This window comes from Dermacentor albipictus, chromosome 1, assembly GCF_038994185.2.
Source record: "Dermacentor albipictus isolate Rhodes 1998 colony chromosome 1, USDA_Dalb.pri_finalv2, whole genome shotgun sequence".
In the NCBI taxonomy this organism is placed as follows: Eukaryota; Metazoa; Arthropoda; class Arachnida; order Ixodida; family Ixodidae; genus Dermacentor; species Dermacentor albipictus.
The window spans coordinates 375,313,714-375,385,802 of NC_091821.1; the positions used below are offsets into that span (position 1 = coordinate 375,313,714).

The 72,089-nt window shown below is 46.2% G+C and overlaps 2 protein-coding genes and 1 long non-coding RNA gene across 7 annotated transcripts in view; 1 reads left to right on the top strand and 2 right to left on the bottom strand.

The window, feature by feature from the left end:
- Positions 1-15,398: 15,398 nt before the first annotated feature.
- Positions 15,399-41,304, top strand: LOC135901751 (uncharacterized). 2 transcript variants are annotated; one of them, XR_010564263.1, is made up of 5 exons: positions 15,399-15,553; positions 18,691-18,805; positions 18,880-18,948; positions 20,990-21,162; positions 41,168-41,304. It is a non-coding gene; the product is annotated as an uncharacterized lncRNA (long non-coding RNA). The 2 variants fall into 2 exon arrangements; XR_010564264.1 differs by lacking the exon at positions 18,880-18,948.
- On the bottom strand, positions 40,409-57,686 carry LOC135901750 (pituitary tumor-transforming gene 1 protein-interacting protein-like). Its single transcript, XM_065431577.2, has 4 exons — positions 57,337-57,686; positions 54,614-54,669; positions 43,784-43,895; positions 40,409-42,616 (listed from the first exon to the last, which is right to left on the bottom strand). The coding sequence occupies exons 1-4, from the start codon at positions 57,491-57,493 to the stop codon at positions 42,351-42,353; spliced, it is 591 nt and encodes a 196-aa protein (XP_065287649.1). The 5' UTR covers positions 57,494-57,686; the 3' UTR covers positions 40,409-42,350.
- A 5,211-nt stretch (positions 57,687-62,897) lies between these two features.
- LOC135901744 (PHD finger protein 20-like protein 1) overlaps positions 62,898-72,089 on the bottom strand; it is a 61,391-nt gene continuing 52,199 nt past the window's right edge. For all 4 annotated transcript variants that reach the window (XM_065431569.2, XM_065431567.2, XM_065431566.2 and 1 more), the window contains 2 exons: positions 67,520-67,835; positions 62,898-66,923 (listed from right to left, as the gene is read on the bottom strand). In XM_065431569.2, the coding sequence (XP_065287641.1) occupies positions 66,787-66,923; positions 67,520-67,835 (453 nt within the window). In that variant the 3' untranslated portion in view covers positions 62,898-66,786. The remainder of the gene's footprint in view (positions 66,924-67,519; positions 67,836-72,089) is intronic.

The window sequence follows — 72,089 nt, forward strand, 5'->3', positions numbered from 1 at the left end:
CTGGTGCAGTACTTGGCCACAACCTCCCATATTACCGGAATCTTGGAAGAACGCTAACATAATCCTAATCCATAAGAAAGGAGACGCCAAAGACTTGAAAAATTATAGACCGATCAGCTTACTGTCCGTCGCCTACAAAGTATTTACTAAGGTGGTCGCAGATAGAGTCAGGAACACCTTAGACTTCTGTCAACCAAAGGACCAGGCAGGATTCCGTAAAGGCTACTCAACAATAGACCATATTCACACTATCAATCAGGTGATAGAAAAATGTGCAGAATATAACCAACCCTTATATATGGCTTTCATTGATTACGAGAAAGCATTTGATTCAGTCGAAACCTCAGCAGTCATGGAGGCATTACGGAATCAGGGTGTAGATGAGCCATATGTAAAAATACTGGAAGCTATCTATAGCGGCTCGACAGCCACCGTAGTCCTCCACAAAGAAAGCAACAAAATCCCAATAAAGAAAGGCGTCAGACAGGGAGATACGATCTCTCCAATGCTATTCACCGTATGTTTACAGGAGGTATTCAGAGACCTGGAGTGGGAAGAATGGGGGATAAAAGTTGATGGAGAATACCTTAGCAACTTGCGATTCGCTGATGATATTGCCTTGCTTAGTAACTCAGGAGACCAATTGCAATGCATGCTCACTGACCTGGAGAGGCAAAGCAGAAGGGTGGGTCTGAAAATTAATCTGCAGAAAACTAAAGTAATGTTTAACAGTCTCGGAAAAGAACAGCAGTTTACGATAGGTAGCGAAGCACTGGAAGTGGTAAGGGAATACATCTACTTAGGGCAGGTAGTGACCACGGATCCGGATCATGAGACTGAAATAACCAGAAGAATAAGAATCGGCTGGGGTGCGTTTGGCAGGCATTCTCAAATCATGAACAGCAGGTTGCCACTATCCCTCAAAAGGAAAGTGTTTAACAGCTGTGTGTTACCAGTACTTACATATGGGGCAGAAACCTGGAGGCTTACGAAAAGGGTTTTGCTGAAATTGAGGACGACGCAACGAGCTATGGAAAGAAGAATGATCGGTGTAACGTTAAGGGATAAGAAAAGAGCAGATTGGGTGAGGCAACAAACGCGGGTAAATGATATCTTAGTTGAAATAAAGAAAAAGAAATGGACATGGGCCGGACATGTAATGAGGAGGGGAGATAACCGATGGTCATTAAGGGTTACGGACTGGATTCCAAGGGAAGGGAAGCGTAGCAGGGGGCGGCAGAAAGTTAGGTGGGCGGATGACATTAAGACGTTTGCAGGGACAACATGGCCACAATTAGTACATGACCGGGGTAGTTGGAGAAGTATGGGAGAGGCCTTTGCCCTGCAGTGGGCGTAACTAGGCTGATGATGATGATGATGCCCGTAAAGTAGGTTCCCAATGATTTTTCACAATGAAAAACATGTTTATTGGCATTGATTAATACATTTTTGGAAAGCTTAGCCTTTCTCTTATTTTTCGACATAATCGCTGTTGAGCTCAATGCATTCTTGCATGCGCTGTACCATCTTCTTTACGCCTGAATCGTAGAACTCTCCCGCTGGGCCAAAGGTAGCTTAAAACCTCTTCTTTCAGCTCCTCTCCGGTTCTGAAATGCGTCCCACCTTGGTGTTTCTTCAATTCAGGGAATAGATGGTAGTCACTTGGGGCTATGTCTGTGCTGTAGGACGGGTGTGTGACAGTATATCCGATCCAAATTTGTTGATGAGATCTTTTGTTATACGGGCGATGTGGGGACGAGCGTTGTCTGATGGAAACGCACTCTCTTCGTGAGCATACCTTTTAATTATCTGCACCATTTGCGCACGTGTTGTACGATCATACATTTTCCTCCGTAGACTTCACCCAGTTGGGAATGAATTTCCACTGGCGCAATGTTTTTTTTTTTTCGCACAAAAACACGAATCACAGAGCGTAATTCGAACCTCGCGGGAGAAGCGAGTCGGAGCTCCAACTCTAACGGCTGCCAAGCCAAGACTGAGCGTCGCAGACAGCTCGCCGAGGGGGAGACTGGGAAGGGGAGGTCCAAGCTACAGGCCAGTGTCGCCAGACCCCGCGTAACAGCATTCCTCGCGACTACAGCTCCTTGGGAACCTTACTATACGGACAACTCCATATAGATAACCACTCTATTGAGCAGGAGCCGGGATTCTGTAGCAGAAGACGGGATGACAGCTAGTGGGCGTCAGGGGAATTTGTTTTGATTCCGCCTCCTTTTTCTGGAACAAGGAAAGATTATCGGCAACTCGGCGCCAGATTGGGCACTTCGATAGCTGGGCGCGTCGAACCAACTGGAAGCCTAGTATGCAAGCTGCAGATCACCATCTCTGCGAACGACCCTGGGCCTGAACCACGCCACTAGCTTAACAGTGTTACTTTAAGCTCTCTTCTCCCGAATAGGCCTGCGGGCCTCTCATCTTGGAGATAAACACAAAGCGAAATCTTTTTCAGGCAACACAGGTTCGAACTCATATGAGCAGCATATGTTTAGAGGAAAAGCAAACCAAACTCATGTCCTACGGCAATGTGCAGCTGGGAGCTGGATCCACACGCAAACCACCCTGATATGGCGTTTCTTGACCGGCTGCCGTCCGCGGCTTTGTTAAAGTAGTAACAGCAGAGTTCTTTCAACACTGGCTATAGGTGAACAACGCTCGAAAACGGAGACGAAGAGATTTAGATGTGTGGCACATACTCACTCTGGGGGACTGGCCTAGATCTCTGCAGGCTCTATATAAAACATTTCGACAGGAAAGAAAGAATAAATGTAAAAGAATTCCAACACGATTTGAGAATATGTGATCATATATAGTTAAAAGGTAGAGCGTGGATTGTGATTTTCTGAAAATGAAGGATTAAACTAAAGCAAAAGTACAACTAATCGAACTCAATTTGGCGAAAGAAAATGAAACATTAAGATCTGAATTTATAGTCTAAATCTCATTGACCCTACAAGCAAATCCTGAATGGTAGCATGAAGCTTCTCGTTCCTGTGCATGCCCAAGAGTCGAGAGATGCATGGATGGTAGATTTGGAACGCTTAAACCTGATCTAAGTAGGCGGAACGGCGTTTCTAAGGTTCTTTTTGGCAGGTTAGAAAATATCTGACAAGCAACGAAAAAAAAAATCCATCGTCTCCTCTTGCCCACAAAACGAACGATTCGGTGAGGGTGCGAGACCATCTTTGTTTCGAGGACTCGTGTACAGTGCTCTCCCTCTTTCATCCCCGTTTCTTTTTTCTTTTTTCAAGCGCATTGTAGCTATTGCTGTGCGTTTCTTTCTATCTTCTTCATCTGGGGTACCTGTAAGCCGACATTCTATGTTCAAGTTTTGTGCAGCAGAAGTCATTTATCGGTCCCGCAGAACAAAGGCGGGAATACTTGGGCAGCCTACACAATGGTTATGTAAGCCGCTTCGCGGCTACTTTCATATAACATATGTACTTATATCCACAAATATATCCGGTGAGATAGCGAGATATCCAAGAGCCAGGCAGCCATGGCAAGCTCGAGAGGTAGGGAAAGAAAGCCTCCGTTTAAAACGTGAGAGCGCTGAAGCATCATTTCGTTTGCGGTATGTTTTCAAGAGAAGCTTTCGTTGTCGCGCCCACCACGGTTTCGCGCCCGTCTGCTGGTATACATGTCGCGGTCAGTACCTCGTCGAACAAACTTGTGGGTTCGAAAAGCTTACGAAAAGGGTTCTACTTAAACTGAGGACGACGCAGCGAGCTATGGAGAGAAGAATGATGGGTGTAACGTTAAGGGATAAGAAAAGAGCAGATTGGGTGAGGGAACATACGCGAGTTAATGACATCTTAGTTGAAATCAAGAAAAAGAAATGGGAATGGGCAGGACATGTAATGACGAGGGAAGATAACCGATGGTCATTGCGGGTTATGGACTGGATTCCAAGAAAATGGAAGCTTAGCAGGGGGTGGCAGAAAGTTAGGTGGGCGGATGAGATTAGGAAGTTTGCAGGGACAACACGGCCACAATTAGTACATGACCGGGGTAGTCGAAGTATGGGAGAGGCCTTTGCTCTGCAGTGGGCGTAGCCATGCTGGTGATGATGATGATTAGACTGTACTGCTTTGGGGCAGTTCAGTTTATTACCCGTAACGCAAATTATCAGTCAAAGGAGCTTGAATTTGCTGTAGCTTGCATTCATGCACGCTTCCAGACCGTGTTTTACATATCTCGTTTTTTTTTCTAGCAGTATAAGCCGACTTCATTCACCCACGTATTTAGGGCAGACGATGATACCTCCACAGTGAGTGAAGTTCGCCTGTACTGTTAGCTATCGCATTAAAAAAGAAGAGAACTGTTTGCAATCCTCGAAAACCCTCATTGCAAAACGAAACAGATGTCCCAACAAATTTCTGCTAGAACAAAAAAAGAGATAAAATATAAACCATGGTCTGGAAGCGTGCATGAATGCAAGTTACAGCAGACCTATAAAATTGGAGCAACTTTGACTAATAAGTTGCGCTACGGGGAATAAGCTCCACTCGATAATGCGTCGGATGCGCAGCTGGAGCTGCAGCTGCTTAACTGCACGCGGCCAAAGTAACCGCGCACAGACGAGGTAGTTTACGAACTTCCGTGTACTTTATTTGGGTCACGTCAACGAACCCCAGGTGACCGAAATTGATCCGCGATTTTCGACTATGACGTCCCTCATAGCCCTGGTATTGCTTGTGGATGTTAGGATCAATCAATCAATCAATCAATCAATCAATCAATCAATCAATCAATCAATCAATCAATCAATCAATCAATCAATCAATCAATCAATCAATCAATCAATCGTGCTTTATATCAGATGACGCAAACGGATTGCGTTCTGCTTGCGTACGCATATATACGCATATTTTTCAGCAAAATCAGAGCAGTTTGGATTCTTGCGTATGCTTTACACTCGCATCCCCTACGTTAGGGTTATTCATTCTATCAAGCAATCAATCAATAGTGTCCTTCACAGTTTGTGTCCTTTACAGGCTGCTTGCGTTTTTGCCGCGTATCTTTTACAGATAGCTAGCGCTACATCGTTTACAATGGGCTACATCGTTTACAGCTATTCGAAACGTCTACAAGACATATTTTTATCCACGTCTAGAAGACATTTTATGTGAGGTACGCAGGAGAGGCTCTTTAACGCGTTTTGTCTAAATCTTACTAAGACGTCGGTGAAGCGTCGTCTACGTACAGACGGTTAGAAAACTTTTTAAAGAAAACGTATAGAAAGTTTCTGTACAGATCCTTATTTGGATTATTCGGATACGTGTATATATATCCCCTTCAGTGACGAATTATGATTGACTGTCGATACATGTGTGAAACAGACAATATTATGCCAGGGCGCTTGAGACTCCACTGAAAGCAAATCAAGGTGGTGGAATGACACTTTGGGCATTTTATGATATATGAGTCATCATCATTAGAGAGTAACTTAATTTTTAAATATTGTAGAGTCAGTCATGCTACGTTTCTTGTTAAAAAGGATTAAATCAACCGCTGGAATTACATGCACAGGTTATTCACTGACCGCAAGCATTTCAAAAAAGAAAAAAAAAGTATGTCGAGGCTGCTGCTGACATGTCTAACGTCAAACGTCACGTAAAACGCGGTAATGCCTTCACCAAACGGTACTCTGTAACGATACATATCACTAAGAAGTAAAATGGAAGTAATGTAGGTTATCAGAATGTTCAATTTACCCTAAGTTTAATGTTTGTGATCTATTCTTTGCTACCACTGCACAGAAATAGCAAAAATAGGTCGCGTCCGCAAATGTGGACGCTGTGACTGAAGGGGTTGTATAAAAGACACTTCAGTGCTTTTCTAGGCTTTTTACTGTTGTTACATATCTAGAGCACGAAATGGCCACACGACCTGCAGTTAACTAACACGGGCATGCACTTATTTTTCTTTGGTCTCATTTTCCTCTCCTGAAAAGTACACATCGCCGTTAGCTGCACATATACAGGTTGCCCCACATAACTTGAGCCAAAGTTTTAAAATTGAAAGGCACTCCGGACGCGAGTTGAACCGAAGAAGAAGTATTTAAATGATTGACAAATGTAGAGAGGTCGGCCGGATAATGGAGCATCTGGCCTGCTACTCTACGTAAGGGAAGGGGAAGAGGGGAAGAAAAAGGGTCACAAAGGGGGATGATAATGGGAGGAACGAAGTGAAGGACACATTACACAACTGGTATCACAGGCGTGAGTCCAGGCCCGTGTCACCTAAGAAACGTGAAAGTGCACGCATTGTCTCTGTCGTCTGCCAACTCTGTGGCCATATGCGCCTAGAGTTGAACCGAATGCATAATGTTGGCACTGGCCTAGAGTTACTCAGGCTGTTTTTTTTTTATTTCCCCTGAACTAACGGATTAGTTATATTTAATTAATCAACTTTTTAATGATTGGCTGAAGGCCCCAAGTGTGATACGCAAAGTTGTAGAGCAGCTTTAGACACCTCTCAATAAATTGTTTCCAACACGATATATCTGACGTGGCCCTTCCGCGTTCCAAAAAAAGCCTGCGAAATATGAAAAAAATACCACGTGACGGGATGCTTGCGCACTGTTATAGTGCTACTCTCAAGCGTACGATGGATGAACAAGGTCGGCTGCATCGAGACTGGCCCGCGACACGGCGTTATGCCTCGTGTAAGTATCCGGGCAGGCGGCTCCTATCACATGACGGTGCAAATGCATGCTGCTGGCCGATCGTTGCCGAAGCGATAAAGCGTCGAAGGCCACGAAAAAGAAAAGACGAAAGCAGAATTTCGATTCTGCTTGAAAGAAGCTTGAAAGGCCGAAGCGCGTGGGAACGATGGAAGGCGATGACTGCTGCTACAATTTTGCCTTTGTACACAAATGACCTTGTAGTAGTTTTCGAATTGAACAATGATGCTGCAACTTTAAACCTTAGGGCTCGAATAATAGCGGATAAATCGCACGTGGACAAAACTATCTAATGCTATAAAAAACCTTGGCTAAAATCAAGGAAGATTGCGCATGTATTTTTCCGACGATGACTCCTGTCGCACTGGCCCCGTCTGTTCTCCTTCTCACACTTACTGTCTACCAGACGTTCTTTTTTGACCTCGCACCCCGCACGTGCGCATCGCTTCGTAGTCGCAGTATCGGTTGGAAGCGCCTGGATTCACGCTTGTGCACCGTGACCGGCGCGTCAGTCCTTGAGAGAGTGCGCCCGCAGCCTGTTCCAGTTTACCGGATGTAGATCATGCCTTATGTACTACCTCGTTTGGACCAATTCCAGCGAACTACAATATATCCAGTGCTCCTCAGGCACCCGTATTTCTGCGTGTTCTCCACAACAACGGTATTTAAAAATTAGATTATCGGGTTTTACGTGCCAAACCACTTTCTGATTATGAGGCACGCCGTAGTGGAGGACTCCGGAAATTTGGACCACCTGGGGTTCTTTAACGTGCACGTAAATCTAAGTACACGGGTGTTTTCGCATTTTGCCCCCATCGAAATGCGGCCGCCGTGGCCGGGATTCGATCCCGCGACCTCGTGCTCAGCAGCCTAACAACGGTATTTGGCTGTAATCAACGTTGAGCAGCAGATATGGCTTACTGCAATGAGGAAAGAGCGGATATGGTTTTGGCTCCAGGTGCGTCAAGTGGACATATGGAAGGCGCGCAGGTGAGCCATTTCAACGCTGGCATCCAGGTACGCGTCCGAGCTCAATGACGATTGTGCGTGCATATGAAACGCTGAAACAGACTGGGACTTCTACGAAGAAACGACAGAAATCTTCAATCCAGGGCGAGGACGTGGATACAGATATTCTGTCAAAGTTTTCTTCACACCCACATGCCAGTGTTCGTAGTGTGCGTGGTGAAGCAGGAATGTCAGTCTTCAGTGTGGAGAGTACTTAAGAAGAGGCAACTTTATCTGTACCACGTGCAGCTGCACCAGATGTTGGAGCCCCGCAATTACCGAAATCGAAAGGACTTTGCAAACTGGTTTATAATCAAGACGGAAGAGGACCCAGGCTTTGTAAAAAAAATACTGTGGACCGTTGAAGCTACCTTCTCACGTAATGTAAAATAAACATCCACAATGCTCATTATTGGAGCGAAGAAAACCCTCACTAGGTTTTGAAGACACATCCCCAATATCAGTGGTCGGTTAGCGTGTGGTGTGGAATTTACGGTGGCACTATCATTGGCCCCGTCTTTTTATATAGCACGCTTACAGGCGAAAGATACATCAACGACATCCTTGATGGGGCGCTTGAGGATTTTCATTGCGAAGTTACATTGTCTAGGATCAAGGATGTTTGGTATCAGCATGATGGTGCTCCCGCGCACGGCAGCAGCAAAGCTTGCAAATGGCTGCATGAAGTATTCCCGCAGCAGTGGATTCGACGGCATGGGCCCATTGCTTGGCCGGCATGGTCACCAGATATAACTCCCTTCGGTTTCTTTCTCTGGGGCTAAGTCAAGGATCAAGTATACCGGAGGCCAACCACAGCATCAGAGAACCTTAAAGAAAAATTAAGGCAAGTCTGCAACTCAGTCCCTGATACCTTGATCAAGAACGCCTAGGAAAATGTGCCTATGAGATGCCAAATCTGCATTGCAGCAGATGGTGACGTCTTCGAACATGCATTATGAGCAAAGGACGCTTTTTGGATTGAAGGTCACCGGAAAATCATTCCGGCCCTAACGCCGCCTCCCCACCCAACCCCATTACACTCCGTTGGCAGGCTGCCAGGTTTTGCCCACTTCAGGCATCAAAAATAAAGCTACGCTCTTGTTCTCTTTCGTCTCCTTAATGGGGGTAATGTTAATTTTGAGAGCACACCACCGCTGGTCGTATTGCCGTTTCTTTTATGTCGAAGCTGTTAGCCTCTAGTCGGTCGGCATTTTTCATGTCCGCGTCCCTCAGCAAAAAAAATGACGTACTGATTCCGGCGGCAGTGCAGGGCCAGGAGTATAGTGGCTCGTACCACCGTAATACAGAGGCTTCAAGCTGTCAGCAAAGTGAAGCGACCAGTGCAAACATTCTTTGGAATCGCGCATACGATACGGCATGCCGAACAGCATACTTTTCAATAAAGAACAAGCACAAAACAATCATTCGAACCACATTATTGATGATAAGGCGCTCCTGACGATAATGCGAAGCACGTAGCTCTCCCCGCGTACGTTTCCCGGTAAAGATAACTGTCGCACAAGCTGCCGCGCCGTTCGACGGCGGCTTCCGACGTGGGGAGTGACGTCTGTAGCCTTTCGCATTTAAAGGAACCACGCCTGGCAACTGATTTCGATGTTGTTGCAGCACTGCCATGGGCGGCGGCTTGCTCTAAAATTTACCAATGCTCTCATTACTCTAATGCAATAAAGCTTTGCATAAGCCCCTCGGCAGTTGTAGTGGTGGTTTTCAACAGCTCGTTGGACATCCACAATCGCAGGGCCGGGATGGCAAGTGAGTGAGTGAAGCAACTTTGTTATGAATGCCTGCAGAACGGTTAGCCCTCCCTTTAGAGAGGCGTCACCGTGACGCGGACATGACGTCTTCGCGGCGTGTGGCGCCTCCACTTCGGCCGCGGCCGCACTACTCCCTTTGGTCGACCGCGCCTGCCCTCTTTTGAGGTGGCAGCCTCCTTCCGGTTTCACTCGGTCGTTGCCTTTCGAGGGCCGCCGAGATCTGCTCGACGGCCTGGGCTTGGACATTTAGATCATAGCACCTCGTTGCGGCCTCTAGCCGCGGCGGGATCGTTGTTATCGTTGGCGATAACAAAGATCCGAGTTAACAACGATGGCGAGTAAATTTTCTTTCCCTTTGCCGCTCCTTGTGTTCACGCTGCTCCCCGGGAGTCCTAACTATGCGTTGCCTACCCATAGCGGTGCTGCAACAAGAATGAAATCCGTTGCTCGGCTGGTTCTCTTATATACTTTCTGTTTAACCGATTTGTCCGTTAATTCCCAGCTCTTAAAGTTATATAATTACGGAAATTCAGGAAACGTCGCTTTTACAGTGTTCTCTGTTCGTCCACCTCTCGTCAACATTCTTCCCTCGACAATAGAAGAGGGAGAGAGAGAGAGAAATTAAGGAAAGGCAGGGAGGTCAACGAGAAGAAAAAAAAAACGGTTTGCTATACCCTACACTGGCGAATGGGGTAGCTGGACGTAGAAATATAAGAAGGAAATAGAGCTAAGCATAATGCGTTGCCTTTGTCCTCGTGTCACAGACAACTGACAGGTATAATATATACAGAAGACGAGGACGTCCGCGTGTCATATCCGCCATACAGCTGCTATTTCGCTAACTCAAGAGAGAGAGAGAAAGAGAGAGAACTTTATTTGGTCCATTAAGGGTTTAGCGTTCTGTCTTCGTCATTATTGCTGCAGACGCTTGACCTTCTTAGCAGGGTTGGGCCTCTAGTCCAGGGCTCCACTGAGCCGCGCTGCTTCGCTTGCGTGCTGCACTCAAACAATCTTCGCGTCATGTAGGTTCCAACACTGCGTTAGATCTCTACGTGGTATTTTTAATCATTTATTTCTAATAGGAAGTAGCCGCAGGGTCTACGGAAACAGAACATAGAGGGAATACAGCAGAGTATACGTAAGCCGGCAGCATACAGGAAGTCCAGGAGGCAACCGAGCGCATGCGTTAGAGTTTCGTCCAAGAGGAGGAAGCAATAGGCCGTGTCAATCGTCTACATCTTCACCACTGGGAGCGCCACTTCCACAAATGAAAGGCGATTCGGAAGCTTTCTTTTTTTCTCCTGGAAAGGAGGTTGCTCGCGTGCATCTGCGAATGTTTACCTCCAAGCGACATAGCGTGGAACAGTGAATGATCTAGTGCGCATTACATTTCTCCAGCTATAGCCTCACTGCTTAGCATTGCGGAAGAAGCTGAACTGTTGCAGCGAAACCTGTCACCGGCTCACTGCCCTTGGTCAGCAGCTCGTGTATTGCGACAGCATTTCCTCATTGCCTGCTTAAGCAATATTAACAAGATTACCCCTCCCCCCCCCCCCCCCCCCATCACGCTTGCATTAAAAGCGCTTCAAACTGACAAGGTCTTCCAACCTCGCCCAACGCTTGCAGCTACCCAATCAGGTGCCTATAGCTATACCGTGGCTTTGGCGTTGCGAGTTTGCGCGGGGTTTTTGTATACCTCACACAGGCTCTGAGAGGGGTGGCTCCTATGCATGCATATTTTGGAGGTCACGAACCGTAGCGGACGAGTACAGTGTTGTGTGCGTCTCAACACGATACACGCGTGCCGGGTTGTTGGAATAAAAATACATTTCAATCACCGTGGACGCGCCTTGATATCGAATGAGACGCTACTCGCTCGAGGCAATGAAGTCTGGCGTTCGCTCATTTCATAGCAAATGGCACGCAGACCAATAATAATAAAGAAAAAAAATCGACGGCTAGCATGCGACGAAAGTGAATTTAGGTTACACTCCCAGCTGATACAAACAGCTGGTTCGTGAATTGCACAGAGGGCTCGTGTGCATTGTGCGCGATAAATGGAGCCATAGTCAAATGGTCCTCGTTAAATGCACGTTCGCAGTAGGCGGGAAGTGCCGTATTTTCGGGGCTACAGTACGCAGACTATACACAGTCACCTCCCGTTAATTCAATATGCGTTAATTCGACGTTCCGCTTAATTCGAACGCACTGAAAAGTGCCAGCAAAAGGAATATACATCGTAATGGAATAAATACTTATTAATTCGAACACGAGAACATGCCTCTTCAGTTAATTCGACCCCACGGCGTGGCGCCCCTTCACCGCCGCGCAGCCATAAAGATTGAAAGCGAGAAGTTTGATCAGCAGACGGCGCACCGCTACCGTGAAGTTCTTTTATGCTAACTTGTAGTGACCGACGCTCCGTCCACCCATGAAGTCGTCCTTTCTCGCTTGTTTCGTGTTGTGTCACGACCCCATATATTGGGCAGTCTCCGTTGTACATTTTCAGAGGTGCACTTAAAATGTGTCGGTGCTCTTCGCGGCATGATGGTGCAGTCACGCTTCAACAGCAAGACGCAGCTTTTGAAGACGCGGAAAAGGGAGTTTTGCATGTCGCTGTACAACTTTCTCATCGACACTTTTAATCTAGTTATAATATTTGTGAAGTTGACTAATTATTTAAAACTAATTTTCTAACTAGGCTGAATGAAAAAAATAATAATTTGAGTATCTGCAAGCGACGGCAAACAACACTACCTTGGTTCTGTTCACCTACGTGGCATTCGCATATTTTTGAACTCTGGTTAAAGTTAGCTGGGACACTTTGCATACGAGGATTTTTTTAGCCACGTGCCTGCTCTCCTAAGTTCACGTGTTACGTGACGCCATCGGGCAAAAAGGATGTTCCACATCAGTCCACCATGGCTCTGGGTGGCGCTGGCTAACACTCCCAGGACTAGAGCGAGTAAATATAAATACCCATGTTAGTGGACAGCACAATTGATAATGCAACGCACGCATAATGTGGAGGTTGTGTGTTCAGCTCCCACCGGCGGCAAGCTATATTTTCGTCCACTCTCATTTCCCTTATCTTTATTATTTTCTACATATCAATTCTAACCGCGGCTAATTTCCCCGATGCTTAATTGCCTGTTGGCTTTATATGGTCACGACCATATATATATATATATATATATATATATATATATATATATATATATATATATATATATATGGGGTTTTACGTGCCAAAACCACGATATGATTATGAGGCACGCCGTAGTGGGGGACTCCGGGAATTTTGACCACGTGGGGTTCTTTAAGATGTACCTAAATCTAAGTACACGGGTGTTTTCGCATTTTGCCTCCATCGAAATGTGGCCGCCGTGGCCGGGATTCGATCCCGCGACCTCGATCGTGCTTAGCAGCCAAACACCATAGCCACTAAGTACCCACGGTGGGCTATATATATATATACACACACTTCAATGAATAAAATAGCTGTTTCTTTTGCAACGCCAATGCATTTCGTCGGACGCTTTGAAAATTAATATTTCGGAACCGGTGCTGTCCAGAGAATTCGTTCCAAGTGGCTACGCCGAACGAACTCAGCGGCTGTAATTCGTAGATTGAAATATGTGGCGTAAAGCAATTAATCAGAACGTCAAAATAACATTAAAATCTGGTGCAGCTAAAAAAAAAACGCCACCATATGCATTTAAGATTCCGCGAAAACTTCTTGGTCAATTACGGCGATTCATGACATGTGTGGTGACGTTTTGAAATACAACGGAACAGCGCAGTTGAGTACACGCCGCTTAATCTGTACGTCTTGTCTCTTGTTCATCGAAAGAGACAAGAGCATCTACGAAACAGTGGCGTCCCAACTGTGAGAAAGAAGTAAGGCTGAGTGAGTGAGTGAAAAAAACTTTATTGCAGGTCCGGCGAGGACGCGAACTCTTCGCGCACCCGGCTAGTCCCGCGTCGGGACCGGCAGGTCTGTAGCCCACTGGCCCGGTCGCGGGCACGCCGGACAGCCAGGGTTTGCTTGTCCAGAGCGGGGCTACGCAGAAGCGAGTTCCACTCCTCCTTGGTTTCTGGGGACATACCCCAGAAGTAAGTGTTTATCTGAGCACAAGATCACATCCGCTGCCGAAGACGATCGCTTGGGGCGCTGAAGAAGAAATAATGCTGGAAGTGCGCGCAACGATATGCTCCCTAAATGAAATAAAGAGGCCGGAGATCGAGTGTCTTTTTCCCCACCACTAATGTGTTTTTTTTTTTCTTGCCCATCATAGTATATACATACAGATACATCGCTTGAAAAGCGCGCACTCCAGGTCATCGCCTTCTGGAGCACTTTTTCGTCCACAGTGTCACTTCTGTTCCGATATCACGAGGCGAATAAGTGTCGCCGAGGTAAAACTTGACCACATCGGTCCACTGCGGAGTGCAGATATTTCAGGGGCAACGCGTATACAGCTTGGTTGACGGTTTTTGCGGCGCGCGGTAGGACATTGATTTCGATCGATTTCAATTAACACAATTTCGATACTTCCCACGACGCGCTAGTTACCACGCGCTGTTCCGAAATTTCTCACACATCAACCTTGACAATTTGACATGCAACATCATTTCCAAATGAAATTTCATTGACTTAGCCACAGTAGTTATTTGAGGCCAAATGCCTGATTTACGAATTTGTAAACATTGTTTTATTTTTTTTAACTTCCCAATTTTCAGCAATTTTTGTAAAAAGTACGAGGCCCTAAATAAGGATTGTGCTTCCTGCACTCGATAAAATTATAACTCTCTTCTAAACGGAAAAGAAAAGAAAGTAAAGAAAAAGCAGGGAAGTTGTTTTAAAGAAAAAGAAAAAGGAAAATATACAAATTGGCACAGCGGTTGTCTCATGAGTCTATTTCTGCATTTCCCATGTAGTACTTACATAAGAAAATCTGAGTTGGTCCTGAGTTAAAGCTTCCTCCAAGATGGCGGAACGAAAAGTAGAGTCCGAGGAAATGTTCAAGCTCGGTTCAAATTATCCGAGGCCCTCATTCACGTTGCTCACATCCACCGCTTCCAATGGATAAGTTGTTTAAACGAGTACACTGAAGGGTCTTCTATTAAAAACGTTTAGAAAAGATAGAGAAAAAGGTAATAGAAACACAGAGAGGTTAACCAGACGATAGATACCTTCCAGTGGCTATCATTAAATGAAATAGCACAGGGCATTACAAGGGTTCTGGCTATAGCGACATCGGCGAATTCCGCCACATTGTCAAATTCTACAATGGCGGCATCTCGAGCCAATCACAGAGGCCGCAGCAGCCCTCTGCGCCAATCAGAGCTGGCAAGATGGCGAAATTTGTCAATCTCCTGAATAACCCTCATCAACGTCTCCCTTGACGGCCGTTTGTCTAAAAGACATGTTTTTTGCCGCAAGTTAAAACACACACAAAAGGAAGACACATAAAAGACAACACGGGCGGCACTTCCAACTGATTTAGTTTGGGCGGTAACTCAGGAATATATATTACATACACGCATGCGCAGGCTGTTCACGAACCTATGTTATCCAGCGGTCGAATCAAGGCCGATCCAAATAGGTCGCGAAGCTTCGGGCCAAAAGCGGTTCAGAACAAATTGCCACCGACATCAGCAAGGGTGGTTATGGGAGCAGCTATAGAAGCGCGTCTTTGTTCGGAGGAAACAAACATTGCGAAAGAAAAAAAGCGTTTTTTTTTTAATTGAAGTGAGACACAGTTAGATTCATTCAATGAAAATAAAATTCCTTATCAAATTTATATATACGTGACGAGTAAAGAAAATATTTTATTTTATCGTTACCAATAAATACCTTTTTTTAGCGCCCATCGTAAGTTGGCGCCGCTATCGCCTGCAAAGAAATGTAGCTCTTGAAGCGTTCAGAAAGGCGCGCTCGCAAAGTTCACCTGTTACGATACGCCCGCCTAACAAGTTGTGCTCTTTTGCTTGTCAACGTTTGTCCGAATTTGGTGACGCGGGTAGCTTCGTCCTTTCTCAACCTGTTCCGTCAAAAGTAGTAAGTTATACGACCGCCAGATAATTGCTTACTTTAGTTGTTTTCGCGCGACTGCGCAGGCCAACGGGCTTTGCGTCCAGCGATAGAATAAGCACTCTGCACCTCAAGCTTTCGTCGGCCTCCAGAGAAAGTATGTTCTGTTCTGGGGTGCGATTCCGGCACCCGCACGGCTGACCCTTTAGTGCATCTCTGAAAGCTCGAAACGCCCATCAAGTCAAATCGCGGGGCATTTAAATACACAGCTCTAATGACAGACGACCAAAACAAATTTCGCGCCTTTGAGAACAAAATTACGTCACTTCTATTTTTAACGGATATGACGTCACATTGTTTTTTCTTCCGCCGTAAGTGTTCCCTGCTCGTGCAGATGGCGCTAAGCCTCATGAACCATTGATGAACCACCATGTTTTGAACGTATGGGCTTCTATGGAAGCTTCGCTACCAAGTATATTTACTTGATGAAATGAGCGCTACGAAGACGCGGACGAAAGAACAACATGTACGACAGACAAGGCGCCTTGTCTGTCGTACATGTTTATTCTTCCGCGTCTTCGTAGCGCTCATTTCATCAAGTATGCATAACCAACTCACCCACATCAAGCTTCTGCTACTTCAGGTATATTTACCTTGGTCGAACAATATCGTTTCCGATTTGCAGAGCAAGATAGATGTATCGCTAATGCAACTTGAACCTTTCTTTTTTATATGTGTATGTATATTGTGCGTATGTGTATATATATTCCTGTGTCACCGCTCAAACTAAATCAGTTGGAAGTGCCGCCCTTGTTGTCTTCTATGGGTCTTCCTTTCACGTTTATTTTAACTTGCTGCAAAAAAATATGTCCTTTAGCGGGCACCAACTAGGCCAACAACCACGCCGTCTGTCTGTTTCGCAATACGCGGTTTCGCTGCTCGAATAACCAAATACGCGCAGGTACTCCCCTGAGCTAAAAAATATAAGGGCCGTGTCGCGATATAGCCGACTTCCTTCCCCGCCTATGAATGCAAGTTGAAATGGAGGACCGCAGTCCAAACCATGGCATTGCGAGCTTTCCAATGCACTCGTCAGAGTCAGTTTGTGCGTCAGAATTACGAATAACTTCAGTGTTGTAGTTTTTTCGGCGCGCCTGCGGTCCGTGTACTTTTGCTCATGGGTATACGCAGTGCTCAAAGCACCCTTGGTCAGAGCGTCGGCAACAAGCCCTTGGCACACGCGCGGCAAGGCTACATTCCAACCACGTGCTCGCCATGCCGTTGCCGGCAAGCGCAGCGCGATGCATATGCGGGCAGCAATGAGTCATTCACTCGAACGCATTGTTCCCCGGGCAGACGTACAGACATCGCCGGGAAAAGTTGCAACCCCAACACGAACGATCTAGCACACGTACCGGCACGGCAGCTGTACGTGACGCGGAACAGAAGAAAAAAAAAAAGAGAGAGAGAAGAAATCAAGTCGCTCTACAAGGCGCATACGCGATGGGCTGCTGCAAGGGAGGAAGCGAGACCGGTGAATGACAAATCGTTTTTTTTTTCTTTTTTGAAAATGCGCTTAGCCAATGGGCGCTTTTGCGTCTCTTCTGTTTCAGTCGTCGCAACACGCTCCGTTAATGTAACGCAGGTCACTTTTGGCCACGAGGGATCTGGGATTTGCAAGGCTATAATTCCTCCGTGAGCTTACATGGTACTATGTCTCAATTTAGCCAGTGAAAACAAGAAACGGCGATTTAGCGGTAAACGCGAGAGAAATTCGCTAGCATCACGTTGCATCTCCTTGAGGTCCCAGATGCTTGATTTAAACCACGTTCACCACACCGCGAAGTAGCGTTAAAGGGCCCCTCACTAGGCCACATAGCAAATTTTGGTTACGCGTTGGAAGTTGTTGCGTGCCTTCTATAGGGAGCGGTCTACCGCAAGAATTTTTCACATTGTTTCAATTATTGCCGAGATAGAAGTATTTCAGTGCCGCGAACCCATGGTTTCGGGAGGCGAGAGTCACCGCCAATACAGACGCTCTCTCCACTTGTCCCCTACTAGGTTTTTTTTTCTTTATTGCCGACTTTGACATCCAAAACAATACACAAAAGATAAAAAGTCTCTGCAAGAATTTTGGTGGCACGACACAATTTTTTTTTCAATGCTGCCAATTTATTTATAGCATGTCAATCCATGTTGGTTCAGGGAGTGCCCGATGGACATCTCTACTGCTTCAATGAAGTGATCGCGTGTAGGTCGCCAGAATGCAGGTTATAATGCTGATGTCTTACCCCCGACTAGCGTGCGCAAGCGAAATTCCGTCCGTGCGTTCTCCCATGTCGGAGCTGGAGGATCGTGTGACGCATACGTCACGTGCCCCCGACCTTCTTTCATCTTTTTTTTCTCGTTTTTTTTGTTTTGTTTTTGTGCGCGGCGCACTGCCGCTGACGGTCCCACGCGCGAGCTGTCACCTCTGTCCGAATAGAACCTTCATAAGATATTAAGTTGATAAGAAGAGATCACAAATTGAGCCGTGCCGGCCACGTCTACGTTCGCATCACCCTCTCTTTGTTGGCCTTCCAAGCGCTTGCGTATCTACTTTCCTTTCCTTCCGCTATCCCGTGGTGGCGGTCCCGTCTTCCGCGCGAATGTATATAAAAATCACAGTAAATGAGTTCTTAACCCTAGTTCAAAATTCTGTGTCACCTCTGTGTCGTGTACTAAACAGCTTTCCTGGTCACCCACCTTCACAGTGTGGAATGGATCATGATATTGTAGCACAACTTCTTAGTATTTTTTAGGCGTCGCGACAAGCTAAAAACAGAAAAAAAAACATATCGTTCTTTTAATGGTTTAATAATCACGTTCTCCCACTGCTTGGTTTCTCTTACTTTTTTTTTTCTTTTCGCTTCCTATTTTCATAAAACATGGCAGCTCCACAGATCAGTTGCTCCTACTGGTCGATGACATCAAAATAATTGATATGTAAGTGCTGGACAAGTTTCCACAACGACTGAACAGAAGAATGAGTGTGTTGTTCTTGCGTCATTAAAGCTTCAAAGGCAATGTTCCATTACTCTGTCAGCTTCGCAACATCACTCCATCCGGCGCTTTCCTAGCGTCGCTCGCGTTTCCACTGCCTGACATCTCTCATTCTATTGCAGAGAGCTCCTTGAAAACGTCATTGCTCCGAAGAATCAACGACTCCCATCGGCAGAACATAGCTTGCCGAATTGCTAGTTTCAAAGCACGAAGAGCTGAAACAGACACTGGTGATCGGTAAGCTCATCCTACAGGCGCGATCAGTGTAGCACTGGCGCGTTGACGTTTGTTTTTACGGTATCTGGTTTCAGCTGCAGGATAGGCGCAGGTTGAGCATGAGATCAGAGGTTCGAGCAAGGTTGGAAATTAAGCAACGTGGGGTAAGTAGTCTTGCTTTGGGTGCACACGTAAATACACCAAATCAGGGGGTACATGACGACATGGGAAGGAGCTCATTCGAGGGCAGGGAAGCTATAGCAGCAAGACAGAATTTGAGGTGCGATTGCAAGAAATGGGGTGGAAAGCGATGGGCTAGGAAACTTTTCAGTTACTTGTACATGAGGAATGTTGACACAAAATGGAGAAGGCGAGCGAGAAAATTCTCAAGCGAATCTTTGGACAGCAGCGAGGGGAAAGGAGGAAGGGGCGAACCATGAATCATCGGTAAAGAAAAAGGTTAAAGAAACAGAGGGGGGGGGGGGGGGGGGTCTGTGGAATATGTGGATGCAGACGGATCAGCACTAGGAACATACAGAATTTTCAATCACGAAATTGCCAAAGAAAATATCTACGATTCCAGAGGAAGCTTTTTCTTGTTTGATGCTAGGACGGGAGTTTTGCGGACTAAGCCGTACAGATCGAGAGTCAAATACCAAGGTTTAGACACGTTATGCGGTACATGTAGAGAGGAGGAGGAATGGGCGGGACGCCTGCTACTTTTCTGTAAAGGCCTCCGGCCTACAATTCGAAGCAACGGGGCTCATTTTTTTCAAAGCATTGGGGTTTAGGGACAGTGGAGGCAAAGTAGACGTTAAGCGGGTAGAAATAACCAAAAACGGAGGATATCTGATTGGTGGCTATAATGAAGGCGAGAGTGAAATTTCACCCTCCACTAAGTGCAAAATATATCACTAGTCATGAGCCGCCGCCCGGTTTAAAGGGTTCAGCCTTATCCATCCATCCATCCATCCATCCATCCATCCATCCATCCATCCATCCATCCATCCAACCAACTCAACGCGTTCCTCCTTACTTTCCCCGGCGTTCGATTGTCTTCACCTCCAGGAGCCTTCCTCCTCCGGCGCTCGCTTCTGTCGCGGCGACGCACATAATCTCGCCCATTTCACAGAGGCCTCAAGTCTGCGTCACCCTTGTATGGAGAGCGGGAACGGCAGCCGCCGGGGCGCTCCGCAGCCAGCCAGCGACGTCTAACGGTAGTGGCTTCGCCCGAGATTAGATGCGTCGGCCGCGCGTGCCCAGACACTTCTTATCTCGAGCCCAGCAGCTACCGTTAGACGTCGCTGGCTGCCTCTGGAGCGGCCTGGCGGCCGCCGTTTCCGCGCTCTACACAAGTGTGACGCCGACTGTATGCGTGCGCGTGAAACGTTGGGCAGTGCGCACGCGTTTTTGGAAAGGCTGAAGCAGCTGTGGAGCGACGCTAGCCATTTCTACCCGTATTTTATTTTTTCTCCAAATGAGGAAGTTACAAAAATTAAGATAAATTACAGAACGCGGTATTCCGATGTGAAACACTAAAAACGGTACGATCACTCGGTATACATACACAAGCCGCAAGTCGGGTGCGCGCGTGGCATAGGCGAATTTGTGGTTGCGCTAAGTGACGCTAGCCGTCCAATGAACAGACGATCACGATATTAAACTTACGTACATGCTACGAGCGGATTGATTATACACGCGTATTGATTAATACATTCGGATTTACCGCTAACATGTGCCCATAAATTTATGCAAGAAATGTCAAGAATGTTATACAGATGTTCGCAAAGAAATGTAGATTCATATTACTCAGGAATCTGTAAGTGAACTTTATAAACAATCAAGAAGAGTTTTACATAGCAGACACGTAGTGCGCAAACATTAAATGACAATCTCGGAAGACATTAAACGTGATCGACAGTAAATTGTATATGCTACCGATTTAATGTGCTTATTGTATGCCAATGAATAACTTCCATGTATAAATAATTCGTTAAACAATTAATGCGCACATGAAACTCATGAATTATTCAATTTCCTTGGGTCACGCATCAGATGTATCCAGCGGCATACAAAAATCGAGGGTAAAGCTGAAGAGATCGCGCTTTATTTAAACGCGACAGGTTTTGCAGGACGGACCTAATCCTGCAGACGGGGCTGCAACAGGTCGATCAGTGCATGCAAGCAATATATTTTGTCTCACAGACACAGTCTGGCGAATGAAGAAAGAAAAGAAAAACGACGAACGTAACCTTCCAGTTGCCCGACCTGCTGCGCTACTTTCCTGCTCTCTTCCAAAAATGGAACGCCAGAGTCATCACAAACGGCGATAGCGAATGCTTCCGCGTAATCTCCAACCCGGGTTTCCGTGCCAACAGGTGGGTTCAGAAATTCTGTCATCTTCTGCGGATACTGAAACGCGTACGCTGCTTGGCGGACGTTAGCTGACAAACACTTATACTGAAAGGTTATACGCTTATCTGGGCAGAAAAAGAATGCAGGAGGGGAATTCCTTGTCCAGATCAATATTTTTTTGTTTAGAGACAGGAAAGGAAACTGCCGAAAAATAAAGCAATGCTCCATTGACATGGTTATACGCTGTTTTCCTATACATGTTATTCAGACGAAGGCATTTGCACATACTCCCCCTGCCCCCCCCCCCCCCTTTTCCAAATTTTAAATGTTTTTTCTTGGCAAAAGAAACCCGATTGTAACACGCTTTTATTTTGCCTGTCTTCCTGTCCTAAGGTGTTCATTCATTTGGTACTAATTTAAATTCATATTTTGACCCGTGTTATTAGTACGGCTGTCTCCTAGTTCCATACTCACTACAGAGTGACTGAATCACTCCATGTGAATGAATGAGAGTGTGAATGAATGAGAGTGAATCACTACATGTGATTCCACAGTGCTTTTGTATGCTAATTTATTGCCCTGTATATAATGCAACTTTTCCATACACACACGACTTATGTAAATAGCTTATCATGATGTAACCCTTTCCTTTGCGTTTTTTTTTCTTCTCTTTTCGCGAGCTGTAAAGAGTGATGTTTTGACAAGAGAATATTTTATAGCTCTATTCATGATATTCCGACTATCTTCGTATGGTGTTCTGCTATTTGGATGAACTATGATAATGCATACTTGTTTATTTCTTTATTTTTTAAACTCTAGGGTTGTATTTATGTACTCACTCCTATCACGGCTGCCAAAATATAGCCGACAGTATCTGGGAAATAATAAATAATATTTCCAGCAAAAGCACTGCCAAGCACTGCTCAAAAGTGTTTGTAAGTTGTTTGTTTCTAAGCTATACTGATTGGCTGTCAGATGCCGGTACCCTCGTATGGTCCTGCAGCGCATTTCCCCAAAAAGCAGCGACGTTTACTTGACAGCCTTCTGTCTAGTCGGATCCGCTTCGCAATTACTGTTCACGTCGAGAGAAAGGAATCAAAGAGGTCATCGGCACAATATACCGGCCGCAAAGCGAATTCGCAATTGAAGATTCTGTGTGTCCACGCAGTGGCGATCAATAAGCTCCATGTCCAGAAGGCTCGAAATGTACGACAAACCGAGACCATTGCGCTGCGAGCATTCGCTAACTCACGTACGTGGGCTAATCGCAGAGGTTCCAGAGTGAAAGCTTTCCCATTCGCGACAGGAAACAATTTCGAGCATCGGCGGCTCAAATTCCATCTAGCAAGCAGTTCGTTCTCACACCTGCGGATTGCTGCGGCTCGGGGTCTATAGCGTTTAGGCCAGGAATCCTCCAGGCAAAGGGACGAGTACGTCCAGGAGTAGGAGCGAAAGAAAAAAAGGTTTATGTTGCATTATTTACACTGGCTCCAGACATGGAAGCCCACTCCATGTGTAGTATCTTAAATGCATGTCTGAGCACATATCAAGACACGTTAGGACACACTCACTCGAACCAAAGGAGTCGTTTTTAAAGCAGTTCTATATCCCTAGGTTACTAGACTAGGGAATCTGATGACTGTGTCTCGGCCAATCATAATCGTCCAATCGTTCGCAAAGTCCCGCCCATGAGGTCGCACCGTTCCGCCGGACTCCGCCTCCAATGTTGCGCGATCGCTCCCGCCTATGAGGCAGCCACGTGACAATTTGGGAACCTGAAGTAGACGCAGTTGCCACGGAAATCCTCGATGTTGGGCCCTTGCCTCGATTAGTGGGCTCTCCGTGACGGTCAGCTTGCAGCGACGCCGGAAGCCTGGCCTTCACGGTTCTTGCGGCAGCAACCGCGAAGGCCAGGCGTCCCGGATCGCTGCGTCTACAGAATCCGCTGGTCGTTGTCAGTTTGAAGGGTTTCTTTGTTGATCCGTCGAAATGCGGTGCCGGGGCTGCGTCGTCATCTGGGCGGGCACTCATGAAAGAGCTAGCTGTCTCGTGATAAGCACCTAAGGAATGCCCATCACCGTTTTGAGACGTAACAACAATGGAAGCACGGGAAAGCCGGTGAATGCGACAGCCTCGATGGCGCAGTCCATTCTTACAGATATTGAGATTGTTTTGACTCTAACTCGTTCCTTTTAAACACAGAAGGTCAAACTCGGTGAATGCTAATAAGGAAGAACGAAGAAAGACGTGGTTTATTCAGAAGCTGCGGCCTATGGGATCTTCCTTGCCGTCTTGGTGGCGTGACCAAGTGCACGACTCCAATGGCCAGAACACTGGATAAAAATTAATTTAATAAAGGCTGGCCTTATTAGAGCGTGCCTACCACACCGTACCGTTTTCTTTTACATCCCTTCGGGATGCAACGTTGCACCATCTGGAGCACAGTTGCTGTGCAAACGTTGTGATCACTCTCGTGGTCGATTCATTTCTCTAACGTAAGTGACGCCTCAAGAGTGCGACCTGATGAGATGGGGCCCATGCATGTATAAATTGGAATGAATAGAAGCTTATAAAGCATAAGCAGATGTGATGCCGAAGTATATTCCAACCTAGGAGCCAGTGAGTATGAAGTAACAACAGGCGTACACATAATGGATAATCAAGATTTTTTTTATATCCTAGCACGAGCACAGTAGTTATTCAGAGCAGTTATTGAATTGCACGTCATATGCTATTCGATCATCCGATAGTGGCCGTGAGGACTGGCAGGGAACCAGGATTAAGACCAAATTGCAGTATGGCAAAGAGCACTTACAAACGAAAAGTTTTGTGAATTCGGCCCTCGAACTGTTCTCTTTGTGGATGATACACAAATTTGTTGATGCATCCGGCGCATGCGCCGGATGGAAGTGGTTACTACTTCACAGGAATTCATATGCTGCTCTCGCTGCCTGGCCCTGTTAAGAACGGCCAGCTGAGATGCAAGTTTTGCCAGCCAGTTGCGACAGTGGCGTCAACTTTTTCTGTAACGCCACCGCAACGCTCAAGCCACGGCGTCACTAAGTCGACTGTGTGTGGAGAACAATACGCGCGCCCTCGACTCTCCGTCGCTGGAGCCAAGGTAAGTGCGACGAAGCAGGCTTTGTGCCTGAACCCGCCACCGCCAACCTGGTCTGCTGTGAACGAGGGAGTCCCCGAGGGAACGTAGTTCGAGGCCCCTTCCCACGCGCCGTTGGAGACGCAAGACAATGGGCAACCGGCCGCGCTGCGGGGTTCAGCTCGGGGAATAAAAGGCACCTTTCCTGACGTAAGCCCCGAGTTCGGCGAAGACCGCCTGACCTCTGTTGAGGACCGTGAACCTGTGCGGAAGTGTGTGTGTAATCCCTCGTGCAGAGAGGCGACTCGTTTACGATGACTGGTCGAACGTTTCCCTCATCTTGGGATCGAGGGAGGACCGAGTGTTTATAAACCGCTTTTGTGCGGCTGCTCGAGTGCACTTTTCTCTCGCAGTCATGCTAGACTGATGAACTGCAACGTCCTGATGTAGATACTGTAAATAAACCCATATTCCGCGTTCTCGATGAGAAGCAGTTCTTCCCTTCAACAACGTCCTCAGCGTGGATAAGTTGGACGACGGCATGGGCCAGCTACCTTCTAATTCATGCCAGACTCCAATCTTGACAACTGGTTACGAACGGTGGGATTGAGCCCCCAATCCTTACACCCCCTGGTTACGAGCCACAGCTGATCTTCCTGGGCGAGGCTGGACAGCAAGATCTTCCACCGCTCTCTAAGGCGTGGAATGATGTAGGTGGTCATGTCGGGGTTGGTGAGGAGTGGTGGGCGTTGTTGGCTAAACCAGCATTCTCCTATCATGTGTTGGAGTTGTTACGATCGGCCAGCGGGGATAGTGACGTTCTAACCTCTCCTAGCCCACTGCAACGAATCATTTCGTGAAGCTGACAATGCGTCCCCCACGGAGAGAACACCGGTGCCCGCAAGGTGGACCGAGTATTGTTAGCCGGTTCGCTGCCGCCTTCACGGACCAATGGGAGCAAGAAAACTCATGGAAAAGGGTGTTCTGCGGCGTTTCGCCGCAGGCTCCGGTAACTGCCACGGTCGCTTGACAAACGTCCCAGCTAACTGCAGGGTCATACCAGGAAACACGACACTCCAGCTTGAGTCAAGCGTTACAACCCCTGTCTACGAAGCCCCCCTCCTTTCTGTGTTCAGTGAAACAAAGGTGCGGGAGTGAGTGTGTTGAACCCTCGCACTCAACGTGGGTCCTTCGACAACTTTGGACGCTCCGATTGGACGAATGTTGGACGGCAGTTTCCCAGGCCTAGGGATGTAGGGAGGAGTAAGACCAGAACACGATAGACTCAAACCGGATGGGCTGAGCGCATACTCCAGAACCCAGCAACCGGCCGCCATATTCTCCGAGCTGCCAAGACGCGTTCGCGTGCATGTAGTGTGTGTGTGTCACGGGGTGTTCACTGTGTAAATACGTTGATGCCCGCAACATTCAAGTACAGAACATCATCGGGGCGTCACTGCGTCATATATGGATGTGCAAATAACCAGCAAAAATGAAGCGGATTACAGAGCACCGTTTGCGACGAGCCCGGTGTACGTCGAGGGCTGTGCCACTCTGGCATATTCAGCCGTGCATGTCCTTTTGTTTCTGTAAGTGTTTATCTGTGCGTGTCTCTCTATGTGTATGTGTATGTCTACGGGCCTTGATTACACCAACCCCTGAGGTGGGCTTCGTACAGCGGCTCTCGCCATAGAACTCCGCACCTGATCCACAAGTAAATGCCGCGAAAGTGTTCGCACTGCTACGAAGTTCTGACGCTCATGACAATCGACTTCATGCGTAACAGATTGAATTCCGTGCACTGGCGTTGGTGGCCACGAAATTTCGAAATACCATTCAGCAACTATTCGAAACCTTTACGTGTGAAAGCTGGTTTGTGTTGCTTATCGTAAATACTGGCCAAAGGGCAAGAGCGGCGATGTTTGTTAAAAAAGTATGCATACATTGCACAGTAGATCCGACACGGTTGAACTAATGTTAATTCATTTTTCTGCCGTCCCGAGAGAAAAAACGGACACATTTGGGCATCCGCGCACGTGCGTTACGCTAACTCGAACCTACGGCATGTCGCCTGTTTTCAAGGTGCGGCCGCGAGATTTTTCCAGGCACCACAACGCGGCGGGAAAGTATACCGCGTACTGCAAGGCTTTTACTAGTTCATGACGTATTGTCACACGTGCAAATCATAGTGGAGTAGCCGCAGAACCAATGTTTCCGCATGGAAAGGTAACGCGGACTTGCCCGAACGATCCGCTCCGTCTGCGGACGTTGCGCTTGCCACAGTCATTCCGATTTGCAGCACAATCTTGCCGAGAAGCTGAAGTTTACTAACTAAATTCGTTAGCTAAAATTCGCCATCCCGTCTTTCGTGAGAACTTCAAAGAAATGTCAAAGCGCAAGCACTGCGTCTACCTGCGGTCGCCTCGCTTGGCAGCTCGGAGCCGTTGGAGCAGCAAGTGGCGCCACCACGCTTTGAAAATGGCGCTACTCTATTTTTTTCTGTGTTCTGGTGTATACTGATAGATGTAACGTTCTTCACTCTTCATGTAGACGTGGTAAATAAACCGAGCACTCCTCAACAAGCGTAAAATGGCTGACATAAGGAAGTATAATATTGACACGTGTACTTCTTTATCTGGCGACCACTTCTCAACGCCTAAAAAATGTTATCGCACAGCGCTGGACGCGCCTGCATGTAAAAAGACGTTTCTGGAATGTTATCGATGGTTCCGTCCACTGTTTTTCACCGCAATTTGTGTAATCTGATTGCATGTATGCGCGACGCGAATAGTGTAGAACTTTGTAGAGAGAGAGAGAGAAAAACTTTATTGGTTCTATGAAGGGGTTTAGCGGTGAGCCGTCTTGCGCTTGCTGCCTGGCTTCTCAGCACGGGTGTGCCCCTATTCCAGGGCTCCACTGAGCCTGGCCACTTCGCACGCGTGCTGCACGATCGCCCTTTGGGCGGTGAGCTCGCTGCTGGTGAGCAGGCCCTCCCATTGCTCCGCACTCGGGTTTTTATGTTTATGGAATGTGTAGTTATGCTTACATTCCCATGTTATGTGGTAAAGAGTTGGTATTTCTCCGCACCATGGACAGGAGTTTCTGTATTGTGTCGGGTACATTTTACTTAATATGTGTAGATTATAGAAAGTTCCGGTTTGTAGCCTTCTCCAGTCGGCTGCTTCCTGTTGTGTAAGTAGTGTGTGTGGCGGAGGATATTTGATTCTCTGCCCTCTATAGTAGTTTAATATTTCCGCACACGTCGGCTCCACCGTTGTAGGGTTCTCGAGAGGCTCTATCTGTCCAGCTCGGTATGTGATCTCGCGAACTAGACTGTCTGCTCTCACGTTCCCTTCTATCCCGGTATGGGCCGGTATCCAGAAAAGTTTGTGTGTCACTTTATTTCCGAGGGTTCCTGCTCCGAGGAGGATTCGCAGGGCCTCTTTACAGACTCTCCCCTGCATGTAATGCCTGCATGCAGCTTTGGAGTCTGTTAATATGGTCAGTGATCTGTTACTTCGGTAGCCTTCGGTCGCTGCAAGCGCTATGGCGACCTCTTCCCCCTCCGCTACCGTGCAATTCCTTATGGTTACGCAGCTGATTGTCTCTCCCATGTAGTCTACTACAGCCGTAGCTACTCTGTGTGTTCTAGTGTGCTTGTCCCACGGGTATAGCCCTGCATCCGTGTACACCGTGTTTTCCTGTGTTGCCAGGTGGCCTTCCACGTAATCTGCCCTTGCCTGCCTTCTGGCTGCGTGTAGGTTCGCATCCATGTTGCGTGGAATTGGACTTATTCTGAGGGTTTGTCTGATGTTGTCTGGGATGTCTGCCTCTCGATCTATTGCCCCTTTCGTATCGTATCCTAGTCTCTTTAGGAGCATTCTTCCTGTAGCCGACTGCCAAAGTCTCGCTATTTGTGTATTTAGTTGCGCTTCTGCCAGCTCGCTGAACGTGTTGTGTATTCCTAGCTGCAGTAGCTTGTCGTTTGAAGTATTCCTCGGTAGGTGCAGTGCCGTTTTGTACGCCTTCCTTAGTATGGTTTCTGCTTGTTCTCTTTCTAGCTTGTTCATCAAGTGGTAAGGTAGCGAGTATGTGACTCTGCTGACCACTAAACTTTTAACCAACTTGATCGTGTCTGCCTCTTTCATGCCATGTCTTCTATTTGAAACTCTCGTAATCATCCTGCTTACTTGATCTGTCGATTTTTGGAGTAAGCTAATTGTGTGACTGCATTTTACGATCCCGGAGGAATGGAAACTTTGTAGAAGACACGCGGGTCCCAGCGGTTACTCTGGAACATTCGACGACTGAGCTATAAAAGCCGACGCGCTTGACCACCTGATCAGATTTTCGACGATCGCCGACCGTGTTCGCCGCTATCGTTGTGCTATAAGCGTAGCCTGTTTTGTGGGCACAGGTTCGCCCAATAAAAGTTACTTTTGTCGCTCACAGTATTGCTACTGTGTTATTCAACGTCACCACCTCGTGACATCTGGTGGAGGTGCTTTACGTTCATGTACCGGAAGCCCCCGACAAGCCGTAATCCAAGCCCGGACCGCAAAGACAACACCAGCGCCGTCCCGGAAGATCGAGCAAGCCGCCGGCTACAGCAGCTGCCCCCGGAACACGGAATTCTACCAGAGACGACCAAGTCAGAGAAGTTAGTCCAGAGACGACCAAGAAGACAGCCCCAATGGCAGCCGGAGCAGCCCCAATAGTTCTGCAGCAGCCCAGGGAGTGTTAGGTATGGCCGGACGCCATGGGCCATACCTCATCCCCCTCACCTTCTCTTGGTGTGGCACCAGGGGTGCTACCTCGTCCCCCTCACTCTACCCCCTGTGCCGGAGCCCACGAGCGCCGGAGAGGTAATTCACTCTTCCGCTCCTCTCATGGTCGTGGCATCGGGTGTGCTTACCTCGTTCCCCTCACCTTCTCTTGGTGTGGCACCATGGGTGCTACCTCGTCCCCCTCACCTTCTCTTGGCCGGAGCCCACGAGCGCCGGAGAGGTCATTCACTCTACCTACTCGCCGGATTCGTCGAAAAGAGGATCGACTTCTCCTTCCCGTGCCTGGTATTGCAGAAGGAGGGGCCTTCTCTCTGTGCCTGTCACGTGTCATCGACGCAAGCAAGATCCCGCCCACACGATTGTAGAAGAGCCTATTTAAAGGGCTCTTCTACAATCGACAATTCTACTTCTAATTCTAATCTTCTACAATTTAGAGTGCCGGTGGAGGGGGGGGAGTGATTGAAGACATATAGGCCCCGGGTGCCAGGCGACCTAACTACGCCACTGCGCGAGGCTCACTTTTCGTACGACGGTCAGGAAGGGACGCGATGCTCCTACACTGCGCAACGCTCGAATGCGCTACGGCAAGGTTCGTCGCCTGTTCGACACGGCGCAGAGAAGGCTCCGGGGTCACATCGCCGACACGGGTTCATTAACCAAAGATAAAGCACAGTGCGACAGTCACGACGCTTACGGGCAAAGAAATCGCAAGACCGACCGAGCACGCGGGCCCGCTGCTCTACGGCTATCGGGTAGCGATCCACCAAGCGCAAGAACGAGAAGTCGCCGAAGCAGAGGTACGACGTAACCAACTCGTTGTGGGCCTATGAGTATCTGCCGCGGCGTAGAAGCGCTCAGCGGAAGCGAGCTCCGGGAGCCGCCACTTCGGGAGGCCGATCAGAGCGCGTCCCGATGACGTACGCTCGCACGGTGACTCGACCTCGGTAGAAGCACGGTTTGTGCGGGAAATTATTAGCTCAGGCGCGCTAGCCGTGTCCGCCACGTTGCCATTGTGGCGGCGGTTCCCGGAGATGAGCAATGCGCCAGCTGGGGGATGAGGCGCGGGAAGGCACCTCGGTCCCCACAAGTTCTGATAATACTATATAAGGTTATAGAATCTGCACGAGTCGCAGTCCTACAGAAAAGAGCTGTGCTATACACCATTGTGACATTGTCGGAGGTTGTCGAGTGAGCCGGCCTGAATGACTTTACGAGCGACGTATGAAACGCGAATGATACGCGACGGTTGTGAATGAAGCTTAACGTGGTACTTCCTCGTTCCCCTGGTGCGCACGGTGACCGTGACGTTACTATGGCACGGAACCATCACGTTTCCTCTGCACATGTTCCAAGTCGGTGGCACTGTCCGGAGCTCGAATAGTCCGCCTCAGAATACTAAACATGAGCTAGCTCATAGCGGTCACACGTTACGTGAGCACAGAAATCTGCGCAGCTAAATGAAGCGGTCAGTTGGTCGTGCAAATAACACGCCCGTACGCGTCGCGGTACAGCTGACTTACATAACCACGCTGCGCTTCCGAAGCTGCTCAACGCCGCGAAAATCAGTAATGAAGAGAAAAAGGCTAAACTTAAAATAAAATTTTGGGGTTTTACGAGCCAAAACTACGACCTCATTATGGAGCACGCCATGGTAGGGGACTTCGGATTACTCTGACCGCCCGGAGTTTTTTAATATCGACTCAATACACGGACGTTCTTGCATTTCGTCCCCATGGAAATGCAGCCACTGTGGCCGGGTTTTCATAGCGCGGCCACGGCGAGTTACAAGATGCAACAGAGAAACCTGGAAAGGCCGCCATATACATCGATTCAACAGAATGTGTTGGCGGGCTAGTTGGTGCAAATCCCTAATAACCTTGTTTAACCCAAAACAACGGACACAAGAAAGACAACAGGACAAGGCGCTACTCTCAACTGACATCATTTTATTGGGTCACTCCTTTATAGAGAGCAGAATCCAGAAGAACATGCGCAGTGAGCACCATGTGCAGGAACCACCACAAGATCCGAACACCAGAGCGCACTCATGTCACAGAATCCCCCCCCCCAAAAAAAAACATTAAGCGCGGCACAAGGTTAAAGAAGGCACACTAATGCACGGCGCACCCAGTCACTGGGCTCGCGACAGGAAATGGGCGACAGGAATGTGTGCACTGATCCTGAAAATAGTGCAATACAATACTGGGCATGCTTTCCCAGGGGGGTATCCTGGCCGGCTTACGTCCGTATAGGCGACAGGAATGTATGCACCGATACCGGAGATAGTGCAATACAGGGCATGCATTCCCATGGGAGTACTGTTGTGCCCGGCAGTCCTTCAGGGCGGAGGACGCCGCCCCAGCGACATGCAGTTGTCACGCCTCGTCATCATTTCAAGGCAGCTCGCTTGAAGACAGCAACATCGTCTCTCCTGACCGTCACGAAGAGACCATCAAGGCCGTTATGGTCGGCCGTTCACTCAGCGACTAAACTCCGGTCACGGATGGAGCAATTATGGGAAACGAGCCGATGCCTTGTGAAATGGGATGTTGAACGTCCACGCCGGAGATGCAGTCCGTGCAAGGCTACGATTCTCCACACCTGTCAGACGCACAAATTGGCACGACGACGCCCGAGACGGAATCAATATACGATCCCAGTTCCCCTGTTTGCGCCGAGTGATGTGCATGTTTCGACAAAACTCCCGTCGGCGACGCTCGATAACAGTGAGATACTTGGACATGCAAAGACGCTACCATAGTATGCTCCGATAGTTGGAGCCGTATTTTAAAACTCGACCGTGTACTTTTTTTAATATAACCTTTTTTTTGTATTCTCTTAAACGTCGCTCGGAACCCTTTATTCCCGCACCTGGCGCAGCACCATCCAAGGAAACTTCGTTGACCGCACAGACCTCACAGCACGCTAGCCAGCTTACGTCTGTACAGGCGACAGGAGTGTGTGCGCCGATCCCGGAGATGGTGCAAGACTGTGCATGCGTTTCCAGCGGGGTACGCTGGTAAGCTTACGTCCGTATAGGCGACAGGAATGTGTGCGCCGATCCAGGAGATAGTGCAATACCAGGCATTGTTGCGACGCCGTTTCTCGCAGTTCGGCCGGCGTTACTTTTGGGTAGCGTGGCGTTGTCGGCGGGCTGCAGGCGTCCGGTAGACAATGGCGACCAGGCAAGGACGAGACGATTTCTAGTGCGAAACTTGCACTGTTTATTCAATGGCTGGTGAAGGACAAGAATGAAGTGAAAAAGTACAATTCGGGGCGCTTTAAATAGGCCCACAAAATCGTAAGCGGGATCTTGCTCACGTCAACGTCAGGTGACAGGCAGCGAGTCTCGTTGTGGATGGGCGGCGGATCCCTTCTACCCGGTGAGCTTGCATGGGCCCGCCTCCGCAGCTGGCAACCCGGTCTGGGATCGTAGGTCGTTGATCCCTTCTCTTATGCTATCTTTCACGAGGCCGCCTCCGCAGGTGGCAATCTACAGAATCTTTATCGGGGACAGACGGCGGATCCCTTCTCTTTCGCGCGTCGTTGGTTCGCGGGAAGGGCGTCTGATTGTGGATGGGCGACTGATACCCTGTCCCAGGTGACTTTTCACGAGCTTGCCTCCGCTCGTAGCAACCCGCATGTCCTGGGGATCGTAGGCGCTTATACTTTCTTCTAGGCGACATTAGTTCGCGGAAAGCGATCTCCCCTATAGTTTGGACAGTTCGTGGAAAGGGTTGTTCTAAAGTCGCACGCACACAAAGGGGCCTGTAAGCACTTCGGGGCGCCAGCCAGACCAGCAGCCCCTCGAGACAACCATAGCAAATTAAGAACCCATTCTTCGTTTCACTTAGGCATGCACACACACGAAGGGGCCTGTAAGTACTGCGGGGCACCTGCCAGACCGGTAATCACTCGAGACAACCACAGCAAATTAGGAATCCACCCTTCGTTTCGAAGAGGCATGGTGGTTGAGCATCCTTTTTGCCAGGGGTGTTACACGCCAACCGTAGCAGCATGCGGCTCCAGGGGGGGGGGGGGGGGGGGGGGGGCGCAGGTTACCCTGGCCGGCTTACGCCCGTATCACGGCGCGTGGACAGGAATGCGTGGGCCGATTCCGGAGATAGTGCAATACACCAGGCATGCGGTCCCAACTAGCCCCCGAGCAACAACTCGCCACGCGTGCCCAAATTGCTAGTGAGTCGCATGTCTCCTGCATTCAGGACGTCCTCACCCTCTGTCACAAGATCGACATGTCCATCGCAGAGGCAGACAAGGTTGGACACATTATCAAAGGCATCGCGGACGACGCATTAAACCTTCTGGTCTTTAGAAACTTATCGACTGCCATGAAGGAATGCCGCCGTTTCGAGCAGGCGAAGAGTGGCCGTACACACAATCAGTTTACACGGCTTCCAAATACTGCAGGGACCTCTTCTTGTACCGGCCCCACCAAGCGAAAACGTGACCCGCATTGTACACCCCGAACTCGAAGTAGCGTTTCCTGCCTCGCCTCAATAGACGTATTGGAACAACACTGCTGCGCTGATCCAGTCCGTGGTTCGCCAGGAATTCGCTAATATGGATCCTTCCAGCGCCTGCTCCTATGCCTCGGTCCTATCGCAGTCCACCCTACAGTGCCCGTTATCCCTACACTGCCCGGAATCCATTGGACTGGCGTACAGCTTATGAAGGCCGATCTTTTCCTACTGCGGTCGAATCTGTCACGTTTCCCATCACTGCCGGAGCCGTTGGCCGTCCTCGCCTCGTAACACTTTCTGGAATTCAAGTTCGCACCGAAGCTCTTCATCCAGTCGCTTCTATGACGCTTCCGACGCCACTGCCTCGACTCGCCGCTATGCTCGCTCGCCCTCGCCTCAGCGTCTCCAGCCACGTCCGCCCCAGCTTCACCGCTCGTCTTCACCGTCCCAGCAGGGAAACTAGGCAATGCGGCACCTCGACATGGTATTGCAATGTCGGATTCTTCGCAAAATCCTCCTTTGACGCTGTTTACGAGACATAACATTCTTGACGTCCAAGTTGATGGCATACCCGCCACAGCAGTCATAGATACCGGAGTACGCTTGACCAATGTCCCCATGACCTCACATACTAGGCCTCGACTTCCTCTCTGCCCATTCAGCGCTCACCGGCTGTTCCTCAAGTACTTCTTGACCTGCCTCTACTGGACGTTCCTCCGACACCACACGAAATTCGCCTAAGACCAACTGATTTTCTTCACGTTCCACCAGACGTCTTGACATATATAGAAATGTCGCCTTATACGCCAGTTCCCGATGGTGATTACATCTCCGCTCCTATAACTGTCATCGTTCTCACCTACAACGTTACTGTGCCGCATACAATACTGAGGGTCACAGGCAATCGCACGTACCTCCCTGTGGTGAATTTCGGGCTCACTAAGCAAATTCTGCCTAATGATATCACCCTGGCTACGATCATTGCTTTAGAAGGTCGCTGCGTTGAGACTTTTGCTGTCGACGCTTCCTGTGAGCCTTTCCGGTCTGCCAATTGTACTGATAACGGCATTCGGAAAATGATCGCACCGAATCTCACACCTGCGGAAGCTGAACAGTTCTGCAGTCTATTGCTTTCGTACAAGGTCATATTCGACCGACCCTTAGGTCATACGTCAGTTGTCAGACATCGTATACATACATGCGATAATCCACTCATCCATCGGCGACCCTACAGAGTTTCGGCTTCGGAGCGTCACGTCATCAAAACGGAAGTAGACAAGATGCTAGCGAAAGACATCACTGAGCCATCGTCAAGTCCCTGGTTGTCACCTATCGTGCTGGTCAAAAACAAGGACGACGCATGGATATTCTGCGTCGATTACCGCCACCTCAACCGCATCGCGAAGGACGTCTGCCCACTACCTCGAATCGAAGACACCCTCGATTGCCTAATGGGGCACAGCATTTTTCGTCCATCGACGTACGGTCCGAATATTGGCAAATCGTTGTGGGTGATCTCGATCGTGGAAAGACGGCTTTTATAACGCCAGATGGTCATTACCACTTCAAAGTAATGCCTTTTGTGCTACGCAACGCTCCGGCTACCTTTCAGCGTATGCTGGACTCATTATTCCAAGGATTCAAGTGGTCGACTTGTCTCTGCCACACTCAGCACAAACATTGAGCGCGTTTCAGCTGTACCAACTGCCATTTTTCGCAAGGCCGGTCTACAGCCCAACTCCAAAAAAAATGTAACTTCCGCCACCGTGAGATTACTGTTCTTGAACATGTCAATGCCACTGGTATCCGACCGGACTCAGAAAAAATTAGCACTGTGAAAGTTTCCTCTTGCAGTCCGCAAAAGACGTCCGTAGTTTCGTGGGCCTTTACTCTTATGCCGCTTTGTTAAAGATTCTGCCACCATAGCACGCCCTCCAACAGATCTGAAGAAAAGTGTGCCGTTTTCGTGGGGAGCCTCTCAGGCCGCCGCCCTTTCTCGTCTTACCACGATGCTCACCACCCCACCGATTCTAGGGCACAGAGGTGCGTACCGGTGCCAGTGGCCACGGAATCGGTGTCATCTTGGCGCAAGTTCAACACGGCCACGAATGTGTCATCGCGTACGCTAGAGGTTTTTCGTCACCTGCATGCGGAGCGGAATTACTCTATTATCGAGCGTGAATGTTTGGCCCTTGTGTGGGGCAGTAGCGAAATTCTGCCCCTATTAACGCTATAGCGTTAAGGAGCTCGTGTCGCAGAAAAGCCGGTGTCGTCGGCGTCGGTGTTTTGCGGCGTTGACCGTGAGCGATAAATCACGGCAGGCACTCCATAAATAAAAAGCAACTTCCAAGATGGGCTGGGTGGGAATCGAACCAGGGTCTCCGGAGTGTGAGACGGAGACGCTGCCACTCAGCCACGATTTCGATGCTTCCAAAAGGTACAAACGCGCCTCTAGTGAATGCGGTGTTGCCTTCGAAACGAGCCGTGGAAAGTTATACTGTGGTGTATATCGGTAATTATGAACATGTAACTTACAGAAGTCGCAATTACACGAGTAGCGAAGTGCGTTTCGCTGCATTTCTTCTGCGCTTTCCGCACACGGAGAGCCATCTTGCGGCAAACACAGAAGACCCCCTCCTCTCCATGTACGGCGCTGCCCCGACAGATGGCGCGCCACGCGCGCATTGGAGCTGTCGCGGCTCGGACTCTCTCCCCTGACAACGCTTCGCCTTGCTCCCTCTGTAGAATCAAGCGTCCTTCCTTTCTTTAGATCACTATCTCTCTGCCCGTGCCGATCACGGCGTTTGGCTGGCGTGCATCATTTCCCCCTCCGGGATACCGAGTTCTTTGGTTCGCTCCGCTTGCTCAGGCGCACGTTTCGTTGCTGCGCCGAACGCCGCGTTGCTCGACCATATGGCTCGACGCTCACCGCGTCTGATGCGGGGCGCCTCGTAAGTGATGGCTGCCCTGTAGCCCATTGTCTTACACCCATTGGCGGGTCGACGGGAACGCTATCGCGTTCCACTCTTGAAGGCGAAGCTTAAGCGTCCTCCAATTTTTTATACGACAGGCCCTTTTCTATTGTAACGGACTACCACGCTCTCTGTTGGCTTTCGTCCTTAAAGGATTCCACAGGGAGGCTTCGACGATGGGCTTTGCGGCTACAAGAGTATTCCTATTCGGTGGTGTGTAGCTAGGTCTGGTCGCCTACACAAGGACGCCGACTGCTTCTCCCGTTACCTTGTACACACGCTCGCCAACGCAGACACGGACGCTTCCGCAAGCGTTCTTTCAATTTCCCAGCTTCTGGACATGACCAACGAGCAACGCTATGACGCTACTTTGAGGACCCTCATTGACCGAATGGAATCTCCTCCTACTGATCCATCGTTACGGTGGTTCGTCCTCAAGACTACGGAATATTGTACCGACGTAATTTTCATCCTGACGGTCCTCCCCTTCTCTTTGTCGTTCCTCAACACCTCCGGTCAACCATGCTTCAGGAGCTTCACGAGGCCCCAACTGCCGGACACCTTGGGGTTGCTCGGTCTTAGACCGCGTGCGCCGCCGCTTCTACTGGCACGGCCTCGCATACGGCGCTATGTAGCTGCTTGCAAGCCCTGCCAACATCGGAAAAAGCCAGCAATGCTTCCTGCCGGGTACTTACAGCCGATCGACATCCCACCTGAGCTATTCTTTCGCGTGGGTTTGGATCTCATTGGCCCTTTCCCAGAGTCCAGCTCCGGCAACAGGTGGATCGCTGTCGCTACTTATTACGCGACGCACTATGCCATTACTCGGACACTTCCCACGAGCTGCGCAACCGACGTCGCAGATTTCCTACTCCGGAATACAACTTTTGCACATGGCGCCCCGCGACAGCTCCTTACCGACCGTGGCCGCACTTTCCTCCGCCAAGTCGTCGCCGATATCCTACGCTCATGTTCTACCAAGCACAGATTGGCTACCTCCTATTATTTCCGGACCAACGGCCTTACTGAGCGACTTAACCGGACCATTAGTGTCATGCTATGGAAATGTTTCACCCGTCCACAAGGACTGGGATGTGGTGCTCCCTTATGTCACATTCACCTTGTGGGCTCACAGTACGTCTCCGCGCACGGCGTCGCCAAGTGGCCCCCGAGAAGTGCAGCCTCACGACGCGGCACGACGGCGCACGGCGATAGACCCACCGCAGGTTCGAGCACCGAGCCGAAAGACCTGGACGGCTCTGGCCGTACGCATGGGCGCTCTCCCAGGAACACACGGCGTCCAGGACAGTTAAGGCGTTTATTGATCACCAATGGCCAACATGTACCAGACTGCACACAAACACACGGAGTACACTCGGCGCCCGCGGTTCCCGATGGCGAGGAAGGCGGGTTACACGCCGCGTCGAACAATGGTTTACGCGCGCGGGCCGAAATGCGTTCGCAAACGCTACCTAGCACTTCCCGTCACCGACAATGGTCTGCGACGGTTCGGACACGCAAAATGTGACGCACTGAGCGCCTGCGACTACCGCAAGGGCGGAACGCAAAGCCACTCAGCAAGTCACACTTACGCAAGCTAACAAAGCACGTGAACGTCCCCAGGCCGGGGCGTTGGGGACACAAATAGCTGGTCGCTCACGTACCTTGCAGCTTGCCTCTCGTGACCGGCGCTCGTCCCTCTCGCAGCACGACTCTCCCGCGCACGGCGATCGTCCCCAGTCGGGGCTTCTTCCCTACGTCACGCCCCACGACCCAATCGCAGGGCCGCGTAGCATGACGTCGCGGGGCGCGGCCGCGGCGCCCGGGGAAAACGGCGCGCGGGTCGAGGGGCAGGCATTTGGGAGAGGTTTTCCTCGCAATGGCGAATAAGTCCGGAGCCTTAGGCACAGCAACGACTGCGCCCCGGTATACCGAAGGAACTCCCACAACCTATAATTCATCACACCACAATACTGCTGGGTATTCCCCCTTTTACTTGCTCTTCGGTCGCGACCCTGTATTACTATTGGACACGTCACTCCCCTTGCTACGGGATTCGAGGCAGTATGTCCGCGACGCCATCGCCCACGCTGAGCATGTGCGCCAGCTTGCCCGTACTCGTTTGGTGGCATCGCAGGAAACTCAACCGTACGCTTACAATCGCTGCCATCGTGACGTATACTTTTCACCAGGCTCTCTCTTACTACTTTGGTCCCCCTGCTGCCGAGTAGGGCTCTCCGAGACGGAGAGCCCTGCTTTTGTGCTACAAAGGCCTTTACCGCGTTCTACGTAAAGTGACCAATGTCACGAGATAATCCCTGTGACCTCCGTCATGCCACCCGGCTCCACATCACATGACGTCGTACACGTCCCTCGGCTTAAGCCTTACTGTGCCCTTACCGATGGCCGCGTCTGAAGCACCGAGACGGTGCCTTTTCAGCCGGGCGTCGTGTAACGGTGGGAAAAGACGACAATGTCGTCGACGGTGAAGACGAAGTGGCAACAGCCTCTCGGGATTCTCAGCTGCTGTGTTTGTACCTCTTGTAAATACATCGCGTAAATAGTTTTACAAACGCGTGACTATATATATATATATATATATATATATATATATATATATATATATATATATATATATATATATATATATATATATATATATATATATATTAGACAGTGCGCTTAGTTTAGCAAGTTGGCCTTCATGTTCTTTATTTGTTTTAAATACTGTTTGACGAATAATGAGAGGGGGAAGTGTGTGGCGACGGCGCCTGTGCACGTTGCCTGGACTTATGTGGCTATAATGTCACGCGTGTCGGTGGTGCCATCGTGGCTGCAGCAGCGGTTGCGGCATGTGCATGGGGGGCGCAGTGACCGCGGCAGCGCTTGTATCGGCGTAGTGTGGGGCCGTATTAAAAATATATATATGTACGATTTCACAATGCGTGCAGCCCATGTATGCAGCCTAAACAGCTTCGCTAGCAATCCGTCCTCATATGAACGTTGCGGCCCCACGAATTTTTTGGCCACTTGTGGAATAAAATCCCTTCTTTCACGCGCGAATCCTGTATTTCGGATACCCGATTACTCGGACACGTTCCGGCGGACCCCGTCGAGCCCGAATTATTGGTCGGCGATTGTAGGAGGCCATGAAACCTGCTTGGGCTCGTATTATAATCCACTGCGGCTGTTCATCAGCGCCGAACACAACGCTACAGATCGCAATACACAGCATGGAGTCCAAGGCACCTAGTGACGTGCCCAGAAATCTGCGGGGAACGGTTCGTTAACACCCTCGATGAGAACTGCGTCCCTTTTTAAAAAGTCGTAAGTTTTACACCACGAGAGACGAGATATTAGTCGACAAAGAAGATAAAAGCCCGCTGACCGCATCGTAACTGTCTAACGTGGGCCGGCTGTCAGCATTGTGTAGAAGGGACGGAAAGATCGCAGAGATAGGAAGGATGAGAGCGCTCGGAGCTGACACTCGTTGTAGGCGTATCACAGCACAGGAGAGGGAACGACAAGGAGGAGGGTGGTGTTTATGTCTTGGGGAAGGGGTGATCCTTCCCACAGGGTCCTACTTCCGAATCCGGCAATCGCTGTACCCTACTCGAAGACGATTATTTCTGCGTTCGCACAATCGCGACGCAGTTTGCGAGGCAGTAGCGACATCTTGATACAGCGCACAAGCTCGGCTAACGCCCTCACTTCATTTCAGTTGCGGGTTATGGGAAAAGAACCTAAGTCTTAAAGAAAAGATTTGGCTGGGCGAGCTATAAACTTTACTTTTGGCAAACAAAATTCTATGAAATAGATTTACGGAGCTACTTGTTCAATGTCAGCCACAACGTAACTGCATAAGCCTGAAGAAGGAACAAGGGTACAGGAATGTTTAGTGGACATAAAAATGATACATGTCAAGACACCAGTGAGAACAGCGGAATACCTTTATTATTCCTAGGAAATTATCCCCCTCTCCCTTTTTGTTTTTGAAACGGAAGTCATTGTAGTTCAATGTTTCTCTGTAGCAGGGGTCATTTCCTGTTTATCTTGCTACCAAAGTGTCTGGTGCTGATGCAAACATTCGCAAGTGGATATCGCTTGCAGTGCACACAGTCCCCCTAGCATTCAACAAAAAACACACCCTGTATGGAGATCACAGTACACCATATGATAGCTTTTGGAACACACGTGATAAATGATGACAGAGCACCCAGCCATTTTCTTTTTCAGCTATAGAGAGATCAGCAGGCAGCAAAAAAAAAAAAACCTTTCACCACAAGATAATTTGTGCTCGGTTATCTTCTCTAGATAGCCCGCAAAATGCAGGGGCATATGGTAGAAAAGAATTTCGTATGTATCAATAACAACATTGCAACCAAAAGATTGCATATCTGGGTTTATAAGGAATGCTACTACTATGACAGTGAGAAAACTCATAACTGACGCATGATGGTCACTTCACAGATGCCTGCACAACAAACAACTGTCTATTCAAAGAGATGAAATGTGCTGCTCAGGATCTGGTGATCAGAATATGAGCACCTACTTTGTTCATCTGTTCTTGTAAATTTTATAGTTTTGATAAAAGTTTCTTGAGTCCTTTACTACCTTTTAGTCAAATTTTGTAATGCTGTAAAACAAAATTTTGCCCATATTAAATCTTTGTTCTTTCTTTCTTTTGCTAGGGTGCAGCACAGCCAGCTTCAACTACATTCAAGAAACCCAACATTATGCAACCTTAACCCAACATTCAAGGTCCACTGAATGACAATAGCAGCAGAACAAAACAATAAATTTAGTGAAAACAAGAAACTTTAATTAGGCAGCAACTGCCTTGCCAAACATTTTTTACATTTGCAATGCATGGGTCATGTTAAATGTAGGTTGCTAAGCACTTTTAAACAAATATTAACATACCACTGGTGACAAGAGCAAAGGCACTGCATGTAGGCTGTATGTAGTAAAACTCCTTGAAAATTCTATTAAGAAAGGGAAGGCTCCACTTGTAGAAGCACACAGCAACAAGGCCACTGTGCCTAGGAATGTGTAATAACAACACACACTGAACAATGCATATGAAATATACACCTGAGAATTCCTCAAACCTTGTGTAAGTGCAACAACAAAACTAAGTACCCATAATCACTTAAAAAATGAGCTGCAAGAGGCAGAAAAAAAAATTAAGAGTTGTGCTGAACACACGACAGGCTCCTTCTTCTTGGGCTTTAATCTGAAGGTACTCAAGGCCTCTGCAGGTATTCTTAAAAATTTGCACTATCATCAGTGTACATTTAATCATAAAAAAGCACACACCACAGGTTGTTTGTGTCACACTGCCCTTCTGCAACAAAAATTTGAGGTTGAAGTGCACAGGATAGTTCTATATGCCTTTCTTCGCTTCTTCATCTAACCTCATATTACAACCTCTCAATCTCTGCTTGCCTTCATTGATGAATGTGATGACGCGACCACAAAGGTACCCTACAAAAGGAAATTGCAAAATAACAGTAGCTCTAAAGCAGCCAGGTTCACATGTGCAATTCACACATGCTTTTCTAGTATTCAGCCACGACTGCGCCAAATGCGCATAAAACTGCTCACTTTAGGAAAGAAACTTTGTCTTCACTGAGGCAAGGGTGGAGCAAGTTGAGCTACTATGTCAATCCAGTTTGCTGAATGTACATCAGCATTTCAAGCATGCATGGTGAAATCACGTGCCATAAAACAAAGCTGCGCCTTTTGTGGCTGGGCTGTTTGCTGTTACACCTCTGGCGTGCTAGTCGGTTTATATGGCAGATCAGACTGCCCAAGATAGAGCTCATAGTGCAACGGCCACTCCATTGTGCTATGCTGCTTGAAAGAGAAAAATCACTGGTCAAAACGAGTGTAAGGTGGGGTCTCGTCTCGGACAAGGCCGTATTTGCGTCGGATGTCATCGTTGCGTGTCTTGCGCTCAGCTCGTCGCTCGTCTGCACGTTCCTGACGCTGTCTCCGCTCTTCTTCCATGCTAGCCATGTCACGCAGCCATTTGCTGTTCTGGCGCTTGCGGCAACAACAGCAACAGCACACCACTAGTGCCAGCAACAGAGTGCCGACGACCACGCTGATAGCAATCACGGTTCCTTGTAGGGAAACTGTATTGAAGAAAATATAATGACCAACACAAGCAGTGAAGCAGGATGCCAAGCTGTAGTTTTCAAGCAGGAACCCAGATGCCAAAACGTACAAGAACCCAGGTGCAGATTTTTATGCATCCCACAGTGACTTGTATGATACCAATATAGAACCTAAACCGAAGACAAGTTGTAAAATGTGTACATGTGTGTGTGCACGTACTCACATAACGTATGTCTGAGGGAAAGAAAACAATGAACATCTCAGGAAAGTTCTTGAAAGCTTGTTGCACCTATTACCAATCGAAATGGCAATTTACAAAGAATAAGTCAAAACTTACTGCAAGCACCCGCACTTTTCACCTACACTCTCAACACCACCCTATGTTGCACTGTACAATAAGCAGTCTCAAGGCTATAACAAAATTTTGCTAAGTGGAACATCGCAGAAGCTTGCACGTCTCAGTGTTCAACGATTGGCAATGGCTGTGACTACATTTCTTTCAAGGCTAAAGAATGTCAAGCCTGCCAACTGCTGGCATATAAAGCACTTAAATGTTTTGACAGTATTCACATGGTTTGAAAGTATCCCTCTTACTGCTGGTGTTTGGCCTGCCTGAACCAAGACATGGCATGCCACAATAGCTATAGCTTGCACTAAATATTGCTTACAAGTAATAACTGTTAGTGTCTAAAAGCTGCAAAGCACACTACAAGACATGCTGCAGTAGGTGACAGACTGGTTCTAACAACCTGGGTTTACTTATTATGCACTTAACTAAAGGAACACCTTCACATTTATTATGCGTCAATTGCTATCCAACTGGAGAAGCCAGGATTTGACTGCTGCATCATGTCCAAATGTAAAATGTCACAGCATCCTATCTATGAGAAGCATCCCTACGGTGGAACATCCATACAATGAACATGTATCTAATGCATTAACGTGTATAATGAAGTTAATCTAAAATGTGTCTCACAAGTATCAGCAGGTAACAAGTATATGCTTATGGGAGGAATATTGGACATAACAAATATATTTTCGTGCTGAATAGGGATTCATTACAACAAGATCTGTAGTATAGTCCGTGCATTAGTAAAAAGGAAAATAGTACAGAAAAGGGGAGAGAACAGCGCAGTGGAAAACATCACTATCTAAATGTAGAGAGCAAAAGCAGGGAAACTTACTGAAGCAGACACCCCAGTATACTTCTGAGAAGTAGGCACACTCATCATGGCTTGGGATTAGCCTCTTGTATGGATAGAAGCCACATCTTCTTGTTGTAGAACAGTAGTAACACTAGAAGGGCAAACCGGAAAGGAAACTTCAGAAAAAAAAAAAAATGCAGAGCTTCACTTCTGAAGCACTCTTGGAAGAAAACTTAGGACGCTGAAGCAGAGATACAGAGCAGCCTCAGCGCAAATTTCACATTAGAAATTCAAGTGAATGCACCACAAAAAGCTAGAATGAAGAGATGTTTTTTCTGATAACTAAATTCATTAAAACACCTAAAGCTCCGCGATTACCGCTTGCCAGAAATTACACAGAACCTAAAATGCTGAGAACCATGCTACACCTGAGCATGACCTCCAAGATGGAGCAGGGTCCATAGTCTACTGAATATCTTGGAGGCAATATGCTGGGATTTATATCGTACATTTACATCTTCATATAATTAAGTCACAAAAATCGGCACTTTAATTTGTTATGTTTGAATTTGCTCGACTTCGACTTTTACGACATATTCGACTTTTTATGCAAATAAGTACATTGCCAGCAGATTTTTCTTAGATGAAAGGGGGGCGCAAAGTTTTCTGAATCACTGGGCAATGGGGAAGAAAAAAGCTATTTTCAATGAGAAAAATTAAGTTATTACGTTGAATTTTAGAGTCGGCGACCAAAGATACAGTTTCATGTTGTGTCGACGATATCTTCATATCTGCAGCATAAGCGAAGCCTGTAAGTTTCCGTCTGTACACCAATGCCGCCGCGGCTGATAGTGTAGCCTGGAGAGGGTCGACGATATCAGAGGACACCCCCAGCACACGCTTGATCACGTTACCGTGCTGCTGACTACCCCACTTTTGTGCGCGGGAGGACCGGTGCCACTTCGATCCATGATGTCATGCTGTCTGGCTAAACTGGCATAGAATCTAATGGGGATGTTCCCTAGTAAGCCCCAGTGATATTGACGTTACTGCTTTCGTCACATTGGGCTTCGCAAAAGAAATTTTGGGCGTAGTAGCATGATGTGATCAAGCAGAGTTCACAGGCCTTGCACTGTCAAGGTGTGGGTAAGCCACGGTGAGTTTGACGACACCGCTTTCATCACGCCGGGCTTGGCAATGGAAATTTCATCCAACTAGTACGACATCATAAAGCAGAGTGCACGGGCCTGCTGATCAAGCCACCATCCTTCTCGGCTTGCCCTCGCACTCAGAGCACCTGGTGCACGGGGTGCCATATGATCTTATTGCACTTGGACTCTTTAGATGTAGAAATGATTAGTACTATGGGCTCCTTTCAGTGGTCAGGCGGTGCAGCGATAGGCTCAGCCGTCAGCGCCACCGTGTCAGTTGCGTGAAACACTGAGGAGACCACTGCTACAGAGGCATGCTTTTGCAGTGCTCGTGTGAAACCTGTCGGTCATTATAAATTGTGGTTTTAACAATTTAAAACATTGAGGCCCATTTTGGACCACCGACACTTGAGAAAGGACGTCAAATTTACAACTACAACCATGCATATCCTGTCAAAGAAGTAGACAGCATGGATATCACAGCTAGGTGCTTAAGTTAAGTTATGGTATTTTAGGTGCCAAAACCACAATCTGATTAGGAGGCATGCCGTGGTGGGGGACTCCGGAATAATTTGGACTACCTGGGGTTCTTTAACGTGGACCTAAATCTAATTACACGGTTGTTTTGGTATTTCGACCCCACTGAAAGTCAGCCACAGTGGCTGGAATTTGATCCTGCGACCTCGTGCTTAGCAGCCCAACACCACAGCCACTAAGCAACCACCTCAGGTCGTGAAGTATTTGTCACAACAAAGCAAGCATGCTTACGAAGTCGAACTCAAAGTGAGTTAACAGATCATTATTTTATGCCACAAGTGAGCAAATATGGCCGTGGATGTCTTTCAACTGTCATTTGTTGCTTCATTACTTGGAGTATGCCTTGCACCTCACAATTGTAGAGGTTTTGGCAAATTGGCAGGTAAGTGCTTTTTTCCCCATTGACAAAGTGCCTCAAGCATATTCTGGCATTGTCATTCGGGCTTGAATGTGAGAGGGCATTACCTTTGAAGCATCATAGAGAGCAATCGGCTGAGACTAAACAATGTGAATATTGAACAAATTAAGTATGCACTAATGTGCACAAGAGAAATGCTAATTTTTGAATACTCGACATGTGCTGCAGTGTATTCCATCCTTAGTTCTGTTGTTCTAAGCGCAAGAAAACATCGGCATGAATGAGCTCAGTTCCAGCATTCGCGTCTTGCTCTTGGCACAGGAAGAAGCACGGAGCGCTTATGAAGCTAGATTTGACACATAACAACCACTGCGGATTTCTTTCAGAGCAAGACGAGCTAAACAACTATCTAAACTGATTTACAACAGCGGGAATCAGCTCATGTGTTTTTATGCAGTTGATGCTTTATTGTGTGTTTTTATGGATGCCGGTGCTGGTTCTTTTTTTCTTCTTCTTCCTCTTCTTGCATTTAAGTCTTATTTTGTTTACCAGAAATTCGCAAGACCGACATGAACCGCGACGATCCATTTCAGCCGCCAGATTGCCTTACGGTTTTGAAGGGAAGTGGTACAATTTGATGCCGACATCCCCTTCGCGGTTGTGACAATCCTTAATGCAGCAGTATCTGCGCTTGTTCTTTTTTTCACACTTCTCATGGAGGAGCTGCCAAGAGGTTGTGTTGAATCCATTGGAAAACTGGAAAAGCAGGCTTTCAGATGGGCCTGAGCGCACCACAGACAATGGTAAAATAACGGTGAAGATCTACCTGCAGGTGCTCACTGCCACTGCTACGTGGCGCGACATGTACAGGTAAACTTCATTGCAGGTGCCCATACTGCTACTCATGCTTATCGCTGCTATCGTCCAAATCCACAGAGAATTGTCCACAACAACAAATATAAAAAATCAGGCACTGACGCAGCGCACGCTCAGATACACATGGCATAGAATGCGTCTATATGAATGCGTGATACATTAGACAGCTTTCTCTAATGTTAGCGTAATAGCAGGGTTAAGGGACTTAGCGTTACCATTCCGCAAACTAATTTTTCAGAAAGCGAGTTTTAGTACAGCACGATAGCGCAGTTTACGTGTGGGTCACTATTCGATTAAGCTTTAAATTTCGCATACACAGTGCGCCTAAGTGATTCTATTTATTCGCGATGCTTTGCGTATACATCCGAAAAGTGCAAGAGGCAGCGCAATGAAAGCCGGAATGTGCATTGTTTGTACGTGGCAAAATCAGTACAATCTATCGACCACGGCCTCCGAGATGTCCGGATCTCAGAGGCAATATGCCGTTGCATCTATCTCCCAACTTCGTTGATAAGTGGTGCTGCTATCCCCTACGCGATTTTCCGAATCACGCGGGAAAGGACAAAGGGAAGCAGGGAGAGAGTGAAATGGTGATTATAGCTGGCGACACAAACCAACACCCCCTGGTGTTGCTCAAACCTGGCTAGGCGCTTAGAAGCAATTGTGGAGAGGGTGAAAGGCCATAAAAGAGTGGCGGTAGGGACATTTCCAGGGCAGACACTGGGTTCTTTCACGGAGCGAGCAAAAGCAACCTTCACGGAAAATGCCCATGTGCGCAACCTTGTCATAGTAGCAGGTCGGCTAAATGACGTATTAAACAGGAAAGGGACAGGACTAGTCCAGCACTTGGCGAAGGGTGTAGACGACTTGTGCAAGCCGTCCCCTCAGGTGCAGATCGTGGTGTGCACAGTGCCGGAGGTTCCTGTACGTGACAGTCACGTACAAAGAGCCGCAGTGGCTGCTAACGAGGCGACATGGAAAATGAGCCGAGAGAAAGGTTTTGAGGTTCTCGGAGTAAACTGGGAAGTGAGAAGGTGTGATGGTTTTGCACGAGACGGGATCCACTTCAATTACAGGCTTGAACGAGAAGTGGGCTGGCGAGTTGCTGGTCATGCTGTTGCTTTTTTAGAGGGCTCACAGGCTCTCAGGAGGCCAGAGTAGGTAGTAATGAAGACGGTCCCCTAGGGGAACCTCAGCATAGCATCACCGTCAATAACAGAAAAAGGAGGGAAACAAGAAAGATGGCTATGCAATAGGCCACATAAACATGCACGGTGGCAGAAGAAAGGAAAAGTGGGCAGAGATTGAGGCGCAGTTAAATAGAGAACAAATAGGGGTGTATGCAGTTACAGAAATGCACCTTAGAGACCCGGAAGAGCCGCCAGTGATTGGTAATTATGTTTGGGAAGGGTGCAACAGAACTAAGTAGGAAAGAAAGGGAGTGGGAGTCGGAATGCTCATCCATCAGGGAACCAAATGGAAAAGAGTAAATTCAAAATGTCAAAAGCATCTTTGGCTATCAGGTACAATGAGTGGAAAGAAAACTTGGCTGGGCATAATGTATTTGTGGACCAGAAATAATTGCACAGAGAAGAATCAAGAGTTAGTGGAATGCCTAAGTAGATATTAAGGGTTTCGGGAACGATGCCGAAATTATCCTATTAGGTGACATGAATGCCCACATACAGGATCTAGATGGCAATACCGAAAACAAGGGTAAGTCAATGCTAGATCTTTGTGTGTAACATAGCCTTGTTATAGTGAATACAGGGTTTAGGAGTGAAGGGCAGATCATGTACGAAGTGGGAAACCGGCGATCGACCATTGATTACTGTATGATGACAGAAGGAATTCATGATAAGTTGAGAGAAATGGACATTGATGAGGAAGGGTATAGCAGCATAGGGAGTGACTATAAACACATCATTTTGAAAATGGGATATGTAGTTTAGAAAGAGAGCAAGGAGTACAAATGGCCAGTCCAAATTTGAACGCTGAACAAATAGCAAATATAGTCGCAAGAGTCGAGGAAGAACTTGACAAATGGTCATGTAAAAAGTGGGAATACAGTGAGCTTCTACGTGTAATAATGAGAGAAATATGGAAAGAGAAACAAAATGTTTGCTAAGCCTTCCCCTTACAAAATATCCCATAAAACATTGCAGTCTACATTGTCATACGCTCCTGTAATGTCTAAAAAGGCCACACATAATGGTCTGCTTTCTACTCTTGATATTTCAATACACTAAGAACAAATAAGTTATCATCCAACACCCACCTATTCTAAAGCCATTCTGAAGTTCTCCCAAAATGCCATTATTCTCTGCCCATGCTTGCAGCTTTAATTCAATTCCCTGCATTGCTAAACTGTATATTACCAAAGCTTTGAAGTGAAGGAAGCTCAGAGCAAAATTGATTTTGAAGAACGACTGATGAATATGAAAGAATGTAATTGGGTTGTGACAGTGTGAGGTATTTGTACAGGAGAAGCATTGACTCACAGGGGAGGAAACGAATATGGAAGCTTACCAGCAAGTATGCGGCCTGTAGGGTGAGCAACACAGCAACAAAGAACGTCAAAGGCAGAAAGTCAGAGAGGCTAAAATAATCTCACGGGTGGCGGCAATGGAAAAGAAACCTGCCATGAGTAACGACTTAAGAGGAAAAAACGAAATCAAGAAAGAAACATTTTATGATAATTCAAAAGGAAGCTCATTAATTTTCAAAGCGATAGCAGGATGCCTTAGAACACGCACCTATAAAGCGAGATATAAGAAGGAAGAAGAAGCATGTGCTTGCTGCGGTAAAGCTAGGGAAACGATGGAGCATGTTTTATTAAAATGTGAAGATATCTGCCCAACGGTCGATTTAGGCACCACTGGCTTCCTTGAAGCCCTTGGATTCAGCGAGAGCAGGGGGAAAGTAAACATCTGCAATGGAGATTAAAAAGAGGCAATTGGAAGATTGGTGGAAGTAGCGAAACAACAAAAAACGGAGACCTACAAAAACAAAAGTTCACAATAGGGAGTCAGAAAGTGTGCTTATGAGAATTCATTGTGGGTTTTTGCATTCTCTTATTTTTTTATTTTTTAACCTAGATAGGACATTAGGCATTGTAATAGCAAGATCTTGGTGGCACAACCCACCAACTGTTAGGGGACACTCATAACATCCATGCATCCATCCATCCATCCATGGCCTGAGTAGTTATTAAAATGTCTAATCTTAAAATTTTTAAGAGAGAATAACGCAAGACATGCACCAACAACATCGCAATTTCTAAAGATGAATGAAAAGCAAATAACAGAGATTGTAAAAAACACAGAAGAAAATGGAAGCGTTTCCTACAACAATCTGGGTATATAAGGAACTGGTAGACGTTATGCAGCAGGAGCTAAAACAGACACGGCAAAAAAATTGTTCGATTGAAAAGATAAAACAATGTAAGTGGTGGAACACGGAAATAAGGCAAACTATAGAAGACCATAAGCAAGTGTCTAGGGATTATTGAGAAGTCGAAAAGTGGGGATTACATGAAGATGTGCTCCTTATGCAACAAATACAAGAAAAGAAAAGGGTGGCAGGTGGGCTCATGCAAGAGAAAATTAAATGCACAAGTGAATGTTGGGTGTATAACATTCACAAAAGAGAGAAAGGTGCACCAAAAAAGATTTTGGGACCAAGTAAGAGCACTTGGAGTTCCAACTAAAGATTTGCAAACGGCTATAAGGGATGAAGATGGTAACATTTTTGTAGGAGACAATGAGCTGAAATACATTAGAAACGTTATTAGGGATAACTTCGGCACAAAGAAAGCATAGTTGAAATGAAAGCTATATATAAGAGTTTGTTATATTCCGCAGATTTCTCTATCACATGATTGATAGTGTGAATACGGTCTATTGTTGAGTAGCCTTTACGAAATCCTGCCTGGTAAATACCTTACCTTAGTAAATACTTTGTAGGCAATGGACAGTAAGCTGATCGGTCTATAATTTTTCGAAGTCTTTGGTGTCCCCTTTCTTATGGATTAAGATTAAGACAAATATTAAGTCAAGCTAAAGTGATTGATTAGTGCTTGAGGACGTCTAAGGCGTCAATACTGTTGTGAGCAGTGCCTTAATGATTGAAAAATTGAGGTAAATAGGTAAATGCAGGACATGACTAGAGACTCCCCTGGGATATTCAAGTACTTGCCCAATGACGAAAGCACCCGTCAGTTAAATTCTGTCACCAGTACTCAATCACTTGTTGCACAAATCACCCTTGCATTGAATTATAAGACAAAATAAGATGCAGCTTGTCCAGTTCTATATAACCTTAAGAAAAAAGAACTCACTGAAGTAACCCTGACAACGACGCGGGCAGTCGAAAGGTTTTATTTTCGTTCGACTCGCGCCACCTATGCTTTCGAGTTTCAGTAGTTATGATGTAGTGGCGCGCTGGTTTTGCTGGCTTGCAAAACTCGCAGAAACGGCAAGCAGCAGAGAATTCAACTTCCATGTGATGTCGTGGAATGCCTGAGCGGTCCATACCACTTGACCAAAAAGCAGCTGCAGCGGCAAATCTGCCACTGCGTCTAGGCTCGGTACCGTCGTCTGTCGGGTGCCATTTTACTCATCAACGGCAGCAAATGGCAGTGATGGCGAATGCAACGTCACCACTCCCCTGGTTGGGTGGCGGGAGATTTGAATTTCGACAAAAGTATTCGGGTTTTTCAGATTCAATTCTCTCGTAAACTATGTCTTTTCTTGGCATGAAACAAGCATTGCGAGGTTTCTGGAATAGTATTTGAACAGTCCACGTCGACTTAGTATTTACCTTTAGTGCCCCTTTTACGTTTAGCACAGAGAAATCACAAATTATGATTTTCAATGAAGAGAGGAGCAATTACATCGTGTTTATTCAACAGCAAGCCATACCCATAGTCAAGTAATATAAATACCTCGGCATTTACATAAATGAAGGAGTGACTTGGTCAAGTACCCACTAAGATAATCTGACAATAAAGGGGAAGTGGAATGCAGCAATAATGAAACTAAGAGTACTTTGGGGCTACAATAAATATGAGGTGGTGGATGGAATCTGGAAAGGAGTAATGGTGCCAGCGCTAACATTTGCAAATGCGATTCTGTGCTTAAAATCAGATATTGCGTTGGGGCTGGAAGTTAACTAAATATCAGTGGGCTAGTTCATTTTGGGAGCCCACGGCGAAACCTCTAATGAGGCAGTACAGGGTGTCATGGGTTGGGCCTCATTTGAAGTCAAAGAAGCGCAGAGCAAGATTAGTTTTGAAGAAAGACTCAGGAGCATAGATCAAAATAAATGCGCTGCTAAAGTGCACCAATATCTGTACCTGAAAAGCATGGACAAAGCATGGAGGAAGAGGTAAAGAAAGTTGGCAACCAAGAATAGGCTACTGAAAGTGTACATAGACAACCTGGAGTCATCAGAAAGAAAGTGAGAGAGACAGAGACAATGAATTGGATGCAAAGAATGGAAACAAATGACACCTAGGAGATTTACGAAGAAAGAAATTAGAAGGGAAAATCTGTCTGTTGACATGAACGGAAGTCGCTATTTGAAGCTCGAGCTCCTAAGGACAAAAACATACCGGAGCAAATATTCGTAACTAAATGAGGCATGTGTATGCTGCAGCGAAAATCCAGATGCCACTGAGCACATCCTAATGGAATTCAAAGGGATTCAACAAGTGAGACACGTAGGTAATGTACACCTTCCAGAAGCCCTTGGATTTAAAGTAGACGAAAGCATCAAATGGTCAGCAGTCGAGAGAAGCAAGAGACATTTGGAGTATTGGTGGAACAAAAGCAGGGAAGAGATTGATACGATTGGATCTGTTACAGGCATAGGTAGCGGTACAAGGTAGATACAGAAGTCTTGAAGAGAAACAAGATTAAACAGATGCATACAAAAATGTCAGAATTAAAAGCATGTATAGCATACCTGAGTAACTGAAGCAGGCTAAGTGACTATTTGTCACCGCCCTGTTTCAACGGGGATGCCAACAAGTCATCATCATCATCATTGCACTCGTTAGGCTTCGACACATTCGAAAAAAGAAGCAATCTCAAAAACTCTGCAAGGTTATCCATAATGCTCTATCGTCAAAGAAGCCCGAGATTAAGAGAAAGTTGTTTGTTTAAACAGCCACTGCTTCGAACGAAATTAATTCCACAAAAGCAATGCCAAATTTAGTTTGAAGCAGGTGGCTGGGACCACTGCCATGTTTTATGTAAACTACGTAAACTACACAAAGATGGTAACATTATATCTGAAAAATAGCATGCGTATGCTAAACGCTATGGGTCATTTAGTGTTCTGCGCATGTGCATTTAGATCCCACTGTTCTGTTAAACTAAAGCTCTATTGCACCGACACCGCACTCGCCAGGTATGACTTCCAATATCAGGCAGCGCCCGATGGGAGATATTGTAGGCCATGACCAGCTGGATTCGCCGCTATCTGATTTGATGGCCGCTGTGTGTCGCGCGGCACGCACCTTAAGACGTGTGTTCACAAGCAACCACATGTAAATAAGTTATCTGACTATCTGCGTCCATGGCATTGAAATTTCATTAGTATATTGAAATTGGATATAAACATACTTAACTACAAGACAAGAAGTTATAAAAAGTAAAATAATTTGTTATATTGTAATTCATTATATTGAGGTTCAACTGCTGGCTACCAGGTGTCTGCTCCATCTGCTAAGGTGCTATTCAAAGGCTGTTAAGTGGGTTACTTTAAGAGGCAACCACTACTTGCTTGACAAATCACAATATCCAAGTAGCTAATTAAAAAGTTCCCTAATTAACTTCTCAATTGTCCTATATAGGGCACACCTTCCAAATGCAAAATTAAAGTCAAGCAGCAGTGAAGTCATGTCCGCTTAGCAGAAATCCTAAGACTAGTGACACTTTCTTGAGATATCTTTCAGTAAAATCTGCTAAAAATGCATTGGTATTACAATCAAGATTATCCTGAGCACACACACTTATGAAAAATTGTTAACTGTAACACCTGTAACACACTTTAAGGCTGGATATAATGGTCAGCAGTAATTTCTATTCCTTTCTTTTCATGTTATTTAAAAATAAACATCCATATACTACCCTATCCACTGTTCAGTAGGTCAACGCATGACTAGTTGTGGGTTTGTACCCCATTGAGAGCATGGTAAGCACAAGTGTTTAATACAGCGAAGGAGCAGTGCAAAAGTGAAAGCAATGTTTTACCATTTGTATGTTTATTGTTAATGTTTTAGAAGCACTGAAAAAGAAAGTATCGCACAATCACAAAATATCTCATCATTTTCTGCATTTAGTTAACTTACTGCATGAGAGCGACATATCTTAAACTTGCTTTAAACATCCAGTTAATGCATGTTTTTTTTAATTTAGAGTAAGTCTTGAATGTTTTACCATGTAAACAGCATGGAGTATGAAGCTCTGTTCTGTCTGCTTTTTTCCATTTTCTTTTGTGTGTGGTGGTGCCCTTCAAGATCCGACTGTTTTACTATTGTAACAGCTTAAATGGTGACTTATCAGTTTCCATAGTAATTGCAATATGCAGCTTAGATTAACACTTACAAAACAATGGGGAGGAAAATGAAATTTTAGCATAAAAAAAGAAAATGTAGGCTGGAAAGTTTCGCCAACTCTAGTCAATGATACAGTAAAGCAAAAGGTACTGCAATATTCCAAACAAAAAATTTTTTGTTGGTACTTTGTTGCCATATTAGTTTTCTTCGTTTAGAATATGTTGTGCTACTCACACAAGTTCTGCAAAAATATTTCCTTTGTTGTCTCCTTTGGGCATGAGCAATTTGTACAAAGAGTTTGCTTACCTACGCTGCAGACACTTTCTAAAAGTTATGACGTCAGTACATTTTATGTGATCAATAAGCTCACTTCACATACATACCCCTGTGCCAGCTGCTAAGCAGTCGGAACAAGATGTGTTTGTCTTCTGAGCACATGCTGAAAAGCAAAATACCAGATGTCAACAGCCTTGCCACAAGCTCAGCAAATGCAAAAGAGCAAGACACTAAAAGTGAGAACATGACTGTTGGCTCTGGAAACCAAGTTTTACGAGTACATACAAAAGAAGAACTTGCAAATTCTAATGCAATATCACATTGCAGGCATTTTTTAGCAAAAAAGCACAAAGTTGGTAAATTAATACGACTGCTGCTTGAAAGAAACAACATTGATGTTATTAGTGGGATAAATAGACCACTCTTGCAGTGTTAAAAGTAAATGGATTGTAATGGAATTGTTAGGTAATCCCAGCTAGAGGTTGTACATTTTAACGATTCTTTCATTTCATGATCAATTACGCAAAGTAGGCAAAACAATACATAAGTTTGGGTACGAGACATGCAAGATGAGAAATTCAGTATAGTATAAATAAATTTTAAAAAAAAAGCCCAAGGATAACAAGACTGGCTTTGATGCCAACAGTGTTTCCCTATTTATTAGTGCAACATATTCTCAAAATTTGTTCCATTTTAAAAGCACACAATTTTCAGCTAAGGTTTGATTTCTTAAAGAAGCTGAACTAGTACTTAACATCTGCAACCTTGGCCCAATGCCACTGTTACAAGCTTTATACCCCGCATAGAGCAGGGCGGCACAGGATGCTTGCACAGTGCCAACAGCCTTAGCGATATCTACAGCTGCACAGTTGCCATGTAGTAATTGCTCATCAGCTCTTTTTGACAGACAGTAACAAAGACAGAGAACTAAAAATAATGTGAATGGAAGCCTGTCAACATTAAATAAGCATATCGCAAAAGCAGCTGAAGTTGCATGCCGAGATGCTGACTTTAGCATGCCTCACAATAACAGAACGCAGCTGAAAGAGCAACAATTTGATGTGCACATATGGGTGAAAAACAGCAACAGCATGTCCCTGTTTTCTAATAAACTATTTTACAGAAAGTCCTCATCAGTGTGAATGGATCCACCACATGTCTTCCTTGCAGCTCTCAAAAATCACCAAGCAAAGCACTTAAATAAAGGGCTTCTTAGCATCAAGCACTTCGTAAGTATTTCTTCAGAATTTACAACTGCAATTTGTTACAGACTTTATCAGTTACTTTACATGCAATGTACTTACATCTCTCCCAGTAGCATGTCAAGTATATTTTCCATACAGCCAAAATGTTATGTGGTACGCACACGAGCAACAGATAGTAAAAATCTTTAAAGCTTCATGTCCACATGAGCTCAGCCATTACTTTAGCCTTTTGGAGCAAATAGGCACATTGCTTCATACAGATAGTGAATTCCCCCTAAAATGTAGCAGTCGGTATTGTTCCAGGCTATTGTTCATGGAAGTTTTGAAGGCAGCATTATTAGGTCCGTGAGAAAGTAATGTATAAAATGGGCTCATCTTACCATTATAACAAGGCATTCCAGAGTTTGTAGTCATTGTTGTGCAAAGAAACGCTATACTAAATTATGTTCACAACTTCAAATTAAGTGATGCTTACTTGCAGTAAAACGGTCCTGTGAGAAGGTAATTCTGATATTCACTGAAGTTAATCTGCATTGAACTTTTTCAGCACGCTCACAAGTGAAGTCAGATGTGCCTGAATATTACTCGTAGAGATGCTTGATCTGCATTAAGTTTGATATACTCTTAACTCGAGCACGCTCGTCAGTTCCCTGATGACGCTCATAATAGCCAAGGTCATGACGATTCTTTACATGCTACTAATACAGGTGAGCATGCCGTGCATGTCACGGCTAGGGGGCCACCGCGACAAACGGCATCAATTGAATAGTGCTTATAAATATACTGTCACAAGAGTGCATTGTCGGATGCAAACAGGCCAGAACGCAGCCAGGACTGCCGGCTCAAGCGCGCAAATGGCAGGAAGGAAAGCGCCCATTAGTCACGGCCAGACGTCAATCAAAGCGTCATTGCACAAACGTGCCGTGACCGATCACAATAAGGACCATACATTGCGTTGCGCAGTGCGCTAGATGCGCACATACGGCGGCTTAAGCGGAATTATGGGGTAGTCAACCTTAGAGCGGCGCATGGTCACAGTCAAAAGTTTGCGCACTCCGCTTTTTGAGGCTTCGAATAAAACCACAGTGCACGGGATTGCTTCCTACGCGAAAACATCATAAAACGCAAACACAAAAGCGATAAAATTTAAAAAAGGTGGATCTTCATTTGTGGCAATGCAAGTTATCGAAGCTATTAACAGCGCAGTCGGGAAAACCCACAAGTTCGCTCGTTGTTATTACCGTCACCCCGATCGAGTGTTCTACTGATTTTCTGATTGCATACATAGCTGGGAAAGAAAAAAAAAAGGGGGGGGGGGGGAGCGCTGCAGGGCTGTTTTTGTGGAATTTCGAATCATCTGCATTATTGCGCTTCGTGATGAAAGATCGTAGGCGTTGCATAGGCCCCTTCTCGCAATTCAGTCATCAATAGGGTCAACGGAAATGCCACACAGTACGCTCGAGATACACTGCGGCGGATGCTTTTAGCATAACGCAGAGGGCAAGAGGGAATTTCAGTCGGCGTATCTCTGCACCGACACTTGCTGAGCTCAGTACAACGCGAAGGGGAGGGTGAAAGACTCCAACTGATACAACGCAGTACCAGTACTACTACCACTAGTTTACCTGTTTGCGGGGATATCGTAGTAGACACTGGAGGCTCCGTTGTCGCGGCTGGCACTTGGTTTGTCGTTGCCGCAGGTGTAGAATCAGATGTAAACACTACGGGCGAGACGCAACAGGCGATAACGAAAAACAACGTCGCACTCTGAACGTTGCACATTTCTAAGCTTTGACGCAGTCCACACAGCACTCAGACAAGTCCGAAGGATCGCGCTTTTTGTATCGATGCGGGAGCGGTGAGGCGTTCCCGCAGCAAGCGCTTTCAACTGGCTTGTCGTACGCACAATGAGGAAGTTCGGCGCAAGCGAAAACACTACACGAACGCGGGCTGGCGCAGCCAGCCAACTCCGGCAACTCGCAGACACGCGCGAGTGAAAGAGACCACGTGATAAAAGTTTACGTAGCTCATGATGCGCTCCGCGGTTCTCGGAGTCACGAGCTGTTGAGTTTCCTACGATATTATTGTATGAAACTATATATGGTTGAATCTAGACACGGGGGCGTTTGTGATCGTATGCTTCGCAAACTCATCGCAAGTCACTGTTCTATGTTCACGAGCGCACACGCTTATTTTTCAGCGACTTCTCCATTGCGCTCGTGTTGTTTCGTCTCGCTCTAAGTCCTATCTGCTTTTTGATTAGCCATTTTTCTTGCGTTAAACAAATATCCTAGACCTATATACTCTATAAAGAATAGTGACAAGCCTCAGATCGCCCTAAACAATTTACTAGCTTTTTTTCCCCGCGGCCAGCTTCGGTTTCGTTTCTGAGGGGGGTGCTGGGTTGTGACGTCATGACGCCCTTGTGGCACGCAGCAGCAGGATATTACCAACGTTCACTCTTAAAACAGTTGCACCTTAGGGGTGTTTATTGTCCCACAACGATAATCATCATTTGCCTTGCTTGCGATTCCTTTCTTGAAAACACTGCGCTCACTACTTTCCTGTCGAGAATCACGCGAAAGGCCGAATCACGCTGATAACGCGCATGCCGTTCGCGACTTGGAAGCATGCTTGGAAGTATACCGGCTCGCAGTAAAGAAAGGAACTGCGGGCAAGACAGATAACGATTATCGAGATACGCGCTAAAGGGTGCAAACTTTCAAACGGATCGGTCTAAAAGATTCGAATTTTCTTTTCTGCTTTTTGTACAGTTTCGCCGTTAGGTTTCTCCTCGCTCTTTTCTGCGGGCTTTTCCTCCACGTCTACAGGCTCCGATCGTCTAGTCTGCGAACCCTTTTTATACGGAAATGGCTTCCGCGGTCTATTTCGACCATCCCAATTTCCATCCTCGGCGTTCAGCTTTCTACGCATTGCGTACTCTTCGGCTAATTCTGCCGCCCTTTCCACAGTGTTTACAGTTCCTCTGTCTTGCACCCACAGCTTCACAGGTGGTGGGATGCTTCCGTAAAACTGCTCTAGACACATGCAGTCAATAATCATGTCTCTGCTCTCGTACACTTCCGCGCTTTACAACCACTCGATTAGGTTGGCCTTTAAGCTATATGCAAACTCCAGATATCCCTCGCTATCCTTCTTGCCTATGCTTCTAAACCTTTGCCGAAAAGCTTCGGCTGAAAGGCGGTCCTTTTTTAAAAGACTAGCCTTAACCTTCGCATAATCATATGCATCTTGCGCACTGAGTCTGTCAATTACTTCCGCAGCTTCACACGGCAGCATAGACAGCAACCGCTGTGGCCATGTACTTGGACCAAAGTTCATCTTCTCGCAAGTCCTTTCAAAATTTTTAAAGAGCAAGCTATGTCGTTCCCGACCTCAAATAGCTTTAACAGCCTGTCCATGCGGTATGATTCTGCCTCACTTGATCGTCCCTGAGCCCCTTCATTTCCTTGAGACAACTCCAAACGTTTGCTTTCAAGCTCAAGTTGCATTTTTCTTAACTTACGATCTTTGTCGCGTTCCCCTCTGTCCCGTTCTTCTCTCGCTGTGTCCCATTTTTCTCTCTTTTCTTAAAAAAGTTCTAATCTAATTTCAATGTCCTCATCACTGGCCTGTTCGGAAATCAGAAGCAATAATTCCGATTTTAGCATTTCCTTGCGTGCCTCCAGGCCCAGTTGCTCACCTACAATTAATAATTTGTCTCTCAGCAGTGTCCTTAACTTCATGATTGCTGCTTTACTGCATTGGTCCTGCTTGTTAAACATATTTAGGTAAACACAACCTAGGTAGCAATAAACAATCCAGCTTCCCTACTGTTCTAAACACAACAATCACAAAATGAAGCCTATAAGAGTCAAAGCAAGAACCAAGCACTCACCGCAGACACAGCACCACGTCGCAAAGTCCATCTCACCGCTGTCTTTTGAATAATGATGATACACCAACTAGCCCAGCTTTCTGCTTTGACCGCTGTCAACCAGTTGTTATGGTTGGGGTCGGGCATGAAATAGATGGTAGCTGCCCCATGCCGTTGTCCAACTTATCCACACTGAGGACGTTGTTGAAGGGAGAGACATGGTTCTCATGGAGAACGAGGAATATGGAATTTATTTACAGTATCTACTTGAGGTTGTTACAGTTCATCAGTCTAACATGACTAAAAGAGGAATGCACACTGAGGAGCCGCCAATGGCTCCTTAAGAGGAAGCTTTAGCTCGGGTGTTCCTATCTAAATACATGTAAAAGGAGAATTCGTTTTTCTCGACAACCACAGCACCAAATTTGACGAGGTTTGTTGCATAAAAAAAAACTAAAAATCTAGTGACTGTTGGTTCCGAATTTTTTAATTTGGCTGTAAGTTTTTTATTAAAAATTGGTGAAAATAGAAAATTTTTAGAAAACGCAACTATCAAGTTTACAACTAGCTAACTCAGCAAGGAAAAATGGTATCAAAATTGTGTGAATCGAACTTGATAGTGCATCTAAAGCGGACAAAATTCATGTTACACATGAATCTGAAAAAAATCTGTAATATGGAAATGCCTCTTTTGCAGAACCCTTGCACACAACATAACAAATTCACGTAAGATATAAATTGACATATCGAATTTGTCCGCTTTGAATGATTTAACGGATGTCGTTTACAGAACAGCAATATTTGTTCTAATTTATGAACTTCATACGTCTATTTTCTTTGAACTTGCAAAAACTTAAAAATTCTTGTAACAAAATTCAGGCTCCAAATCGAAATTCCGCTTAGAACAGTCAGTAGAATTTAACTTTCTCTCTCACATGCATCAAATTTCATTAAAATCGGTCCAGGGGTTATCTGAGAAAAGCGTTTTTGCGTTTTACATGTATTTGAATAGGTCACGTCGGAGCTGGGCACGAGCTAAAGCTTCCTATACACTCTGTTCTCCCTAGATCCCTAGGTGAGGAAAAACGGCAGTTCACCGTCGACCAATTCGGAGCGTCCAAAGTCATCGTAGCCGATCCGCCTTTGAGGGGGAGGGTTTATGCACTCACTTCCGCACAGGTGGCACTGACCACGGCGAGGTGTGTGGGTTCTCGCAGACACGGTGCTGCCCCAAGCAGGCGCCTTTTTATCACAGAGTCTCCACAGACAATGGCCGCCGCGTCTGTCCATTAACTGACGACTTCTAAGCTGCGTGAAAGGGCACCGCCAAAATATCTTCCAGGAGCTCCCCTTCTCCAAACAGACCTTGATGGTGACGGCGTACACACAACAATACTTGCTCTGCCGACTGCTTCTAGCCATCTTGGCGCCCTTGCGTTGGGGACACGGCGCATTGTCCTCCTTACAAAACGAGCCACCGCTGCAGCCATGGTGGCGCCGATGGGCTGGGGATTAGTGAATTGCCGTCCTTCCAAAGCAAGTCATCGCAGCAGACATGATGGCGTCTTTCCGTCGGTCGTTTCCCCGAAGATCACCAGCCCCTGCTGGTCGAACGTAACAATAGTTATTTTGAGTGCTTTGTTTTCCTTTCGAGTCAAATAAAGACCGAGCAGGTTACGCGCACATCTTGGTGCGGCTTGTTGCTGATTGTTATGGTTGCACACACAGTGGAGAGATATACGTGCATGCACTCAGCACCTGGGTCTTTCGAAAGAACAAACAAAGCATGCTGTCAAAAGAAGTTTGTGGAACTCCATTATTGCCAATGAAGGCACAGAGTTTGGCGTCGCACAACCTTAAGTAAGGAATATCAGCTCAGTTCCTGCAGTAACGATAAAATTGGTGCGCTGCCCCTGACAGTAGCACGTTTCCCGACAATGCGGCCAGCGCGCGCTGTCTTAGCAAACGACGCAGATCACTACTCCGTCCCTCCAGCGTCTGAGCCTGCGCGAGCTGCTGCCGCCGCCAGACTCCAGCGCTCGCTGCATCACGATGCAATGTGCTCCAAGTTTTATGCGAAGCATATTACGAGGGCTCAACCCAGCTCCTCAGGCGCGGCGGTGACCATGAAATCACGTGACACCGTGACGTCACGACAGAGGAGAAGTGGCTTTGGCTCAACTCTTGCAAGACGGGCTGGGTGGGAATCGAACCAGGGTCTCCGGAGTGTGGGACGGAGACGCTACCACTGAGCCACGATTACGATGCTTAAACGCGGTACAAAAGCGCCTCTAGTGAATGCGGTGTTGCCTTAGAAACGAGCTGTTTCTAAGGCGTGCGTCTCTTGCTCAGGCGCACATTTCGTTGCCGCGCCGAACGCTGCTTTGCTCGACGCTCACCGCGTCCAATGCGGGGCGCGTAGTCGCTGCCCTGTAGCCCATTGTCTTACACCCCTTGGCGGGTCGACGGGAACGCTGTCGCGTTCCACTCTTGAAGGCGAAGAAGTAATGCATGAGTTGTTTCTTCGTCTAGCCGAACCAAATATAGCCAAGCAACAGCAGTTCACCAGGCTAAACAGTGGTTCAACAACTAAAATAAAGGCTAGTATGCTTCGCATCCTGGGCTTAACCTTACCTAAGCCACAGCCATTTTTTCCCTTAATGTGAAACAGACTGTACACCCTCTGAGGTGTATATTTGCCACACAACAATAATCGTCATTTGTCATGCTTGCGTTTCCTTTCTTGAAAACGCTGCGCTCGCTACTTTCCTGTCAAGAATGTTCTGTCATGCTGATAATGCGCGTGCCATTCCTGACTCGGCAAGTAGGGGGCTCGCAGCGTTTGGTGCACTTCAGCTAATAGCTCAAAGGCATTCTCCCAGAACCTTATAGTATGACCCCATTCATGCATCACTTGCATCACAAAAGCAAACTGCAGCCTTGCTCTTGGTCTATGAAGTCACTGCACGTGTACGGCTCACATTTATGTGTAGGCGCCCTGAAAGTAGTGCTAGACTAATGCCATTTCCCTGGGATGCCAGAAATTGTAGCATCCGGTGACACATGGCATACATTTATCATTTATTACATCTTGCGGGATTTAATCCATGAAGTTGATCGTGTGACACCTGCCTCTTGATATGCATCCATGGGTAACTGGTTTCCTTGTGATACACAAACACTTAACAGAATTGTGCCCATGACAATGGCAGCCAAAGTAAATGCTGAAATATCACTAGAAGTCTACATCAGTATCACAAAATTCAATGAACTTTTAAATAAACAAATGAAAGAAAAAAACAACAGCGCTATAAAATACTAACAAGAGGCTTTATTTTTTGCAAAAGCATAACAAGATGTGAGCATGGGATCAATCAATGTCTTCTTAGTTTTGCCGATTCTGCAGAGACGTGGAGAACAATGGTGCTTAGTGCTACTTATGCATGCTGTGCCTTTGCACATTCAAGATGAGTCAAGACAAGGAGCGCCGAAAGAGAATTTAACAGCACATTTCCTTCAAGCTTCCTCTCCATGGTATTCACAAGAAACACCACTTTGAGCATGCTGCATCATTTGCCATGTCCATCAAATTTCTTATACAAGGATTTTACGAAGTACAGCAGCTAATAAACACATAAAAAGAAACAACCCCATGAAGTATACTGACAATGAAACCAGGGAAAGCATTAGGGAAATCAAATGTTCTTTAATTTAGATGCAAAAATAATAAGGAAAAGGCAAATGAAAATGGGCAAAAAACGACAACTTGTTGCAGGTGAGAGCAAAGCCCAAATCTTTCTCCTTTTGTGTGCGCTGCTTTACCAATCGAGTTACCACAGTGGCCATCCTCTCATCAACTTCCTTAGGTATCTGTGTTTTATCTGCACTTGATACAGCCCCGACAATGTCAGCCAACACTGACAGCCATGATGGTGAAAGCAGTACATGCTTTTAATTGCAAATGCCACATAGTAGTCAATAAATGTCATGCATGCTACCTCACAGCATCAGGGCTGCTGAAGTCGAGGCCCTCACTATGCAATGAGCCCTTATGCTCTCCCTAGTTTTATTGTCTGTTGGCTTCGTACAGTAGAAAAGAAAAAATTAATAAATTTTGCAGTTCACCTTTTTTTCACCCACACGCACAAAAAAGAAGATATACAAGAAAAAAGGCAGCGTAGCACTGTACTACCCATGTTTTTTTGTCTTTCTTTCTTTCTTTGTGTGTTCCAACTGTTTTAGGTAGAAAACCAGCCCTACCCTCCAACTTTTTGTTAAGTTTCTGCATTGTGCATGTGCGATATGCATGTGTGGTTTGTGCTCACACAGCTCCCTTAAAGGGCCCATCACCAGGCCCCATAGCAAATTTTGGTTACATGCCGGAAGTTTTTACATATCCTCAAGGGAGCGTTCTGCCGAAAAAAATTTTCAAACTGGCTCATTAACAGCTGGGATAGAAATATTTCAGTGCCGCGAACCCATGATTTCAGCAGGCGGGCTCCACTGCCAAGCAAGATGCTCTCTCCACTTGCCCCGTCTAGCCTCCACAAGCGAAATTTCTTCCTTGCGTTCTCCCATACCGGACCTTGAGGATCGTGTGGCGCATATGTCACAGGCCCCGCCTTCCATGTTTTTTGCTCCTCATTCTTTTTTTTTTTTTTTGGCGCTGCGCATTTCCGCTGATGGCTTTGCGCACGAGCTATTGTCTCTTTGGCGCAGTGCACAATTTTGCACGCTGTGCACAAGGATACATGACTAGCAGTAGAATTCAGTGCTTCACGAATGCCGAGGCAGAACAAGCAGATCATACAGCATGATCAAGCGCTGGAACATGGCATAGTTTCAGTACTTGCACATGTGACTGCACAACCGTGGGAACAAGCAGACGAAGCGGAAGTAATCTTTCTTGCTTCGGTGCGAAGTAAAATGAAAAGCATGCAGACATCCCGTTTGTGTGTTTCATTATTTCTCTAAACTTCAATTCGTCAACTGAAGCAACAGATCCCACAAATAACAGATGTTGCCTTCAAGAATTATCGAAGTCACGCGTCACTGCAAGCGACGTCACAATGCGGACACGAGCACATGGGTGCAGGGACACAAGGACGTCACTGTCTGGCTTGGAGCGCGGTAGCCGCGAGGGAAAGGAAAAACGGCGTTCGGATTGAAATTTCAGACCTTTCCGTGGCACATAGCGATGTAATTCTTTGCAAACATGATCGTTGGCGCACATTGTATACTCTGCGCTTCTCAGCTCGAAATGGCCAGACCTGGTGAGGGGCCCTTTGAAGGAGTCCTAAACCACCTCTCGGGCTTGGTGAAAAAACATAGCCCGTGGATAGCGTATGCTGCTGTGAACAGCTCAGGCATTTTGCCGTCAGTTTTCTCACTCAGTCAGTTTTTTAATTGCAGTCACCTTCCTCTCAAATGCTTTGTTTTCAACAGAAGTCTGCTCCTCACTCTTTGCTGGATGCTTTACTTCGTAGTATAGCAGATTCCCATATGTGGCTGCTACTGGCCAATATCTTACATCAAACAAGAAGGGTGTTTGGACCAGTGCGCTTCTTCCTACTGTTACTGTGTATATTGTCGACAAAGATTAATAACCAGGCTGAAGTAAGTGAAAATCTGCTTTTGAATTTCGGTAATTACATACTTTCGGAAGAAGCCGGCTATCATCTGCTCACACGCAGTGGCTGCCCCCATAGCAATTAAACTTCGGCCACCCTACTTATCGCTGTCGTAGCTGGTGGGTCCAGCTACTTTAGACTAGCTTTGAACTCTCAACTGCTATTGTTTCCGTCGTTGTTTCTGCGTGAGAGGTTTCTGTTATTGTTTCACAGTTTTAACATTTAAGTCTGAGAAGATTTAACATGAAAGGAATGTACTGTCAGTGTTTTGTTGACATGTTTGTGGGCTGTCATTCTCAAAATTCCGAGGAATAACTTTGGCAAGAATGTAAGACAAGGTATGAGCAACTTTAGTGATAGAATGGTCTGGCAATATAACCCATATATACCGCATGCCGTATATTAAGGCATGGCCTATACACACACCTAAATATATACAAAAATTTTCACTCATGGACAACTCCATTCACGCCGGTTCCGACACCAACACTGGATTTTCAACAGAAGCCTGCTCCTCACTCTTTTCTGGATGCTTTACTTCGTAGTACAGCAGATTCCCATATGTGGCTGCTATTGGCCAACATCTGACATCAAACAAGAAGGGTGTTCGGATCAGTGGGCTCCTTCCTATTGTTACTGGATTTTCTGTTATGCAAGGCCCTAACCACTGCTGCACAAAAATGTAGACGTGGCTCTTGTGATGAAACCATGTGCAAGAGAGAAGCCCCAGCATGTGCAGCTAGCACTTAGTCTCTCTCTGTGAATGATGACACGTGCTGCCATTAGTTAAGCAAATGTGCCATGCAGAGAAGCGCACTTGTGAATTATGAAAAGGGTCTATATGGCTCTTCTAGCTAGACTCATCTTCGTTCATTTGCATTCAGATTTCACACAATGAGAGCATTTTCTCTTCCATTTAATATAATGTCTGTATGCAATAGTATTTGCCTTTATCATCTGGAAGAAATCAGAAGTACACATTGCCTGTTGGTGACACAGAAAAAAAAAAAAACCCTCAGCAGTACAAAAAATTTTCTGCATCAGAAGAAAAAGAAGAGGACTGAAAACTTTCATAGCAAGTACAGGCAGAATAAATCACATGAGTTCTTTTGTGAGCTAGACAGTAGTTTTCCATGGTTTTAATCCCTACAGAGCTTTCAACATGAAGTAACAAACGGTAAAGCAGGTAATGAAATTGAGTGACATCACAAAAGTTATAGACATATAAATAAAAATTTGGAGTTTTCCACAAACTTTCACACGTCAGACACACGGAACAGCTTTCCACAAGAAATAAATAAATACCAGCATGACCCTGCACAAACTAAATAATGGCCATATTTTTCTTTCTCTCTAGACTAACAGCATATCTACAAATGTGGGTTTGTCACAGCGTAGTAAATGCACATCTTCTTGCTACTGGCATGACCATTCAAAAGTATGCAAGAAGTTGGTAGGAAATAAAGAAAAAATGTTCACACCGAAGGTCAGACACAACTGAAAGCTTCCACACAAGAATGTACAATGTGCTGTCAACCACGCACTGTCCGTCGGCAGCACAATCCAGGTCACCGGAACAGTGTCAACCGGTGCACTGCATTCAAGTCCTTCATGAGGCCTTTCAGCGACAACTTCAGCCGCAGCATGTCCTCCTCTTCTGTTATGCTTGAGTCTGTCCCATTGATGGAGCTCTCTTGCTCAAGCACTGGTAACAAGAAAATTGACAGAAATAATGAGCTGAGCACTTAAAAACAAATAAGCTACATAATCATTGCAGAAGCTAATTGAAGCCATTCTGGAACAGTGCATCCACGAAAACTTGTTTTTGTTTTTCCAGGCCATAACGTCAATATATAAATATCACTTGCTGCCACATTCTTCGCAGCTCTATATACATGACTAACCTTGGTGGTTCCACTATATTAGTTACATGTTAGAAGGGCTGCAAATTATCGCTCGAAATTGGTCCTAACAATGGAATGTTAATAGGCGATGTTGTTGCAAACACCAGGGAATAATAGCATGCCTATACAAAAGTGCTCAGTGCTTATGGCATTCAAATGAAGGCATAGCTTAATTTATGTACACCCCTCACTTTAATTTGTATAGACTATTGATAAAAGTGTACAACCAGGTAAAATGTGAGCGGAAAAATTATTTTTTTTTTGGACGCCTTGTCTGCATGAAATTAACAAATTATTCTCTGTCATTTTCGACAAAGTTTAGCGAGCAATTTAAGCATCTTACGTCAACTAAGAAGGAGCCTTTCAACCCGTTTTCTTAAAATAGTTCTCAGCTCACCCCGAAGCTGCTCCTCCAAAGCATCCATCCTCCCTTCCAGTTGGTCTTCCAGATCAAGGACATGATGCAACAGGTTTACTTTGCAGGCTTCGGCATCCAGGCTCGCTTCTTCCGTTCCATTGGCCTGCTTAGACAGACTACTGCTCTTTGTTGGGGAAGCCCCGGGTGCCGTAGAAGCAGAAGCACTGCTGCCCCGGCCGTCTTCATCCGTGCTGAGTGAGGTGACCTCTTCCTCACCCCCAATGATATCCAGTTCCTCTCCTTTGTTGACAACTTCTTCAACACAGCCGACTTCAAAGGCCTCCATGGCTATGTCCTGCACGAGTGTTTTTGCATTCTATCTTAATCAATGTGGGGTTGAAACATGTTTTTTTCTTCTTTTGGATTTCAAAATTCAAAGGAAAAAAAAAACTATTTCCTTTTAAGGTCTAGATGCCGTTGTGTATCATCATCATCATCATTAGAAGTTGAGGTATGGTGCCATCAAAACATTATGGAATGTAATGAAGTAAAGCTATCATTTCTGTTGTACACAACGGTTCATATATATACCAATTATGCTTTTTCAATAGTGGAGGTTTTCACCATGTTGCTTGCTGCAATACAGTAGAACCTCATTCATACGTTTTGGAAAAAAGAACGCGAGAATAAATGTACCAACCAGGAAAAAGTATGAACCGAAGTAACTAGAAAAATTGGCAAACGCAACTATTGTTGACATCTACGCAATGCAAAGCCTCGCGCTGATCGGTGCGGCGGGAAACGCTGACGAGTGACGAGCTGGAGGTGCTCTGGCAGCCCTAGAGACGTGTTTTGTTGTTTTCCTATTGCGTGTTGTTTTAAGAGGGTGACCGGAAACCGAAACAAAATCGAGCTGGCGGGCCATGCCAGATGCCGCAGAAGCAAAACGTGATGCCCAAATGGCGCTGCCTGCAGCAGGGAACAGCGGTGTTTGGATAATATACCACCTACTAAAAGTGTGCAGTACACTATCAACGGCACTATGCACCATGCGATATAAAATAGATAGGTGAAGATGTTTATCGCAATAGCTCTGGTAGTGAGGTGATAGCTGTGAATGCGGCGTGCAACGACCCCGGCGGAGATTTGCTGGTACTGGAATAAGAAACGGCGCGCGCCATCGTTTTCACGTGAGGCAGAAGGCTATGTACTGTTCTCGATCTGGCACGTTTCACGCCTTTTCTTGTTCACATGGGATATTCTGACTGGAAAACGATCGCAGTCTGCAGCAGAGAACGGCGACACGTTTCGGTTCGCGCCTATTAGAAGCGTGCGCTACGCATCCAACAGCACCACGCACTGTAAAACAGATAGACGAATATGCTTATCGCAATAGGATTGGTGGTGATAGCTGTGAATGCTGCGCGCGATGACCCCGGAGAAGATTTGCAGGTACCGAAATGAGAAACTGGATGCAGCACCAGCGTTTTCATGCGAGACGGGCGGGCGAGTATTGTGAAGCTGCTGCAGCAGGTCGCTATATACTTTTGTTTATTTACAGTACCCTCAGAGTAAGTATACACTATAGAGGGGCAAGGCTACATAAAGGAGGTTAGAAATAAGAGTATACAGAAAAGGCACATTATAAGTAACAATGAAAAATTATGCTCACTAATTACACATCATAATAAACAAAAATATAATAATAGTGGTAGTCTACCATAGAAATCTGATGATATACTTTTCAATACACAAGTTAGGAATGATAGATCAATCATAAATAGTAAAGTTGCAAATATTGTATTTATACAATAAAAAAGTCACATGATATATTACCCACAAGTTTCATGATTTAGATGTAGTTAACTAAAGCATATTTAAATTGAACAAGATTACTTATACTAACAATAGATGCTGGCAGACTTTTCCATTCGTTGCACGTTTTTGGTAAAAATGATTGCGAATGTGTTAGTGTTAGAGCGAGGCACATGTACCTTATGCATATGATCTGTATGTGAGGTGCTGGATTAATCCATGCCAACTGAAGCGCTGCGTTCTGGCAGTAAATCTTATGAAATAAGCATAGGCGTGATTGTTTCCTGCTGGTTAACAGCGAAGGCACGTTCAGTGTAGTCTTCATTTGTGTTACGCTTGCCTTACGATGGTACATAATTACTATAAACCGAGTGGAGCAATTCTGGACGCTTTCAAGGCAGTTAAGATGGATGGCATGATGTGGGTCCCATACTGATGATGCATATTCCAGCTGTGGACAAACATATGTTGTGTATAACAATTGTGTGAGTGACAATGGTGCGAGCGAGAAGTTTCTGCGAAGGTATTTAAGTGTGCGATTAGCTTTGTTCGTTATAAAGCCAATATGGTACTTTCAGGATAAGTTATAGGTTATATGGATGCCGAGATATTTGTAGTTCTTTACGATTTCTGAAGGAGTGTTATCAAGTAAATAGGCAGGACAAGCTTCATTAGCACGAGATATTCGCATTGATTTACATTTCTTGACGTTAAGTTGCATGTTCCATATTTTATTCCAGTTATGCAGTGTGTTTCAATCATCCTGAAGACAGGACATATTAGCGTCATTAGTAATTTTGCGATATATTATGCAGCCATCTGCAAAAGGACAAACTTTAGACGAAATTTTATCAGGCAGATCATTTACGTAGATCAAAAATAAGAGTGGCCCAAGTACAGACCCCTGTGGAACACCGTATTTCGCAGGTGTTAAGAGTTAAATAACTTTATTAGCATTTACAAATTGCAAGTGGCATGTCAGTAATGCTTTTATACAATTAAGAACATTAGTATCAATGTTTAGTTCACTGAGTTTAAGTAGCAGTAATGTGTGGTGTACAGTGTCAAATGCTTTAGCAAAGTCAAGAAAAATACAAGCAGAAATAAATCCTGTGACCAAGTTGGAATGCAAGTCGTTCATAAAGCAAAGAAGCTGGGTATCACAGGAGAATGTATCACAGGTAAATGCTTTTATACAATTACGTAAATTAGTATCAATGTTTAGTGCACTGACTTTAGATAGCAGTAATGTGTGGTGTACATTGTCAAATGCTTTAGCAAAGTCAAGAAATATACAAGCAGAAATAAATCCTGTGATCAAGTTGGAATTCAAGTCGTTAGTAAAGCAACGAAGCTGGGTATCACAGGAGAATGTTTTACAAAAACCAAGTTTGCAAGATGTAAAGAAATTGTTATATTCAAGATGATTGCTTAATTGAGAATAAATTACACGCTCCATTACCTTACAGGGCACTGAAGACAAACTAATGGGCCTATAATTAGAAGGGTTATGTGTAATACCAGGTTTATGAATAGGAATTGTCTTAGCCATTTTCCAATCTAGAGGCAATGTGCCATCGTGAAGCGAATGAGAAAAAAATAATTCTAAAATTATAGTGCAATACTCACTAATACTGCGTAAAAATGTCACGTTAATTCCATCAAAACCACATGACGATTTTAATTCTAATTTAATTATGACTGATTTCTTACCGTTACTATTAAAATTATTATACTGTTCTCGATCATGCGGGCCTCGTGCATTTTCTTGTTTACATGGGATCTAGCGGCTGGAAAACATCATACAATCGCAGTGTAGTACTGAACGTTGGTGCCAAAAACTCATGTTTTCCGGGAACGTATTAACCAGTAAGAGAGTAACTCTACTCTATTGGGTCATTTTTTGTGCTCTCGATTGCGAATGGTGGCACCGGGGAAAATGTATGCAACGCGAATGTTTTAATGAGGTTCTGCTGTGTTATGTTTTTCACTCAATAAAAAACAACAGCCAGACTCAACTCCAGTTGACATCTACGTACAGTTAAGCAGTCTTGGTGTGATTGCTTATGATCCATAAGTGGAGACACTAGCACTTCAGTTCCCTCTAGTACCATATTTACTTGAATCTAATGCGCACTTTTTTTCCGATAAAATAGTCCAAAAATTTCGTGCACATTAGAATCGAGCAAGACCCTAAATCTGCCTTACCATATCGCCATCGGCATTTCAAAATGGTCGCATCGTACGCTTCGAGCCTAGCTTCCGCAGCTTCCTCCATGTGCTGCAGTACGTGTGCTTAGGTAATGTTTCCTTTGGCTTAGGTTAGTGCACCATCCGTCTTCCCATTTTCTGCGTTTGCTCTATCAGCATGCAATTGCCTACTGCAATGACATGCCGAGTTCATCACGATGCCGCAATTAAAAAAAAAAATGATATCATGTGTGAGGAGAAAAACGAAAATCGGGCCACATCACGGGTGTTTGGAGTTCCAAAAACTTGTGTGCAGGACTGACGCAAACATGAGAGACGTTCTACACCGGTGGCTGCTACGTACAACGCAGCCGCACAGCCCCTATCTTCAATGTGATCTGCGACGGAGACAAGACTCTACTAGAGCACCTAGGCGCAACGGGCTGTGTTCTGTCGCTTAGTTCACGTTGAAGTGAGAGGCCGCACAAAGATAAATGCCCTTGCTCCTGCTACTGCACTTCCTCGCTCCAGCGCTTTGATAGAGTTTCTGCAGTCATTGAGTGAGATGTGTTCATGTTTGCTTGTGTGCGCGTGACACCATGCT

What these genes read in the sequence shown, in the direction of transcription:
- LOC135901750 (XM_065431577.2), bottom strand. Translation starts at nt 57,493, where the DNA reads ATGTGCAACGTTCAGAGTGCGACGTTGTTTTTCGTTATCGCCTGTTGC. An exon ending in GCTTAGCAGCTGGCACAGGG is followed by an intron (nt 43,896 to 54,613) that starts GTATGTATGTGA and finishes TTGCCCTTCTAG; the next exon opens with TGTTACTACTGTTCTACAAC. An exon ending in ATACTGGGGTGTCTGCTTCA is followed by an intron (nt 42,617 to 43,783) that starts GTAAGTTTCCCT and finishes TCTTCAATACAG; the next exon opens with TTTCCCTACAAGGAACCGTG.